The sequence below is a fragment of the Ursus maritimus genome, unplaced genomic scaffold, assembly GCF_017311325.1.
Source record: "Ursus maritimus isolate PB19 unplaced genomic scaffold, ASM1731132v1 scaffold_16, whole genome shotgun sequence".
NCBI classification, from domain to species: Eukaryota; Metazoa; Chordata; class Mammalia; order Carnivora; family Ursidae; genus Ursus; species Ursus maritimus.
Genome location: NW_024424008.1, coordinates 21,851,897 through 21,923,985, shown reverse-complemented (window position 1 = coordinate 21,923,985; position 72,089 = coordinate 21,851,897).

Here is a 72,089-nt window from a genome sequence, read left to right as displayed (position 1 = left end):
AACCTGTAGACTCTCTACATTGTCTGTTTCTGAGGCTGTCTTTCAGATGTTATATTAGCTCAGTACTTCACATCTTGTGACTCGATGTTGTGTGAGCACTTTATTCTGACCATCCATAATACATCTGAATCTGACCCTGATCTCAATTCCCTCTACTCCTGCAGAGAGACCATTCAACCACTAAGTTCTCAAATCACAATCTTAGATTCAATCTCTAACCTTTTGTTATTTTGGTTTTTTTTTTAAGCTCTCACCTATTTTATTCAACATTTTCCCCTATAAAAGCTTAGCAAAGCAAGAGATTTAAATTATGCACAACCGAGAGACAATGAAAATGAAAGAAAGCAAAAGACATTTCTCTCACATGCACACCCTCTGCTCATTTGCAATAGGCCTTATGCTGGAATCCTACAGAACCATTTGTGTCTTTTTGCTTTCCATTCCCTAAGTGAAGGCTCCCAGTTAAGATTATCTTAGAAAATTAGAGGAAAATTAGAGGAGAAAAGTATGTCTGAGGCCACAAAAATCAGGATATTGGTGACCTTTCAACATTCCCTAAAAAGTACCAAACCTTTCCCACAGCTTATGGAAAAATTTTAAGCTAATAGTTTTACTATGTTGTTTTGAGTTATGCTGCCTGAGACAAAAATACTAAGAGACAGATTTAAAGGGAAAGGTTTGATTTTATACAGTCATACATCCAATCTCTAAGTTTGAGTAAGAGTTACTCAAAATCCCTTGATACTTCCCCACCCTACATTCTGTGTCTTCCTTCCCCATAGCAAACTGAAAATATAACTAAAAACAAATCAAATATTCATCAACCTGAAAAAGATATCCTCACTTGTCCCCACAAAACAGCCACAGGGAGAAATACAGTAATATGTTTTTTAGAATCAACCCAACATACAGCATCGACTATAAAATTCACTCGTTGCACATTATCTTTATCTTTCTAGAATCCTATAATTCATAACTAGTGTTTCTACTTGTTTTTAAAAAATTAAATACAAGCTGCCTCTTACAAAGATGATTTTACTTAAAACAAAAACAAAACTCACAAAATTAATTTTACCTATTGGCAATATACTATGATTTTTATTCTTTTGTGGATAATTATGATTTATCCTTTCAATGCTTTTTTTCTATCCAATTCTGATTATGTCTCAAGATGTCTTCCTAAATGCACTCTCAAATGCAAAACGTCAGAGGTAAGTAAGAGTCGAGGTTTTGAATTTACTGCTTTAACAATGATATACTGTTCCTGATAGAGGAGGCAGTCAGCCAGACATGAGCAGGGAACAGGACTGTTCCCTGACTGTTAAGAAGGGAAAAAAACCAAGTTCCAAACAGCTGGTAAAAACCCAGGAACACACATGCTCTTCCCTATAACCACTTATAGCTTCATTATAATACATTTACCTCTAGCTTCATTATAATACGTTTACATTACAATTTTTATACCCCTTGCAGAGATGGTGCCATGACAGTTCTGATAAGGACCATATAGGGCCAAAAACTCCTCCTCCTGACCTGTAGGTGGAAACTCTTAGATGACTGGAGGCAACCCCAGTTAGAGACCACCCTAACTATGACCCATAACTCCTACAACCCTGAAAAGGGACAACAACCCTGACCCCAGGGCACTTGCCACCTCTGGGCCTGTCTGCTCTTCCACCATGACAATGCACTTTCCCTTCAACTGCTATTAAAATCTTCCTTGCTGGAGAGTTTGTCTCTGCATTCTTTGCTGAACTTAAGAACTGAGGCTGGTTTGGCATGTGGGGACAGGACACATATTTATATTTATAATATATAAATAATATATTCGTCAAACACAATAATCACATCAAGACTTCCTAAAGCTATTTATCCTGTGATCTTGACTCAATATCAAATCCAATGTTTGAAGGACTTATGATAAATGCCGTTAAGTCCAATTTTTTAGTACTCATGCAGATCTTTGAATAAAAAACATCACTTAAATAAGACAAAATAACCTATAAAATTTTTTCATCAATGCTAAAATCTAGACAGAGCTCTGAACCTTTAAAATGCTGAAAATAATAAAATAAAATTAACATGTATGCAATAAAAACAAGAATATTGAAGAGATAGGTTAACTGCCTTGGGCCAAAGGTATAATTTTTAATAAAAACTGCAAGAAGCCAAATAGCCCAACAAATTTTTACTTCTAAGAACAAAAGTATCCTTTTGTACTATAAAGGGTAACACAAATGTAGGCCAGCAGGATTGAAACCAACAAGAAGTAGGAAAGTAGTTACAGAATACATACCTGAGCAAAGGTGTGTATCAGGTGTAAGAATAATTATTCGAACATTCCAGGGAATAAGAGAGTTTCCTAAAGATCGATGATGAAGAAAAATGAACTTCTAAGTTTATCACCCATCCCACAACAAAATTTTATAATGGATTATTATACATAGCTTATCAAGATCTTTTTAAATGTGATTATTAGAAACCTATATAAGTTTACAAAGTTTACAAAACTTTCTTTTAATTGGATTACTTTGCTTGGAGTTATTTTAAGAAATAGAAATTTCAGTAAAGATTTGATGAAGTCTCAACTGAGATCCTTACCAATAGAATAAAAGCATGTAGAATAGAGAGTGCGTAGTTAGATGGCTTTGTCTTTCAAGCACAGATGACAATTAATGTGAATTATTGCTTCGGTGCCAAATTAGAGGGAGTCTCTGGCAAGATGGTGAACTCAGCCCTGTACGACATCATAGATGAAAATGCAGAAGACACAGAAGTCTCATGTATTAAATTCATTGACTACACAGGACAGACTAATCAGGTCAGATCACAGATTCAAGGCTTTAAAAGGTCTCAATATGAATGATCTAATAATGTGAAGTAAGGGGAACCCTCTTACAATGTTGGTGGGAATGCAAACTGGTGCAGCCACGCTGGAAAATAGTTTGGAGGTTCCTCAAAAAGTAAAAAATAGAATTACCCTATGACCCTGCAACTGCATTACTAGGTATCTACCCAAAGGTTACAAAAATACTGATTTTAAGGGACACATGTACCCCAATGTTTATAGCAGCATTGTCCACGATAGTCAAAATATGGAAAGAGCCCAAATGTCCACTGACTGATGAATGGATAAAGAAGATGTGGTATATATACAATGGACTATTACTCAGCCATAAAAAAGAATGAAATTTTTCCATTTGCAACAATGCACATGGAGCTAGTGTATTACGCTAAGTAAAATAAGTCAGAAAAAGACAAATACCATATGATTTCACTCATATGTGAAATTTAAGAAACAAAACAGATCACCATAGGAGGAAAAAAAAAAGACAGAGGCAAACCAAAAGACGGACTCTTAACTACAGAGAACAAACTGAGGGTTGCTGGAGGGAAGGTGGGAAGAGGGATGGGCTAAATGGGTGATAGAGATTAAGGAGGGTACTTGTTGTGATGACCACTGGGTGTTGTATGTAAATGATGAATCACTAAATTGTACACCTGAAACTAGTATTACACTATATGTAAACAAACTAGAATTTAAATAAAAACTTAAAACAAAAAATAAATAAAACTTTTTTTAAAGGAAGTATTGGGGTTTTTTCATTGTTGTTACGAAGGACAATAGAAAGGAATTCCAAAAAAAGCGAGAATAGGGGATAAAAAAACAAAAACAAAACAAAACAAAAAAATTGAGTTATTATGAAGAATAAGGGACCAGAAACTTTCAGCTTAAAGAAAATCATGAATATGACACAGTCACTGTTGATACATATTTGAAAAGCACACAAAAAAATGGTCTAATAATCTTTGTTGCCACAGTATGCCACAACAGAGTTGTTCTTAATGACATATTTTATTTAGAATGATTAAGTGCTATCCTACTACTTGAATATTCAATAAGACAATTTATAATCATTTAAGAATACTTTATTTTGGATTGCTGTATACATAGAGTGGGATGGTTTCCTAAATTATTACTTCTAATTAAATAATAATGATATAGCAAATGTTATTATAAAAGGAAATATATAAATATATTCACAAATAAAGATTACCTTGAAAAACAAGCTTAGAAAATGGAGAGTTTATATTGCCACACCTGCTCATTCACAGCTTCAACTGATGCATAGTAGGCAGACGGTAAGTTTCCTTTTAAAGATTGGAATAAACTGAGGAACAGGTTGCTCTGAAAAGTGCGCAGGCTGCCTGACCCTGAAGGCATAGACCTGAAGCCAGCAGCACTGAGATGTCCTCAGTTTCCGAAGCAAATGAGGAAGGTCCAAAAATATCCTGCTTCTTAAATAGGTTGATTTTTTTTTTAACCTGGTGTGATTTATGCAGAGAATCTGTAACATATTCCAGTTCATCAAAAGTCTAATTTACATACATTTAAAGGACATTGTAGAAAATAATTAACCAAATACATCACAATTCAGACAGTGAATGTTAACTAGGGATTTTTAGATCCTTAAATGGAAAACTAGGAGGTTAAATAAGTACATTGGCTTGGTAGGGAAAAAAGAAAAAGGAAAGAAGAAAGGATGGAGGGAGGGAAAGAGAGAGACTCAGAGAGAGAAATGGGATGTTGCTTTTTTTTTTGCAATGCTTCATATCCTAAAGTCATGCAAAATAAAGGGCTCCTTATTCCTTTTTTCCCTATATTTTATGAATGAAAAATTGTGTTGCCTGTCAGCCATCATCTTGAAATATATTAAAATGATTACAGTACTGTGTGCATCTAGTAACACATCTCATCAAGTTCTAGCTTAGAGACTTACAAGGAGAGGAACATTTGGCTTGTGAAAATCAAACTAAATTCCAATCAAGATTGTACTCCCCAACACTGATACACATGGGAAAAATTTCAAATGAAAATTCGTAGATGAATGATAAACTTTTTATTAATTTTCATGAACACCTAACATTTAGTGGGAATTTTCTAAAGGTTTGAATTTTCAAGATTACTAACCTGTTATATTAAAACTATTTTAATAAGCTTTTTATGTTTCCTCACAATGACAGAGAAGCTGGCCCTTAATAAACAGTAGCCCATAATACTGGCCCATAATAAATAATGATTTTATTATACCTAATTCCACTTCAAGGAATAAGACATAAAAACTTTTTACCATTTAGGTCTCAAACAAGTGGAGCATTACATAATAATTTCTTGAGGTTAAATCAGGAATTATTAATTTCTGTTTGTATTCATACTCAAGCTATCAACTAATTTGGAAGAAAACCTTTGAAAACAATGTCTTTTTGTTATTTTTTTAAATGCACACAGAGAGTTATTAGTTTATACTGGCTGTGTGCCCACATAAAGACTGCAGTTGAAGAAGAGCATGGATAAGACAGGGCTGCCTAGAAGGAGACTGCATTCAAGACCTAGAAAGCAATTCTATACACTTGATCCTGGCTGAAATGTTCTCTAAATAGTGCCATTGTAAAATAGTGAATAAAAGAATTAACCAAATTACCTGCCATTCAAATTAATTTGTTTTTCTTTTTGATCAGAGTAAAATGTAATTAAAACAAGTCCAGGTTTAACTAGATCTCCCCCACCTGCTCTCAATTCTTCTAAATTGGGAATAACCAACTGGAATAACCATGTCCTTCATTTGCACAGTACCTTCACGCTTGCTGTGTATATTTAGACAATCCCATTCCCAAAGGCATGCCCTCAGCCACAACCCTTTCAAAGAGTTGTTTCCAGCCAACAGATATGCCACCTATACCAATGCCAATGCTGATCTGAGGTACAGAAAGAGAGAGCTATACTGAAAAGAAATAAGGAAATAAGGCACGGGCTGTTGTAGTCTTGGTAACTGATTTCAAAGAGTCTTTAAAAGGCACAGGAAGGAAAAAAAAGGCATAGGAATTGATACCTAATAACTCTATTTTGATGTAGAACAAAGGCATACTTTTATTTGTATACATATATATTTATTTTCTTTTATTCTCTTCATATGTTTACATTCACAGATATATAAATATTTCCTTAAATACAAACATAACTAAGCACACCAAACTATTTTTATATATAAACTATTCAAAATACAACATAAATACCCTGAGGAAACATGTCATTTTATTGACTTTTTAATTAATTTTTCACATATATTCATACCTTAATATGTGTAACATATGTATCAAACATTTATTAAGTTCATGAAAAATAACATAAACATATTTTTTAAATGAATACACATAAGAAAATATCTGAGGTGAAAGAAGTCATAGCAGGGTTAGAAAAATGATGCATAAAATTATAAAATTTGTACTTGTAACTATAAAATTGATTTGAAAAGCAGAAAATATCATGAAAGGAAGCTTTCACAAAATCAACACCCCTTTGCAATTTAACAGAAAATTAGCAATGTTTTGTCCATCAACTTGGAAGATTCAGCTAAAAATATCAAAATTACTCTTCATTACCACTAGGTGGCTCACTCTCTATATCTATGCCTGAGCAGACACACCACTGTGGCCCCATAAGGTTGTAGGCAGGAAAATTCTCACTAGAGTACAGGTAGAAGAAAAATGATCACTTCGAAGCAAATGTAATGTTTTGAACAAGGGAACACCTGAGCTACTCCCCCATCAGTTCTCATCAGAATTGTCTTTACAGAGACAGGATAATAGACCAGAGACGTTTAGCAAGCCAGATGGAAACCCATCTAATAATCATTCTGCAACCATGCCCAGTCTCATTACTTTCAAATGCATTCATAATGTGAGAAAGATAACCTGGCTTGGGGGCGGGGGGAAGTGAGAGAGAGAAAAGAAAACACCACCTTAAATATTCAAACAACAAATCACGTTATCTACTTTTGACTGAATTTGGAATTAGAATGTAAGAAAAATTAAGGATTAGGGAAATAAAAATAAACCAGCAAAGAAGGGAAATTTAACACGGAGAGGAAGTTCACTTTCCTAGATTTGCAAGATGGCTCTTAGCAATCAGTTCCTTCACCAAACTGCATTTTAACAGAGGGAATATAATAGGGCAGTAGCCACACAAGCTTGTAACACCATCCAATGTATTGCTATAAAAAGCTTTACCATCTGGATCCTAATTCTCCTCAATATTGAAACTGTAGAGCATTTTCTTCTCTTCATTCTAATTTACAGCTATCACTCAGTGCAGCCCTGAAGGGTGCATACAATATGCCATTGTTACAGCTAGTGTGTAATCCAAGGCAATTTGGGGAAAATCAGCTTGTAAGTATAACTGCATGGTTTTCTTGGTATTCAGCACCTGTTTGCATTTTGTGAAAGCTTACAAATTTGCTTGTATTTTTTTTTCTTCTCTTCCTTTTGCCTTGGTCAAAAGAGGTCTGTAAAAGTTGTGCATGTGTAAAAATGTTTGTGGACTGCACCATCAACCTTATCCCATTGATGACTAAGACCTGAAATGTTTGTGATCTAACAGTACTGAACATTAACCTGCTTCTTTGATTTAACCAATAGTATTCATTTTTTGCTTTTATTTTTAAAAATCCTCAAAATCACCAATTCACCAAGCTACCCAAGAAAGTCTATCAGAAATAGAGAAGGAATAAAAGTGTTTCAAAATTAAGAAGGCTGGTGACTAGAAGCCAGCATGGTGACAGAGGAGTCATTACCTCTGGCTTCAAATAAAATGAAATTGATTCCCTCTCAGCAAAGACAGCTCTGACTGGCAATCCATAATATGGAAGCAACTGGCTAACTTTTCATCTGCCTTACAAAGCCAGATTAGGGAGAAAGTAGAGTAAGGGTGTACAAGAATGAGAAAGCTAGCTCAACAACTGAATTAAACTATCTCTCACCTCCACAAAATGCTTGGTTAAGATCACATATTTGTATGTCTTATGATGCTTGCTGAAATACTCATTACTGAAAAACAAAATGACAGAGTATTCTCTCCAAGATTCTATTCCAAGTACACACCACCTACCCAACATGGCAGGGGGAAGAGTTATGAGTTATGTGTCCTCAATCTCCCTGGCTATTTCTAATCTCCTAATCTTACTAGGAGCAATATCAATTCCTTGGATTAAGCCATCAGCTGCCACAGAACCATGGAGAAAGTAATATGAGTAGGCTTGTTCCAAGCCTGAATATGAATCAAAGTGGGGAGTAGAAAAATGTAAAGTTGTGCTCTCTTGGTATTGTTACTGTATAGCAAACTGTACAATCTGTTTGCAAAATTACTTTAATACTTTTAATGTAGAAGCCCTAGATATTATAGGAGTTAAAAACAATGACAGAAAATAAATGTTAAGTATTTGTCAGGAACTAAAATTCTTTGTTGAGCACTGCAGAGGGGTCTTTTGCATTAAACGTTATGACACATGAAGACAGCAACTCTTCTTTCTTTCTCCTACTTTCCAAAGAGTCAGCAAATAGCCTCACACACGGTCTTTTGGTTTAAGGAGTTCCTAGAATTATCAGAGGAGAAGATACCTGTCTGGCCAAGCTTGAAAATTCTTGATCCCAGGTGATGCCTTGACTTTCAAGCATAAACCTAGATCTGCCTAAAGTCATGTGCCAAGTTCCCATATCAGAACTGAGGTCATCCACATCAAGACACATATGCCATCAAGATACACTGTAGCTTTCCAGAAGGATAATGAAAACACATCAAGTTTCACAAGTGCAGCACAATATGAAGTGCTTTCTGCAAAAAGTCAAAAAAACCAACACTGCCTGATTAATTTGCTGCTTACCATAAACTCCTATAAGACCTCACTCTGGAACTCAGTGGTAATTCAGAGGTACCATGAACCTGACTTACATAAAGGATGCAAGTCTTCTAAAGAAAATTTCCTCATGCTCATTTCAACTCAACTTGCTACATTATGACTATTACTCTCTCATAAAACTCCCTGTGAGATAATGTGCAAGTAATGATTAAAAGGAATCTTAAGAGATGGGAATGTTTAAAAAGTTGTTGAAATTTTTCTCTATTAATTTTTTTTAATTAGAATTTTGGACAGGAAAATGCCTACAGTCAAGAAATGTTTGGGGCATAACAAATGCAAATTAACATCACTAAGGCAAGGAGACTCAAATCAATAAATCAGCATTGTCTGGAGTTTCACGAAGATAAATCTGTTAGTAAGAACCCCCTAAATGCAACCCTAGAACCTAGCTCATTTGAGAAGAGATCCCCTCCAGTTAATTCTTTACCATGTTAAATAATCAGTTTACCCACCTTACCACAATAGACAGACTTATCTCAGTCCAAAACTTCTCCTCTTCAAATCCACATTATCCAGATATGTACAAGAGCTCAAAAAGATGAAAAGACATTTGCTTCCCGGCTTTCTCTGACAAATACAGCAATTTGCATGAATATTAAACTTCTGTGATTCAGCAACTTTCCCCCTGTCTATATATCACTGAATGTTAAATGCTGAGGAAGAGTTTGAAGCACTTGGCTTTTATTTTAGAAGACCAAGGTATGTTTTCCCCAGCCAAAGAAGAGAATATTTAAAGGTCTTCAAATTACACATGCAGAGTTGCATAACAATTGTCACTAACTCACAAGGTTGGAACCACACATACGCTAAATGTGGAGTTGCCTATGAATCACAAACTGGAGCTGAGTTTCGTATTTGCAGAATATTTATAAGGGTGAGAGGAGAGAGAAGTAGAGTTGCCATCTGTGTCGAAACTTTCATCAGAAAAAATCATTGCTGAACTACCAAACCCTTATCAGTCTGCGTCCTTAGAGTGAAAAAGTATTCCTCGGTTAAAGTGAATGCTGTGATACTTAACGCAAGAAATTGCAAGCGCCTACCTGAGAGTGGGCTGTGAGGTAGCGGGCACGCTGGGAGAGAGCGAGGAGGAAGCAGTCTTGCCTTCCTCGCGGAGCAACCTCCTCCCCAGGCTGACCGGCGTCTGCAAGAGAGTGCCCTCCTGCTAGGGCTGGGGATGCAGCCCGGGAAGAAGTAGCTGTCTGCCAATAGCTGTGTTACCGGGTCCCTCCGAAACTGGGTTCCAGGGCTCCTCCAGCAAATCAGGCAGTGCCGCTGGTTCCTCAGCCCGGGAAGCTGGGGCTGCAGTTGCTAATGCCGCCTCACTTGAGGGGAAAGCGCTGGTGTGTGCGTGTGTGCGTGTGTGCGTGTGTGTGCACTAACTGCTGGCTCCAGGCTGAGCCGATGCGTTCTGCATACTCAAAATGCTCATGCAGGGAGAAGGTTCCTCCTCACAGACCCCAGCGTCCCCGCTGAGGAATCAGTCCACTGACCTTGCTGCTGGGGATTCTGGCTGTGCCACTCACTCATCAATAGATTTAACAATCAATCAAATAAAGGAGATGGGATCAGCCTTAGATAAAGACAACTGCTTCTCTCATAAGCACAAGGAAAAAAAAAAGACATCTCTACTCAACATTTTATAACTAGAATTGATTTTTTTTCCCCTTTAAACCGGTATATCTTGAGCACAAAGTCTAACTGATGAATCTCTAAGTTAAAACTTTTCAAGTTGTTTCCCTAGGCAGGATAGAATCTTACCTAGAAGCCAATTCTAAACATTTATTCCACAGAGATCTACAGATGCAGACTTATTTATAATAATCAAATTATGATGGTTTAAACTAACAAACTACTTTAAAATCAGGGGTTCCATGTTCTAGCAGAAACGTTTGGGACTAGAGGCAGAATCCGAGTTCAAACTGGAACCTCAATTTCCTTGAAACATTAATCCAATAACAAGTATGAGGAACACTGTGGGTTATGAGTGAGTCATTTACAGTGCACATGAATATGCTTTGTAAAGTGCATAGGGTTAACCATAAGTTACAGTATTTTTTAATTGTTACAAAGAATGTGTAAGGCTCTTTGAGACACATCAGGGTCTATACCCTAAAGGATATTAGAGAGTTTAAATCCTAACTGAGCTATTCCTTATGATTTCAGATACCAGAACCGATCCATCAGGAAAGACAGAAGAAAACTTGCCACTAAATATATACTGCTTATCATATCCTGTCTCTAAAGGCTAAAAGATTGAGATTGAGATTATCTTCCCTCAAACTTAGGGTACCACTAACAATATTAGATCAAACGCAAAACAAGAAATGCAATGCAGAGGAAGAGAACAGAAATGAGAATCCAAGATACTTGGTGTCACAGTCAGATCTGTCATGGAGTCCTGTGATCCCTTGGCATTAGTTTATAATAATGATAATGGTAGAGACCACCAACTGCAGCAACAGCAGTAGCACATAATGGAAACTAATGGTTACTGAGTGCTTACTACTTGCCAGGCACTTTCTAGGCATCTCTATTTATTAATAATTTTAATCCTCACAACAACATCATGAAGTAGATAATAGTATTATCCCCTTTTTGCAGATGATGACAGCAAGACACAGAACAGGAAAGTCAACAGCTAACAATCTTTTCAGAGTTCACATTTATTAGACTAGGCAACTATGATAAGCAACTATGAAAAAGATTTTGCAAATTCTTTTTATTTGAGAATAACTTTAAACGTACAGAAAAATTGCAGGAATTAAAATAATACAAAACACCTGCATGCCTTTTACTTAGATCTAGTTATTATTAACATTGAGTGCATGTGCTTTATCATTTGATCCAGCACCAGAGAGATTTGAGCCATTTAAAGATAATATACATATATCATACCCCTTGCTAGTTTTTTCAGCGTCCATTATAAGAGTAGCAATATTTCCCTAAATAATCAAGTACTTTTATCAACTTCAGTAATTTTAACACTAACATAAACTTAATCTAATCTATTGTCCATTTTCCAATTTGTCACTTGAACCAATAATGTCCTTAATAGCATTTTTCCCTCTAGGAGAATAGCCAATCTATGGTCAGCTATTGCATTTATTTGTCATATCTTTTTGGCCTCCTTTAACCTGGAAATCCCACAGCTATTCTGTTTTTATGACATTTTTGAAGAATGCATTTCCCACTTTTTTCTTAAGAGATCGTTTCCAATTTTACATTTGTCTTATGTTTCCTAATGATTAGATTCAGGTTATGCATTCTCAGTTGGAATATAGCATAACTGACGTGCTATTCTCGGAGTATCATATCTGAAGGCATACGAGGTCCATCTGCCCCTCACTGGTTCTGTAAATTTTGATTACCTAGTCGTGTTTTTTTCTTATTTATATACTCTCTCATTATTGTTTGCACCCCTCATAACCATTAAGCAACCTGTGCAAAAACACTTTAAGGTCACGCATGTTTGTTGCATCCATCAAAATTCTCCCTTGTATCAATATCCATTGATAATATAATGGCTGCAAAACAATAATTTTCTGACTCCAATACTCCCCATATCCATAACACACTAAGTATTCTACTGTTAGCAAGAGACTTCCTTCTCTGCCATCTCTCTCTGTTTTTCTATAGTTTATCAGAAAGGATTCACATATTCCTATTTTTTTCCAATTATCTATAATTCATTACTGTACTGATTTCTTTTAATGCTCCCAAAGTTTTCAGTGGTGGGCTTTATAGCTGGTTCCCATGTCATTATAACATGCCACAGCATTTTTTAGCACTTTTTTAAAGATTTTATTTATTTATTTGAGAGAGAGAGTGAGAGAGAGAAAGAGCACAATGGGAGGGGGAGGACAGAGGGAGAGGGAGAAGCAGAGACTCCCCACTGAGCAGGGAGCCCAATGAAGACAAGGGGGCTCCATCCCAGGACCCTGGGATCATGACCTGAGCTGAAGGCAGAAACAACAGACTGAGACACCCAGATGCCCTCTTTTTTAGCACTTTTTAATTTAAAAAAAATATTTTAGCTTTCCAGAAAGATAAGATGTTGTAAGATCATCATGAACATACCTTACTCTAGCCCTAGAATCAGCAATTCTTTGTGGAGTTTTTATTTTTATTTTTTGTTTTTATGTTTGTGTTTTTTCAAGTGAGAAATGGTGTTAGAAACAATAATCTGTCCACTAAGTGTGTTCATTTCTAGGTGAGAGACAGATGTTATTTGCTTCTTGACTTTCACGGCAGTCAAAGCTGGAAAATATATCCACACATAAACACAGGTACATGCACATACATATGCACAAACAAGGCATGCAATGTACATATATACATATCATGTGCACAAATACATGCATGAACACAAATGTGACAATATTTAAAAGAAAACAAACGTGGGTTTACACCAATACTACCAGTTCTAATCCATCCCTACAGCATTCTTTTGTCTTCCCCTTTCCATATTTGTATATCCCTTTTGCCTTAGTGATTACCCTGGTTCCCCAAAACCAGCAGATTTCCAATTTGTTTCGTGTATTATCACCACAAAAAAATAAACTTGCTGGACTTCTGCATCCAAGAAAGTGAAATATACGTATTTTTCCCAATTCATCCCATTAAGTATTGCTAAAAACTCTGGGCATTCTATATAAAACAAATCTATGAAGATTCTGAAAGAGAGAAAAAGGAAGATTAGCTAGAAACCTTGGGACCTGAGCAACATGGTAGCAAGGTACTAGGTTTTCTTCCACCTCATGTATCTCAAGATAAATGTATGTACAACCAGTACAGAATATATAGTTCAGAAGTACACTGTACATTAATGAAACCATGAATGACAATAGAGGTAGCACTGAGAAGCTGTGGATAAAGGACAATCTTTTCAATAGATAGAAGACAATTAGCTATCTATAAGGGAAAAAAAACTGAATCCCCACCTCATATCATAAACAATAATCAGGTGAATTCATTTAATGACTGAATGTGACAAGTAAAATAAAAGTTTTAGAAGATAATATGACAGAAGATCTTCGTGACCTTGGAAATGTGAAGTTCTTCTTAAATAAGACAGCAGAAACAATGCCACTAGAGGCTAAAAGAAAAAAAGGTCAGAAAAACTTAGACCAATGTACAAACTGTGCTTCTCATAATTGTCACAGTCTGCTACTTCAGTAAATGCAAAAATACAATTTTTGCATTTATATATATTTGAATATATATATTTTTGTGTTTAAAGTAGCATCCTGCCAGTGACTATATTTTTTAATGGTATGCAGAGAGAGAAAAAATGGCAAAATAAATAACATTAAAATTTCCCCCAACACCCAAGACACCCCAGGAGTAAAAAGATAAGCCACAGAATGGAAGATGTTTGCAGAATATTAATTACCAAGAGAGTTACATGTTAATAAGGCGTAAGTATTTGTAAAAAATCACATCAACTAGAAATATGGGCAAAACAAACTTAAACTGTTTAGGAAGTTTCCTAATACCCAACTGTATGTAAGAATGTCCAACATCACAGTCATCAGAGAAATTAATATTAAAACCACAATGAAGTTGCAAGACAGCAGATCAGGAAACACTCGTAAACATCAGTGAAAAAGTGTACCAACAGCAGTTTGGGACTAACAAGGCTAGTCAACTTCCTTTAGAAAGTGTTAAGGCAGCATTTGCTACAACTAAACATATGACATGAGCAACATTTCCACTCCTTTCCTGAGAACCAACAGAAATGCCCATGTGGGTCCCAAATGAAAGGGAGGGCATTCACAGTAGAGTGACTTATGTTGGCTGCATGGTAAAAACACACAAATGCCCACCACCAGCTAGTTGGATAAATAAATGGTGGTGTATTCATGCCGCTAAAGAGTAACCACAGCATCAGCACCCACCCAATGCTTGCAAGAACAGACCCCCCCCCCCCAAATTCAGTGATGTCCTTGGGCTGGCACAGTTCTTGTCCACAAAGCCATCCCTCTCTTGGTACCCAGGCATCGTGGGCAAGATGGAGGATTCCCCAAAGGAGAGCTCTGTGAAATCAGGAAACAGCTGGCAAGAAACCCAAACATAGGTGTCCTAGGGACACTGGGGCTGGGCATTCTCTTCAGTCCTGGCCCTGGCTGAGGATTGTGGTTTCTGTTGCAGGGAAGATTCCCAGTGAGTTGGACAGAGGAGACTGTAGAAACAGGTATCCTCTTGCCCCTCCCTGCTTAAATGGTCACACAGAGACAGAGGCTCCTGGGCATATAGCTGGTGCACCTTGGATTCTCCAGGCTGCCTCACTGCCCCAGCAACCTTTGGAGTTGTTTCTGTGCCTAATGCCTAGAGGATATGGCCCAGTAGTTCTTGAACCACACCTGCACTCCGTGCTTTCCTGAGACTCAAGTCTGGCAGTCAGGGTCTACTGATTCTTGCTGAACTTGCTCTTTTTGAGGATTTCTCTAGCTCCTGCTCCTGTTTCTTGCTTGTGGACTTTGCTCCAGTTGCCACCTCTTGGGGGCAGGGGTGGGGCATGGAGATCCTAGAGGGCCCAAGAGATACAGATTTTCACATTCTCAGTCCTGCTCCATTCTCTGTGCATCCACAAATGATCTTGACAAAAATACAAAAGCAATTCAATGGAAGAAAGAACCCTTTCAAAAAATGGCAGACACTTGGACATACATAGAAAAACTGGACATACATAGCAGTAAAAAAGGAACTTCAACCTACATATCAAAACTTACATAAAAATTAACTCAAGATAGAACACAGACTTAAATATGGAATATAAAACTATAAAACTTTTAGGGAAAAAACATGAATCTTCATGATCTAGGGCTAGGCAAAGATTTCTTAGATTTGACACCAAAAGCATGATTAATAAAAGGAAAATTGATAAATAGGATTCCATTGACATTTAATTAAAACTTTTGATATGTGAAAGACCCTGTTAAGAGGATAAAAAGGTAAATTATGCAACGGGAGAAAATACTGCAAAACAAAAATCTGGCAAAGCGTATATACTCTCAGAGCTCCATAATAATACAATCCAAAAAAGAGAAAAGGATACGAACAGATATGTCTTCAAAGATAATACACAGATGGCAAAAAAAAAAAAAAAGCACATGAAATGATGCTCAACATCATTAGCCATTAGAGAAATGCAAATTAAAACCACAGTGAAATATCACTAATCACTTATCAGAAGGCATAAAGTAAAAAGATAGTAACAACACCAAATGCTGGTGAGAATTCATAGAAACTGGGTCACTCACACATTACTGATAAGAATATAAAATTTTGCGGGGCACCTGGGTGGCACAGCGGTTAAGCATCTGCCTTCGGCTCAGGGCGTGATCCCAGCGTTATAGGATCGAGCCCCGCATCAGGCTCCTCCGCTATGAGCCTGCTTCTTCCTCTCCCATTCCCCCTGCTTGTGTTCCCTCTCTCGCTGGCTGTCTCTATCTGTGTTAAATAAATAAATAAAATCTTTAAAAAAAAAAAGAATATAAAATTTTGCAACCATTGAAAAACAGTTTGGCATTTTATAAAAAATGAAAATGCGGCAATGATACGACACAGTAATCGAACTCCTGGATATCTGTCCCAGAGAAATAAATACTTATGTACACACTAAAACAAATGCTTCATTTGCAATAGTAAGAAGTTGGAAACAACTCATGTGCTTTAACAGGAGAATAATTAACAAATTCTAGCCTATCTCATAGGGTATTATTCAGCAATAAAAATGAATGAACTATTGATACATGCTATATTTTAGTTGACTACCCAGAGAATCATGATCCATTTGGAGCATATACTTGAGTATGGTGTGCAGAACGAATCTAACTGTGTATTTTTCCAAATGGCTCCCCAGTTGTCCCAACAATTATTAAAATTATATTCTTTCCCTAATGATTGAGATATCAGGTTTGTCATATTTCTAAATGTGGTTGTATCTATTTCTGGACTTACTGTTTTATTCCATTAGTCCGTCTGTCTAATCACGCACTGGTACTACACTATTTTATTTACTTTAGTTTTTTTAAGATTCTATTTATTCATTTACCAGAGACAGAGAGAGAGAGAGCACAAGCAGGCAGAGGGAGAAGCAGATACCCTGCTAAGCAGGGAGCCCAGTGCAGGACTTGATCCCAGGACCCCGGGATCATGACCTGAGCCGAAGGCAGACGCTTTAACCAACTGAGCCACCCAGGCATCCCTACACTATTTTAATTACAAAGGTATTGTAAAAGGTCTTAAAAACTTACATTTTCCTTTTTTAACCCAAAAATTCTTCGTAAAAAGATTTTAATTTCCAGTTGGTTCTTTTTTTTAACATTTTATAGCCATAATGCCTTATAATTCACTTATAATAAACTGTATTTAAAATGTAAAATTTGAAAAATTTTGACATGACCAGTGGAAATCATCTCCACAATCATGAAAATAAGTATATCCCTCACACCTTCCTGCAGTTTCTTGTGCCCTTTCGTGTTCTGTATATCTTGCTCTCCCCTAATCCACAGATCCTTCCTATCACCAGGCAAACATGAGTTTGCATTTTTCCAGGATTTTATATAAAAGAATTCATACGGTATATATTCATTTTTCTGACTGCTTTCACTGACCTAAATGTTTCTGAGACTTAAGCACATTGCTGCATTTATCAACAGTTCATTTATTTGTATTGCTGAGTCCCATTCTACTGTATAAATACAGCATGAATTATTTTTCTATTTACTTGTTGATGGACATTAAGTTTTTTTCAGTCCTCTGTCACCCACTCTATTTAGTATCATCCTGGAGGGTAAAGGAAACAGGAAAAGTAATTAAAAGTATACAACTGGGTGTTATATGGAAAATAATGAGTCATGAAACATTACATCCAAAACTAATGATGTACCGTATGGTGACTAACATAACATAAAAAAAAAAAAGTAAAAAGATGAGAAAGTATTTGTTAAAACAATTCCTATCTCAAGCATGATTGTTTATGCACAAAGTCCTAAGAAATTAATGAAGAAATTCCTAAAATTAATAAGCAAATTTACAAAGTTTCAGAGTAAAGTTTTATTTTTAAAAGATCAGTTTTATTTCTATGTACCAGAACAGTTGGAAAATACTTTTTCATTCCATTTTAACATAACTTCAAAATAAAGTACAATGCAATGAATTTAACGAAATACAGGCAAAATTATTACAATGAAAAACAAAACAATACAAAATATTGTGTAGCTGAATTAGACCTAAGTAAAAGGAGATATATAACTGGTTCATGGATTGGAAAACTATATTGTTAATATGAAAATTCTCTCCTTATTAATCTCTAGATTTGACGTAATCCCAATAATAATTTATTGCTGGATTTTTAACAGGGATTGGTAAACTAAATCTAAACTGAACAGGGAAATGCAAATGACTTAGAATAGACAAACTAATGACGAGAAAAGGATGAAGTTGTAGGACATAGTCTACTTGACTTTGGCCCTTTCTATTAAGCTAATCAAATAGTTTTGTATTTGCATAATAATTAGAAAATAAAAGTGGAACCAAATAGAGAACCCATAAACATTTATAATTTCCACAAAGGCACCAACCTATTGAAATTGAAAGTAAAATATTTTCAGTAATTGATGCTAAAACAAGTTATCAGAAAAAAAAAACCTCACGCTTCTCTCATATGTATACAAATTAATTCAATATAGATCAGATACAAAAAAAATGGAAATGCTATAATTATAAAATTTTAGTAGAAAACATAGAAGAATATCTACATGACAAGGTAATAGACAAAGTCATCCTAGGAAGACCACAGAAAAGTGATAACAAACAGAAAGCAAATGGTATTTTGGTAACTTTAAACACAGATATTTTTCTTAAAATAGATTCTCAGAAGTGAAATATGGTTCTGTACATGATGCATATTTTAAATAAATCTGCTATTTCAGTACCTTGGAAACTCTCCCCATGAATACTCGGGAAGTTTGAGACTCGAAATTTCCCTTGCCCCATGACCATCACTTCAGGGATTTGGAGAAGCACAATGAAGCTTATCCTTGGCCAAAGAGATGACAGGACAACACTGAGTGGTGGAAATGATTACAAATACCAAATCTATAATAAAAATACATTGAAAAGTTTAGATAAAATAATAAAGTGGCAGAGGATGGAAAGGAAGTATTTGCAGCATAAGAAAGAATAAGAGCTGAACTAGTGAAATGCAAGACAATTAAATACAGGTGCTTGGGAAGAGAAATACTACAAAATCAATACAGGAAGGAAGGAAAGAAAGAAGGAAGGGGGGAAGAAAGAAAGAGAAAGAAAGAGAGAAGGGAAAAGGGGAATTGGCTGCTGACATTAAAAAGGTAAAAAGAATATAAACTCGGTAAGTACAGGGTGTAGGTATGTTCTTTGTTTTATTCACTAAGGTACCTACAGTAACTGGCTAGAGTCTAGTACATAGTGGATACTCAATAAACATTTGTTGAATGAAAAAGAATGAATCAAAAGAAAACAGACCTTGAACACCTGTTATGTTGAAACTTTACTATGCATTTTCTAATTAAGAAGCAATCATACAAGTGGCTAAAAACAAAGTTTTTGCTTCAAACCTGATAATATTATCATCTGTGTGACCTTGGAAGAGAAAATTTATCTTAGCTTCTGTCTGTCATCTGGATAAATGAAGACAACAGTAATTACATGGTGGTGTTATTGTAATGGTTTAAAAGATTATCTACATAAAGTATATAGCCCAGTAGTTATGTAGAATTAAGTGTTAAAAAAAAAAGTTGGTAGCTAAAATAAACTCCAAATGGATGAAAGACCTCGATGTGAGACAGGAACCCATCAAAATTCTAGAGGAGAACATAGGCAGCAACCTCTACAACATCGGCCAAAGCAACCTTTTTCATGACACATCTCCAAAGGCAAGAGAAACAAAAGGTAAAATGAACTTATGGGACTTCATCAAGATAAAAAGCTTCTGCACAGCCAAGGAAACAGTCAGAAAAACTAAGAGGCAGCCCACGGAATGGGAGAATATATTTGCAAATGACACTACAGATAAAGGACTGGTATCCAAGATCTACAAAGAACTTCTCAAACTCAATACATGAGAAACAAACAAATCAAAAAATGGGCAGAAGATATGAACAGACACTTTCCAATGAAGACATACAAATGGCTAACAGACACATGAAAAAATGTTCAAAATCATTAGCCATCAGGGAAATTCAAATCAAAACCACACTGAGATACCACCTTACACCAGTTAGAATGGCAAAAATTGACAAGGCAAGAAACAACAATTGTTGGAGAGGATGTGGAGAAAGGGGATCCCTCCTACATTGTTGGTGGGAATGCAAGTTAGTACAGCCACTCTGGAAAACAGTGTGGAGGTCCCTTAAAAAGTTAAAAATTGAGCTACCCTATGACCCGGCCATTGCACTACTGGGTGTTTACCCCAAAGATACAGACGTAGTGAAGAGAAGGGCCATATACACCCCAATGTTCATAGCAGCATTGTCCACAATAGCTAAATCGTGGAAGGAGCTGAGATGCCCTCAAGAGATGACTGGATTAAGAAGTTGTGGTCCATATATACAATGGAATATTACTCAGCTATCAGAAAGAACAAATTCTCACCATTTGCTGCAACATGGACGACACTGGAGGAGATAATGATAAGTGAAATAAGTCAAGCAGAGAAAGACAATTATATGATTTCTCTCATCTATGGAACATAAGAACTAGGAAGATTGGTAGGGGAAGAAAGGGATAAAGAAAGGGGGGTAATCAGAAGGGGGAATGAAACATGAGAGACTATGGACTATGAGAAACAAACTGAGGGCCTCAGAGGGGAGGGGGTGGGGGAATGGGATAGACTGGTGATGCGTAGTAAGGAGGGCACGTATTGCATGGTGCACTGGGTGTTATACGCAACTAATGAATCATCGAACTTTACATCGGAAACCGGGGATGTACTGTATGGTGACTAATATAATATAATAAAAAAAATTAAAAAAATTTGGTAGCTATTAATATTAAAATATTCTACTTCATTTAATTAGCCATTTGCTAATTATTAAATGTTTACTATATGCCAAGTACGATAATACTGACACAAAGAATGAAACAGTAAGGCTCTGTCTTTATGGATTTGACTCTAGGTTGTGGAAACGAGACTCCAAGTCAGTGAATGATTCTCTTGATGTCTTGGGTGTCATGAATGTATTCTTTAGATTGTTCAGCGTCTGTCACATTTAGCCACCTGGTAAATATTTGCTCTAGAAATACAGGCATTATTATTTGCTTATGTATTTATCTCCAAAAGCATGAACACTTCAAGGTGTGTCTGATTATCCTCAATGCCCAGCAAAATGCCTGACACATGTCGAAGGTCAATGTTTGTGAAGGGAGCAGAAAATTTACATATATACAAATATGAGCTGGATACTTGACTGATAGATGAGTTAAATAAAGGTCAGAAAATGAAATTGCCATAGGTGTCTCAGCCAAGGAGAAGTCAGATGTATGAAGGAAATACAGTAACAAATGAATTAAATGTGTGACTTCTGAAGCCAGACTACCTGTGTTTGAACCACAGCTCTTCTAGCAATAAACTTCATGACCTGGGCAACACTGTACTTATATAAGACTCATTCTTCTCACTTATAAAATGGAAATAACAATTGTATCTATCTCGCAGAGTTGTTGTAAAGATTAAATTAATATAAAGTATGTATGTGTAAGAATGCCTCACACATAGTACATTTATTATTATTATTATATCAATCTTAAAAATAAGTTTTACACAAACAGAACTTATTATTGCTATAGCATACAAGTCAAGCATTAGATTACTGTCTAATTTTCCCAATGTGCTGACTGCCTATAAATAAAAGATATAATCAAAGACATAGTATTTGAAGGAAAGTGCAATCAAAGAAGGCAGAAATTTACTAGGCAGAGGGAGAGAAAATAGACAAAAGGAGAAAATTAAATAGAAGGTAATTTTGAAAGTGAAACATGGAAAGTAAAGTCCAGCAAGATTAATTCCATGACCTCAAGCATGGTGTATATTTTTCAGTGTTATATTTTCATAATACATATTCAAAGAAGCTGTTAAATAATTAATTCCATGGGCAAAAAAAGGGGGGCTTCAGTAGAGGTATGGGGACTCAGAAAGGTGTAAGGGACAGAAAGAAGAGGAAAATAAAAACATTAATCTGCTGTTTACAAGGTTGATCTATTCAGAAAAAAATATTTGACTCCATAATTTTAAAACTCCAAATTTTATTACCACATTCAGCCCCAGGATATATGCTCTTTTTCTCACTTTATCTTGCACCTGGACTTTGTATCACTGGTAAACACTCACTTCGCTTGATTCACCTTGATTGACCCTATCACCTCCCTTTTTGATACCAAAGAACTCTACCTTAAACACCACATACAATATGGCCACTCAGCCTGCATCCAGCTGGACCAACTCTGGCCTTTTGAGAGATTAAGACAGATTCAGAATGCTGCTAAGTAACAAGGTCAGATTCCAAATTCTGCTCTCCCTACACCAAATCGGTGTTGTTGTTTTTTAAGAAAATACACTACACACAGACATGTATGTATTTATACAATTAACAACTCAGGAAACAACAGATGTTGGCAAGGATGCAGAGAAAGTGGAACCCTCTTACTTGTTGGTGAGAATGCAAACTGGTGCAACCACTCTGGAAAACAATATGGAGTTTCCACAAAAAGTTAAAAATAGAACTACCCTACAACCCAGCAATTGCATTACTAGGTATCTATCCAAAGGATAAAAAAATGCTGACTCAAAGGGGCACATGCACCCCAATTTGTACAGCAGCATTATCAATAAAAGCCAAATTATCGAAAGAGCCCAAATGTCCATTGACTGATGAGTGGTATAGCCACCTGGGCGCTCAGTCAGTTAAGTGTCTGCTTTCGGCTCAGGTCATTAAGTTGGAGTCCTGTGATTGAGCCCCTCATTAGGCTCCTTGCTCAGTAGGGAGCCTGCTTCTCCCTCTCCCTCTGCCTCTGCCCCTCCCCGACCCTCACTTGTGCTCTCTCTTTTACTCTCTCTCTAATAAATAAATAAAATGTTTTGAAAAAAAGAAGTGGTATATATATTCAATGGACTATTATTTGATGATCAAAAAGAATAAAATCTTTCCATTTGCACATGCATGGAACTAGAGTATATTATGTGAAGGGAAATAAGTCCCCAGTGAAAGAAAAATACCATATGATTTCACTTACATGTGGGAATTTAAGAAACAAAACAGATGAACATAGGGTAAGGGAGGGAAAAATAAAATAAGCTAAAAACAGAAGGAAACAAACCATAGGAGACTCTTAAATATAAAGAACACATGGAGGGTTCCTGGAGGGGTGGTGGATGGGGGGATCAGCTAAATGAGTGATGGGTATTTAGGAGAGTACTTGTTATGATGAGCACTGGGTATAATATGTAAGTGATGAATCCCTAAATTCTACTCCTGAAACCAATATTACACTATATGTTAACTAACTTGAATTTTTAAAAAAATTGGAAAATCAGTATATATGTATGCACATAAATAAATGGATGCACTTAGAAAACACTGCAAAAAACCATAAACATAAGTCACCAGTCACAGAAAATCATAATTTTAAAATATTTTTTCTGCCACTTCTCTTTCTCATACACTCATTCACACACAGTTTCTTCCCACAAAATTTGAATTTTGTAGTCATGTAATTTTGTTGCCAGCACTGTCACATAATTTATTATGAATGCCTTTCCATGGCATTAAATACTAATGCACAGCATTTTTATTACTAGTATTATATTCCATTATAAGGATGTGCCAGTTTATTTAAATATCTTCTACTTTTACATAATAGGGTTATTACCAATTTATTCCTTAATATAAATAACTGCAGTGAAAATCTTTACATATAAATTGTTATCCTCAGCCTATTATTTCCTTAAGATGTACTGCTGAAACTGGAATTACTAGGTCATTAGTAGGCAAAATGTATGAAAGGAGTCCTTCCTAAAAGAGGATTATTTAGGGGTGACTGAATGAAAAAGTGTACCACATAATGTTCAATAAATGCAAATTAAAACTAAGATGATATACGAATACATCACTTTTAGAATAACTATAATTAAAAAGACTCACGCTATCAAGTGAGGGCAAAGATATGAAGCAAATGGAACTATCATCCATTGTATGTACAATGATGCAACTATTTGAAACCTGTTTCACAGTACCCATTCATTCTTAACATATGCTTACCCTATGATCCTACATTTCTTTTTTTTTTTTTTAAGATTTATTTATTTGAGAGAGAGAGAAAAATCATGCTGGGGCAGAGGGAGACAGAATCCCAAGCAGACTTTGTGCTGAGCCTGGAGCCCTATGCAGGGCTTGACCTCATGAGAGCGAGATCATGACCTGACCCAAAACCAAGAGTCGGATGCTCAACCAACTACACCACCCAGGCGCCCCATGATCCTACATTTCCAATATTTAGGAATATATTTAAGGGAAATAAGATTTTAAGTTCACCATCCACACACACACAAAATGTTCAAAGAGTTATTCATAAAATCCCCCAAATGGAACAAATATAAATGTCTGTACAAAGAAGGGCTAAACAAAGTGTAGGAGAGCTATGCAATGGAATATTATATGTTAACAAAAAGAGCCAATGATATATTTATCCATTTTTTAAAAGATTTTTTTTATTTATTTGAGAGAGAGAGAGAGCATGAGCAGGATGAGGGCCAGAGGGAGAAGACTCCCCGCTGAACAGGGAGACTGACAGGGGGCTCCATCCTGGGGGTCCAGGATCATGACCTGAGCCCAAGGCAGATGCTTACCTGACTGAGCCACCCAGGCACCCCCATTGGTATATTTAATAAAATGGATGGACCTCACAAATACAATGTTCAATGAAAGAAGCCAGATACAGAAGTATATGTATTCTAAGAATTTAGGAGTATATTTATATATAGGAATATATATATTCCTATATATAAATTATTATTTATATATGATTATTATGAATATATTATATATAATACACATATTCAAGCTAAACCAATCCATTATCAAGAAAGTCAGAACACTGCTTACCTCTGTGCAGATACAGTATATTTACTGGGAAGAGTCACCTAGGTGTTGTAAATGTTCTAAATATTGTCTTAGGTTGTGGTTAATTGGTGATAGACATATACAAAAATCCATGTCTTTACACTTAAGACTTATACACTGCATTGTCTGTATATTATACACCAGTACAAAGGTTACAAAAAAGGAGAAATTTGAAATTTGTCGAGGTTATAAAATCATACTAAATTCACACTGCTTATAGTTGGCAGAGTTTGGCTGGCAAACCAGATTGGCCTGCTTCCAAAACTCATGTTTTTTATATTCATTCTTCCTCTCATACAAACTCTTCAGGACCACTGACCTTCTCTCTTTTTTTTCCTTTTTCTCCTTTCAAAACTTAAAGTAACTTACTTATCTGAGACCTCAAATGGAAGATAGAACCATTGAAATGATAGTGACTATGATTAATAGTTCTTAATAGCTTCTATTTTAACAGCTATTAACAATTTTCCCCAAAGGGGCTGCAAGCATAGCCTTTCACCTGGAAATACCTAATGATACCAATCACACTGAGAATACTAACCCGGTTTAAAAAAAAAAAAAAGTAGAAGCAGAGATCATTTTGTCCTTATTATTTAATTTGGCCATTTCCATGGAAAAAACATTAACTTAAACAAGTGACAGCCTTTTACAAATCCACCATTATCAGAGGCACAGAAAGCTCATGCTGCCAAACATCAAACACAATACATATCTTGATATATAAATGCATATATCTTGTTTCCACAAAGAAGATACAGATAATAATAACAAATATATATGAACAGATATAGTAACAAAACCCACACAAGAGTAGAAAATCAGGGTCTAATAGAAGTAAGCATCAACATGTGGTAACCACAAGGATCAACATAATTTCAGCAACTGACTGAAACTTTTTTTGTTTTTGCTTTTGAGATCCTCATAGCCAAAGCAAAAGCAATGAATCAGAGGGTAAATACCTCCATTCGTCAAAGAAATAACACCTTTTACATGACTGAATTCCAAAAGATTTTTTTAATCTATGACTTTATAGGGAGAATCTAACTGATGGACTATCTAATATTATGGTTATTGCTCTTGATTTAGTATATTTATATTGCCCATTCTAGTAGTGACTTTCAATAAAATCCAAGGGCATAACTTTAAAATGCAACTCAGTGGAGGGAGAAACAGGCTCCCCACGGAGCAAGGAGCCCCATGCAGGACTCCATCCCAGGACCCAGGGATCATTACCTGAGCCAAAGGCAGCTGCTTAACAGACTGAGCCACCCAGGTGTCCCTTAATTTGTAGTTTTTTTGACAATTAAGGATGTTGAAAGCTTTTAGTTTAAGGCATTTAAACATTAATAAAAAAAATTAATAAAACATTCTGACAAATCATAATGATCAAGAGTTAGAATTCCTAGAAGAGTCACCGGACACTAGACCCAAGAAAAACAGAAGTGCTTCTCTCTTCATATGTTGCTAGAGTAAGATTTTTCATTCAAGTTTATTAAGTTATATAAAATATATTCTTATATGCCTTACTATATTCTTGTACCTGAATTTCATATTAGAATACATAAGGTAAATTATAAGATGACGCCTTCATATTACTGAGAAAAATTTGCTTATTTTATGTTGAAGTTAAAGTTAATTTATGGAATGACATTCATTTACCATATATATCTATATATATATATAGATAGACAGATATGGCATGGAGGAATGAATGTCCTCCAATGTGACACAGCAATTATGTTAAAAAATCATTATTGGTAAAATTTTAATGTTCATTATTAGGCATCATAAATTCTAGAAAATTGGAGTTCAACACTGGGGTCAGAAAACTCAGGGTTCATCCCTGGACTATACCATTGAAAGTCTCTACCTAGTATCAGTACCAGCAAAGTTAGAGCTCAAGCAGTTCAATTCTATTTTATCTTTAACTCAAGATATTCTTTATTTTACTCTGTTTTTGCTGCTAATTTTATTCAGTTTCACAGACTATCTGCTCATATTTTTCCTTCCCTTTTTGCTCTTGAATTTGTCTTTTCTTGCCCTTGTCAAATGATCTTATTTTCCTAAGCACAGCCTCAATACTTTCTAATCATTTTGGCTTATTCTCAGCTCTCTAAATCATGCTCACTTGTCTTAGGTAGTATATTTCCAATCTAGATCTAGCCACCCATATCCTACGTTACAGTAATAATAATTAATACAATATAGATATACCAGGTGCCTACTGTGTGCCAGGAAGGAAGTTAAACATTATGCATATTATTTCCTATAAACCTCTAACCTTGAAAGATAGGTGTGATTATTTTCATAACTAAACAAGTAATAAAATGAAAATGTAATGATTTTAATAAACAGGATCATGTTTTCTCTCTGGGGCGCCTGGGTGGCGCAGTCGTTAAGCGTCTGCCTTCGGCTCAGGGCGTGATCCCAGCGTTCTGGGATCGAGCCCCACATCAGGCTCTTCCGCTATGAGCCTGCTTCTTGCTCTCCCACTCCCCCTGCTTGTGTTCCCTCTCTCACTGGCTGTCTCTATCTCTGTCAAATAAATAAATAAAATCTTAAAAAAAAATAAAAATAAAAAAAATAAACAGGATCATGGCCCTTACAATAAATGGTTAAGACTGAGATTTGGAACCAGACACAATGCCAAAACTCTTTAGTTTTCCACTAAAACATGGTTGCTTCTGGTCTGTGTATGGGAGCTATGAATAAGTCTCTTATATTCTCTACACTTTTATTTGACTGGTATGGAGATGGTGAAAAGGATTTTCCATGCACCTTACCTTTTGTAACATTCTATGAAGCTTAGTTCTTGCCTGGTTAAAGCCAAATATTCACCAACAAAAAGCACCAATTTTCAAAATTATGTGGGTGGAAGAAGAGAAAGTCAAAGGGAAATCTGAGTCCTTTCTCAGAAACTATCCCTACCCACTGGGTGATATCACTCACCCCTCAACTGTACCATTGGGCTATTTCACACAAGTTCAGGTCTTGAGCTTACAAGTGTAGACCTAAGATGTAATAGAAGCTGGGAAATCTATATTTTTCTGCCTTGGCACACAGACACATTTCCATCAACTTATGTGAATGAGTTATTTTCTATATTTTAATTTTAGGGAATCATCTAATCCCAGTATAATTAAATGATAAATTATCATAAGAAGACTATACAACATATTTCTTTCTCAAAAATAAGCATAAATCAAAGTTAAATTAATCCAGCATTCATTTTATCTTCAGTCTGCAGTAACATATTTCAATCTTTCAATCAAGTCACTGTCCTAGAAAATAAATTGGCTCATATTTAGTTACCTTACCATTCAACTGATAAAGACATCATCTACAAAAAACTAGGGTCAAAACCAACTACTCTGATTTGCTTGAATTCCTGCATGATTTTTCTATTTGATCATCTTGTACACAGTGCTGTCCCAGTTTAATCAATTCTCCAAACGGAACTCAAAGAGACTTTTCAAATGTTCAAGTGCTTTACTTAAAATTCTTCAGATAATTTACCACTATAATTACAGGGAGTCTAAACACCTTAATACATTATTTAAAAGCAGCTGAGATCTGTCCCCAATTGTCTCTGCATTCTCACCTGTCACCAGTTCTCTCCATCATCCACTGCATTCACGTTGAACTGCCACTAAGACAACATATTAGTAAACACAGCAAGGCCTAAGAAAATAACTTTGAGGAAGGTAACTACCTTGGTTGGTCTTCGTTGGTCTTCCCCATTAGATAACCTTATCTTAGAGAACAATTACTACAGAAGGCCAAACTGTGTATATTGTTCCCTGACGACTGAGGCAAAACTCTCTCTGAAGGTTAAAAAACATATTTTCTTAGTACCAATGAACAAGCATAGAGATTGGGAATGAGAAAGAATGTGTGGGTATCTTGTGTGAATATTATCTACATAATTTAGAATCTCTAATATCATGTATGAGATAATAGTTTAGCAACAGTCTATTTAAAATATAAAGGAAAAAAATGCCGCTGGATAGCATTGGAAACTACTCACACTTTATGTATAATTTAACTTTTGCACTTCAACAATACAGAGCAGGGCTTCTAGTTTCAGTTCTAATATATAAGGAGATCAGAAACCATCCTATCTTTTCAAGAAGAAACACAACGAACAAACTGAACAACAATGACTTTCCTTGGTCCCATCAGAGAATAAAGATTGCATAATAAATGCTACCTCAGAACCTGAAGAGATAGGTGAATCCAGAGTCATAACCAAAATTTATTTACCTAGAGCAGAAACCACTGGAGATAGAGACACTAATAGGAATGACTGGATGGTAATTTTGATGAATTGCTGTAGGCTAAGTGTGAGAATAAGAAACTCCTGGGGGCTTCTTTCTTGGAAGGACTTCACAATTTCATGTTGTTTTCGTTTTTCTCCAGGAACCACATCAGGATCTCACAATGAAAATCTGAGCATGATCCCTTTGTGGTTCAGACAGGGGAGAAGAAACAATAATTATTGTAAAATATGCCCAGAATATACTCCACAGCAAATACCTACCCTCCCTATCAAGGGAAAAGACTTTATACCAGAGTCTTACTCCAACTAACAGAAAGGCATTCTTCTTACTCCATCAGTCCTTTAATAAAGAGAGGGTAGAGGAATAAAGCTACATCACTGGGGAAATGTGGGAAGGTCACAGTCCCAAGTCTCAAGACTACTTAAAAAATGAGAATTAATCCTAAAATTATAAAATTCTCCCTCTCCCCAAATCTTACCACCATCCCAACATGGCTCCAGTATAGTAACAGCAGATTACATCTGGAAGACCTAAAAAGTGCAGATTCTATTTAAGGAAGAGTATCTAGGGAAGTTCAAAGTAAAAAGAAGACAAAAAACACTGACAGAGGACTTTGAACCCACTGGCATCTACAGATACAACAAGCACCTAGCCAGATTAACATAAATCTTCACAGCAAAGGTCTATTTACCTCAGCTCCTATTACCTGATACAATATACCTGGTTTTCAACAAAAAATAATTAACATGTCAAAAGGAAAAAAAAATCACAGTCTGAAGAGACAAAGAGGCAAAGAAGCAGCATAACCAGATTCAGACATGACATACTGGAATTTTCAGAGGATTTGAAATGACTATCGCTAATATAAGTTTGGATAGGAAAAAGCAAAAAAAAAAAAAAAGCAAGAACAGATGGACAATGTAGGCAGAGTGATGGAAACGTTAAGAAAGAATCAAAATGAAATGGTCAAAATAAAACAGGATTATAACAGAAAGGAAAATGTCTTTATGTGTTCATCAACAGACTTGACACAGCCAAAAAATAATAAATAAGCTTGAGTATATGTCAATAGAAGCTCCCAAAACAGAAATATAGGGGAAAAATAATTTAAAAAAAGAACAGAAGATTTTATAAACTGTGGGACAATTTCAAAAAATATAACTTACATGTAACTGGAATGTCACAAATAGAGAAGAAAACAATAAAATAGAAGAAAGATTTGACATAATAATGGATAAGTATTTTCCAAAATTAATGGCAGGCAATAAATGACAGATGCAGGAACTTAGCATCAAGAACAAATACAAACACACAAATAAAAAACTACACTTAGATACTCCATATTCAAACCGTACAAAATCAAAGACAAAAGAATATAAATACCGTAGACTTCTCATCAGAAACCATGCAAAGATGAATTAAATGGAGTGAAATATTTAAAGTACTGAAAGAAAAAACACTAACCTGGAACTCTATATTCAGTAACACTGACCTCTGAAAGCGAAGAAAAAAATAGACATTATTAGGCAAACAGAATCTGAGAGAATTCATTAATACCAGACCTACTCTGCAAGAAATTTCAAGTTTTTCAAGAAGAAAGAAAATAATATAGTCAGGAAACCTGAATATACATAAATGAAGGAAGAATATAGGAGAAGAAATTAGTGAAGGCAAAATAGGTTATTTTTCTTATTCTAAATTAATATAAAAGAAAAATACATAAAATAAAAATTATAAACAATATATTGATGATTATAGCAAATATCTGAAATAAATGAGAAGATTAATATAGGGTGGAAGAGAAAAATTGATAATACTCTGCTATAAGGTACATGTAGTACACATGAAAAAGTGTAGTGTTATTTGAAGGTAGATTAAAGTTACTTAAAAGTGTATACTGGAGGGGTGCCTGGGTGGCTCAATCAGTTAAGAGTCTGCCTTGGGCTCAGGTCATGATCCCAGGGTCCTGGGACTGAGCCCCACATCAGGCTCCCTGCTCAGCTGGGAGTTGTTTTCGGGCCACAGTGGACTTAAACTAGGAACCAATAAAAGATTAGATAGATAGATTAGATGATAGATGATAGATAGATAGATAGATAGATAGATAGATAGATAGATAGAAAGAAAACCATCAAATATTTGGAAATGAAACAAGAACATACTTCCAGATAAGATAGTTCAGTGAAGTCTCAAGAAAAATGTTAAAACATTTTCTTTCAAAATAGAAACACTGGGGCGTCTGGGTGGCTCAGTTGGTTAGTCTCAGGTCATGATCTCAGGGTCCTGGAATCGAGCCCAGCATCAGGCTCCCTGCTTGGGGGTGAGGGGCGCCAGACTCCTCCCCCCTCCCCACTTGTGCGTGCGCATGTGCGCTCTCTCTCTCGCTCTCTCTCAAATAAAATCTTTTTAAAAAAATAAAATAAAATAGAAACACACTTAACAAAATTGTTGGGATGCAGCAAAAGCAGTGCTTAGGGGGAAATTTATAGGAAAAAATGTATATATTTAAAAAGAAGAAAGATCTAAATCCATAACTGAATCTTTATTATTAGGAACGAGACGAAAGTAATTTAAGCATAAAGCAAGCAGGAAAAAAAAGAAAAGAAAATGAAAGCAGAAATTAATGACACTTAAAAGAAAAATAGAAAAATCAACAAAATTAAAAACTGGGTTCTTTGAAAAGGTCAATGAAATTAACAAACTTTTATACAGTATAACCAATAAAAAATTAGAATAGAAATGAAAGAAGAGTCATCACTTCTGATAATGGACATTAAAATGTTAAAAAGGGAATATCACAAACAAGTTTGTGCCACATATTTGATAATTACATGAAACAGAGCAATATCTTGAAATAGACAAACTCATGCGAAGAGAAATAAATCACCTAAATTGACCTGTATCTATTAAACTGAATTGATAATGGAAAAAAATTCCAAAAATGCAGCACTATCCCAAATGGTAACAATAATGAATTCCACAAAATATGGAAGCAGAGAAAATACTTTCAACTAATTCTTTTAGACAAACAGCTTATACCAAAAGTAGATCGATGTAACAAAAACTGGTTTAATAAACCAGTATCTTTCGTGAATAAAGATGAAAAAAATCCTCAACAAAATATTAGCAAATCAAAACTAAGAAAGAATAAAACTAATCATATATACACAACAGTGTGGGGCTTACTAGTAATATGCAAGACTGTTTCAACATTTGAAAATCAATTAATAAAATCCCCTATATCTACAGGCTAAGGCAGAAAATCAAATGATCTTATCAATTGATAGAGAAAAAACCATTTGACAAAATCCAGCACTCATTCATGAAAAAATGCTCAAAAATTCAAAACAAGGCATAGAGGGGAAACTCCTCAAATTGATAAAGAAGAGCTCAAAAACACCTACAGTGATTCTCATACATAATGAAGAGAAAATGAACATTTTCATCCTAAGATCTACAATAAAACAAGAAAGTCCTCTCTTACCATTCCTACTCAACGGCACTGGAGGTCCTAGCAAAAAGACAAAGTAATAAAAGATATATCAATTAGAAAGAAGAAATAAAACTGTCTTTTATTTGCAGATGACATAATTATTTATGTAGAAAATGTCAAAGAATTTTTTTTAAAGCCTGACTGGAACTAATAAGTAAGTATATCAAAGGCACTGGATGAAATTAATACACAAAAAATAACTGTTTTCTTATATATCAGCAATAAACAATTACAATTTGAAATGAAAAAAGTACATATCATTTAGAATAGCACTAACAAATGTAATGTTAAGTATAAATCTAACAAAGTATGAATGAGATCTATATGTGGAAAACAAATAGACACTCATGAAAAATATTAAAGATAATTTTAATAAATGGAAAGATACTCTGTTCATGAATTGTAAGATTCAGTAATGTTCAGATGTTAATTACTCAGACTATATAGGTTCAAAACAGTATCTATCAAAATTCTAGCAAGCTATTTTTATAGATATTGAAAAACTGATTCTAAAATTTATATGAAGTCAGGCCAGTACTGAAAAGAATAAAGTTGAAGTACTCACACTACTTAATTTCAAGACTGAATGACAGCAATTAAAACAGTGTGGTATTTGTTAAAGCATCAATACATCAATCAAATGAAAGAAGAGAGAGATAAATTAATAAGCCTAAACACAGACCTTACACCTTTCATGAAATGTATCATAGACCCAAATGTAAATTAAAAATTTTGAAAAGTTTAAGTAGGAAACAGGAGAAAACCTATGCGGCTTTGGATTGATGATAAATAAATATTTAGATACAACACTTAAAACATGATATATGAAAGAAAAAGTAGGTAATTTTTTTAAAAGAAAAAAACTTTTTATTTTGGAACGTTTCAAACATGGAAATATGTAGAGAGATTAGTATATTACACCCCCATGTACTGGGATTTCTTCTTTTCCTTTTTTTTATAATAATTTTTTATTATGTTAGTCACCATACAGTACATCCCTAGTTTTTGATGTAGTGTTCCATATTCATTACTTGCGTATAACACCCAGTGCAGCATACAATACGTGCCCTCCTTAATACCCGTCACCGGCCTATCCCAATCCTCCACCCCCCTCCCCTCTGAAGCCCTCAGTTTGAACTTTATTAAAATTAGAAACTTCTGCTCTGTGAAAGACACTGTTAAAATAATGAAAAGACAAAGAATAGACTAGAGGTAATATCTGCAATACATATATCTGATAAAGGACTTGTATTTAAAATATACAAAAATAATTTTAAAAAACAATAAGAAAATAAACAACACAATTAAAAATGGGCAAAGTATTTGGACACACACTTCACCAAAGAAGATAAACAGATGGCAAATAAACTTATGAAAATATATTCAACATGATTTGCTATTAAGGAAATGAAAATTTAAAACAATGAGATGTCTATTAGAATTGCTAATTATTCTTTTATTTCTATACAGAATATTTGTGGTATAAATAGTACAAGTGGATTAAGGAATCTTCGATTTTGTGTTTGGTATCTAGCCACTTTACTGTTTTGGTTTTCAGTAGCTTTTTCTTTTTACTGATTCTCTTCTATTTCTTAATCATGCAATCATATTATTAATGAAAAGATGACTTAGCTTTACTAACATTTATTGTTCTAATTCAGTTTCCTTGTTGATTGATTCAAATTGAAAAATGAATCTAGAATAATATTTATTAAGATCATGAGTACTATATCTTTCTTACAAATTTACTGGAGGTGCTATTATTTATCATGATTCTGTTATATTATGTGAAATACACATTACACACACCTATAATCCTAAAAACATATGTGTGTGTGTGTGTGTGTATATATATACTTTTAATCTAGTGTAATAATTATCTGTGTATCCATATTTTAATAAAGGTTTTTTATCCATAATAATACATGTATGGTAACACATTTTACAATATTGAATTGTCCTCAACTAATGGACTAAACTCTACTGATTTTAGCTATAATTATTTCAGTGCACCATTGCATTTTACTTATTATACTTTTACAATTATTTTTGTCTCTTAGTCATGTTTTTTATTCAAGTATAATTAACATACAGTGTTATATTAGTTTCAGGTGTACAATATAATGATCAACAATTCCATACATTATTCACTGCTCAAATAATACTTATTATAATTTTCTACTACTATACTCATGATAATTTTGAGGATTTTTGTCTGTTCACTTAGTATCCTTTCATCTGTTCTTCTCTGCTCTCTCCATTACATGGTCCACACACTTCCCTCAATAATGTTTATTTATTCCTGGCCACCACAAACTCCAGAAATGAAGTCAGCCCCAGCACAGAAATTTCTTTTATCCAGAGGAAATACAAGGCACAGGTTCTCCTGTCACTGACTTTTCAAGTGTGAGACTGTAATCCCAGAACTACAGAAGACATTTCAAGCTCTCCATGTGCTACTGTTGAACCCTTTTGCCTGGTCTTGCAGTAAGGGAAAGCTTCTGCATGAACCCATACATGTAGAAACAGGGTGAATTTCTCTTTAGATACATGTAAACCATTCTTATTTATATATAATAGAACAAATAATTTTTTTTAAGATTTTATTTATTTATTCGACAGAGACAGAGACAGCCAGCGAGAGAGGGAACACAAGCAGGGGGAGTGGGAGAGGAAGAAGCAGGCTCATAGCGGAGGAGCCTGACGTAGGGCTCGATCCCATAACGCCAGGATCACGCCCTGAGCCGAAGGCAGACGCTCAACTGCTGTGCCACCCAGGCGCCCCAGAACAAATAATTTTTAAAAAGATAAGAATCCAATGAAAAATGGATAACAAATAGAAATAGACAATATTAATGAAAAGGTTGTGTGACATGTAAAATTGCTCAAACTTACTATAAACTATACAAATGCAAATTGAAATACTAATTTATCATTTTCCACACAGTGCAGGGAAGTGTGTGAGGAACCAAGCATTCACATGCATTGTTGATACATGTGTAAATTAAAGCAACTTCTTGGGAATGCAAGTTCTACTATACAGGACCAACATTGAGTTTGATAAATAGAAGCATTAGTTTACAAATGTTTCTTCACATACAGTTCTTGCATTGACATCCCTTTATCATTTGCTTTGATTTGGCCCATGATCTCTGAGCAAGCATAAAGCTTTAAGTGTGCATGTGTAACGGTTAGGCAAACTCTTGCATTCCTGCCATCCACAGTGAGAACATTCCCCAAGAAAGATCCTCTCTTTCAGCCTAGGTTGCAGAGCAAAAAACATGGAAGTTATCTGAACTCCACAACAGTGGATCTATAAACTCTAGAATGAGAAGTAAATGATCTAAATTATAAGCCACTAAACATTTTTGTTGCTGTTCTGTGACACTATTACACCAGCACTTGTTGTGATTGGCCTGGTAGCCATTCTGATTAGTTATTAGTTGTACTAATAACTTAGTAAAAACCCTGCATACGTATAATAAAATACATCTTAGAGCTTTGGAGAAAGAGTTCTTTTATGTGTTTGGTAAAAATATTCTCAGGATTTATTTTTAAGTAGTAGGAGAAATGTCTATGCCTTTATTTATGTGTGAATTTGTATATATATATTAGTATATATCTTTGCAAAGAAAAAATTCTAGAAATGTATATGAGAATACAACTACTTCTTTAGTGTTTAAATTGAGTACTAGTATTGAAAGATGTGCATTTACTTTTTTGTACTTTTCCAAAAAATTGATATTTGCATATATTATTTCTTCAGTAAAATACATGTTTTAAAGTTAAAAATAAATATGTAAGGAGTAAAACAGCATTCGGTCTAGCTAAGAACACTGCAAAGTATGTTATAGTTTTAATAAAATAATTAAAAATAATCTGCAATTGTCCTAGCTGTATGTCTAAATTTTGATTTATAAAATTATTTGTTCTGAAAGAACTCAGTTGAGATCATGTCCTGATTTCCCTTCATTATAATGTAATCATACTTGACATTTATTGAGTAATTAATACAAGCCAGGAAATTTGCAGAGTACTTAACATGCATTATCTTATTTAATACAATACCATGTGAAGTAGGTGTATGAATAATAATGGTTTACAGATGATTTTTAATAGCAAAGCTTTTTTCCAGGTATACTCATTAAAACAAAGCAACCACTTGCCTTCTGAATCAGAGCTACTACATCTTGACTTAGTGATTGTATTAACTGGCATTGTGGGTTTTTTTTTTTTATTTTTATCTTGAAACAATTTAAAATACACAGAAAGATACAAAATAGCATGAAAAACACTTGTATGCCATTCACCCAGCAAGTCTATTAATGTTTCTCCTATGTCCCAAAAAGTCTTTTTTTAATAATTTTTATTTTGTTATATTAGTCTCCATACAGGACATCCCCAGCTCTTGATGCAATGTTCCATGATTCATTATTTGCATGTAACACCCAGTGCACCACGCAATATGTGCCCTCCTTAATACCCATCACCGGCCTATTCCAATCCCCCACTCCCCTCCCCTCTGAAGCCCTCAGTTTGTTTCCCAGAGTCCATAGTCTCTCATGGTTCATTCCCCCTTCTGTTTATCCCCCCTTCATTCTTCCCTTCCTTCTCCTACCGATCTTCCTATTTTTTTTTTTTTAAGATTTTATTTATTTATTCGACAGAGATAGAGACAGCCAGCGAGAGACGGAACACAAGCAGGGGGAGTGGGAGAGGAAGAAGCAGGCTCATAGCGGAGGAGCCTGACGTGGGGCTCGATCCCATAACGCCGGGATCACGCCCTGAGCCGAAGGCAGACGCTTAACCGCTGTGCCACCCAGGCGCCCCATGATCTTCCTATTTCTTATGTTCCATAAATGAGTGACCCCAAAATGTCCTTTAAAGCCAAAGGATCCAATCTAGTATCACACATTCCAGCCAGTTATTTTGTATTTATGTTCTATTGTGATTAGACAGAAGTCATGCATTATGAGCTTGCATATCACAGAAGTGATGCTGACTCCTTCATTGCATCCTGTTGAATGGCACCCACACAAAAGTATCCCATTAAAGGTGCTTTTGCCATGTTGATAAAACGTCATTATTTCATCCCTATGAGAGTCTCCAATGTAAACACACTTTTTATACCCTTTGAAATTAATGCATGTATTGTGAAAGCATACTTTGAGACCATGTAAAATCTTGTTCATTATTCCACATACACCAGTAGTTTTATCATTTACCACTGGACTATTACTATGATGATTATCAAATTAGGTTTTTTTTTTAAATGAGGGTAAAATTCACATAACATAAAACTATTCATTTTAAAGGGAACAAATTATTCACAAGGCTGGGAAAGCAATATCTATCTAGTTCAAAAGATTTTCCTCACCCCAACATAAAAACTCCACATCCATTAGTCAGTTACTGTCCATCTCTCCTCCTCCCAGCCCTTGGCAACCACTAGTTTTTGTGTTTCTATGGATTTGCCTATTCCAGATACTTCATATAAATAGAATCAAACAATAATATGTGACTTTTCTTCATTTAGCATAATGATTTCAAGGTGTATCTATGCAGTAACATTTATCAGTATTTAATTCATTTTTATTTCTGAACAATATTCCATTGACTATTTATTCCACAATTCTTTATCCATTTGTCTATTGATGGACATTTCGGTTGTTTCTTCCTTTTAGCTACTGTGAATAGTCCTGCTATGCACATTCATGTAAAATCACGTATTTCAGTCTATTCTTTTAGGTATATATCTAGGAGTTGAATTACTAGGCCATATGTATTCTAATTTTATTTTTTGAGGAACCATTAAATTATTTTCCATAGTAACACCACCATTTTACAGCAATGTCTGAGGTTTCCAATTTTTCCACATCAATGTCAACACTTATTACCATCTATCTTTTTTTATTTAAGCCATCTTAGTAAATATATAGTAGCATCTCAGTAAAATATTAATTTGCATTTCCCTAATGAATATTGAATATATCTTCATACTTGTTAGTAATTTCTCTTTCTTGAGAAATGTCTATTGAAGTCCTTCACGATTAAAGAATTTTTTAAATTGAGTTATTTGTCTTTCTGCTACTTGTAAGAATTCTTTATATATTCTGGAAGCTAGAGCCTTACCAGATATATGTTTTACAAATATTGTCTCCCATTCTATAGACTGTTTTCTAACTTTCTTGATGATGTCATTTGATACACAGAAGTTTTCAACTTTGATAAAGTCAAATTTATATAGTTCTTTTGTTGCTTAGGGAGTCATACATAAGGATCCATTGCCAAATCATGAAGAATTTATCCCTATTTTTTTCCCAAAGTTTTATGGTTTTAGCTCTTATATATAGGTCATTAATCTATTTTGACTTAATTATTGTATAATTATATATTGTATATCACATATGCTGTGAAGCAGGGATCCATTTTGAGTTAATTCTTTATATGGTGTGAAGTGTGGGTCCAATTTCATTATTTTGTGGATATCCAGTTTCTTTGGCACCATGTTGTTCAGACTATTCTTTACCCATTCAATGGACTTGGCACCTTTGTTGAAATCAAGTAGCCATGAATGCCTGGGTTTACTCCTGGACTCTGAATTCTACATCTTTTAATATGTGCATCCTCATGCTAGTACCACACTGTTTATCACTGCTGTGTAATAAATTTCAAGGTTTAGAAGTCTCTGACTTTATTCTTTTACAGTATCATTTCAGATACACAATGCCTTCTATAAATAGAAGAACTTGTAGTTTCTTTTGAAGATTTTATTTACTTATTTATTTGACAGAGAAAGAGAGAGTGAGAGATTGAGGAGGCGGGGAGAAGTAGAGGGAGAGGGACAAGCGGACTACACCCTGAGCCCTACATGGGGCTCGATCCCACAATCCTGAGAATCATGACCTGAGCTAAAATTAAGTTGGATGCTTCACTGACTGAGCCATCCGAGTGCCCCTATAGTTCCTTTTAGTAGACAGACAGTTTTAGAAAACAAGTTCTGAGTTTTAGATATGCTCATTGCTACTGGAGTGCTGTTGGTCTCGGGTCCTTTCAGTGGGCAGTTAGAAATATATAAATTGAGCCTCATAGTTCAAGCTAGCTTTCTTTTTTTCTGTATTTGTACTATTCCTCTTCAAGAGTGAGAAGGCTAAGCCCTATCATCTTCAATATTTTATCTATCTGTCTCCTATCTATCTATCTATCTATCTATCTATCTATCTATTCATACCTAGTCTAACCAACACCTCCTCTGGATGCCCTGCTCATGCAGGCCTTGAATCCCATATGGTCTCTTCCCAGCCTGGACACTATTAGTCTTCTAGGCCTGCCATTAACAAAATTCCACAGACTGAGTAGTTTCAACAACAGAAATTTATTTTCTCGTAGTTCTGGAAGCTAGAAGACTGAGATCAAGGTGTCAGCATGATTGGTTTCTCCCGAGGCTTCTCTCTTTGGCTTACAAATGGATGCCTTCTGGACTTTTCTCTGTGTGCACATCCTTCTGTCTATATTCCTCTACTTAAAAGGATTCCAGTTATGTTAGATTAGGACTCACCTTAAAGATGTCATTTTAACTTACTCATCACTGTAAACAACCTATCTCTACATACCTTCACATTCTGAGGTACTGGGGCTTAGAGCTTCAACATACAGATACTGGAGGAAAAAATCCAGCCCATTCTAAGACATTCCCTGTCCCTTGCCAAATTGTCTTCCACCCTGTTCTGATTCATTTATCCATGAGCTGTAGACACTGGTAGTCTACCTAGGAAGAAGGGCAGCTTTATCTGCTTTATAAATTGAAAATTGTCAACTGATTTAAGTTGAGAATGTTTAAAGAAGTTTGAACCTTAGAGAAAAAGAGGGTAGAACACCTGTAGAGATCTATGGAGGGAGGCAAGTTAAAAGCAGATTCATGATGTTAGAAAATTATTGATAGATAATACTGATTTTCTGTTATCTGTTCCTTCCTTCCTTTCTTTCCCATTTTCTAACATCTCCTCTTTCTTTCTTACTAATACTGATTAGCCCCCAGGTATCTTGCTTATCATCACAATCTTCCAGTGATTATTGTTGACATGAGAAATTTTTAAATTCTATTTACCAAGAAACAGATAAAAACATTTTGAATCTTATCTAGGTATGGGTGATACTACATGAGAGTCCAAATTAGGGTATTAAATAAAATAGTTTATATAGTTTTTCTTCTTTTGAGGAAATTGTACAGCATAAATACAGAATATAATACTGTGGCAGACAGGCCAGTTGTTTTTTTAATTTGTTTTTTTTTTTTATTTTGGTAGATGAGTGTTTTTATTTGTTCAGTTGGTTGGTTGGTTTGGGTTTTCTTGATTTTGGTTTTGGTTTTCTTTTTAGAGATTCATTTATTAATCAAGTATCCAGGGCAGATCTATGTAAATACTGTGTTGTCTTAATATGAAAGAATAAAAAAATCCAGTGTAAAAAACACAAAGGAACATTGACTTTATCTTTTTTATTTTAACTCCAGTACAGTTAATTTGCAGTGTTAAGTTAGTTTCAGGTGAACAATAAGGAACTTTAATACACATAATAATAGTGATGTGATGAAGTATTCATGCAGCAAAGCACTCAGAGAGGCACCAAACCAACACTATGGAGAAACACTGAAGAACTGCATTGCTCTTCTAAAAGGTATGTGTGAAACTGAAGCTCCAAATACCAGGAAGAGTTAGATGGATGCTGGAGAAAGAACAATCTAGACAGAGAACAAGAAGAGAGCACCTGGCACACTCAGGGAAGTATTAAAAGAGGCTGGCATTCTTAGAGTAAAGAGTGTGCATAGAAGATGAAGGAGCAGGACATACCGGCGGGTACCAACATTGGAAGGCTGTACGACATACAAAGCAATTTGCGTTTATCTTCAAGGCAGTGGAGAAACACTGAGTAACTTGAAGGAAAAGAGTGAAATCATCCAATTTACATATAGAAGATTGCTCACAGACAGTGTGGAGGATGAATTAGAAGGGCATGAGATTAAAGGCAAGAAGTTAATGCAGTTCCACAGATATAATAGAGTCAATCACAGTAACGTAAGAGTGGCATATTTTTTAACCTTGCACTACATTTTATATAAATTCATGGCATGGGAAAATATAAATTGTGCTTATAAAAATGTGACATTTTTAACAAATAATGACTTACATATCCAAATAAATCCTTTTAAGTAGTAATCCATAAAAATATTTGCTTATTTTAACAGCACCATCACCACTCAAAAAATATTTGAGTCTCTTCCTTTAAACTTGCAATCAAAGGTAGTTTATGTTATACTAAAATGTTTACTGCTTTCTAAATTGTTTTAAGTTGTTACTAGCAGATATTTGAAGAAAAACGTCATTGCCTTACTTAATCTGACATTTTCTTTACAAATACCCTTCACCCTTCCCTAAATGTGAATGAAAGGAATTTGGGTACTTCTAGAAAACAAAAGAAATATACACAGCTTAAAGTGTCATAGCCCCTGTAGATGCTTTATAAATAAACGTTCCCTTTTTTTATGTATTCTTTCTCTGACTCTGCATATTTTCCACCTCCCCCTCCTCTACTCATTCAATTTATTTGCCTGAAACCTTATAGGTATTTTATTTTCTTAGTTCTACTACCTATAGAACCTCAGTTTGTCTCCTAGTAAAAGAGTAATTAAATCTAACTTAGGGACACTTGGGCGGCTCAGTTGGTTAAGCATCTGATTTTTTATTTCAGCTCAGGTCATGATCTCAGGGTTGTGAGATCCAGCCCCATGGTAGGCTCTGCACTCAGGGGGAAGTCCGCTTGAGATTCTCTCCCTTTCCCTCGCTCACTCCCCATCCCCCAGCCCCATTCCCATGCTCATGCACACAGGCGTGTCTCTGACTCTCAAATAAATAAATAAATCTTTAAATCTCACTTACAGATTTGCTGTGAAGGTTCACATGAGGATTCAAGACAATGTATATAGGGTACTTTTTAAAAAATCATTATTTAACCCAGTGGGAGACACAAATCATCTGATTTAATTACTTGGGTTCCTAGATGACCCAGGTTGGTAACATAGAGAAAAAGAAGGGCACATAAAATATATATTATTATATTAGTATTATACTAAACAGAACTTTATATTTGGGTGGTTCATTCAAATTTGACAGGATCTTCAGGTCTTTATTACAGGCATCATCGTTATTTTATTGCAGTTTACTTTGGATGGAATATGTAAATACTTTACAACATCTTGATTCCACAAATCTATACCTTATGCTATGCACACATATGTAGCTACTATGAAGACAATTTATCTTTGAGTCAGTTGGTACATTCATACTAAAGAAGAGTTCCTTCTAGAGATTATATTAAGATACAGATTAAAATATGTCTTATTATGTCAGCTTATTTAAGACAAACCTTTTTGGTTTTAACTTCTACTTGAGCAAAGTTAGATTTGTCTTCACAGAATGTGTTAGAAATATCTAGTGGGTTATGTTGAACAACTGTCTATCCTCATGAACTTTCTCATTACCCCATGGTCTTATCCCTTTTCAACTGAGTCCACTATTTATTCTTATCAGCTGTGACTTGTTCCACAGACATTTACCTAATATATGCTCAGAGCAACTATGACCCAAGTATACTTTTTCCTTTATTATAGGTACTTCCTAAACTCAATATATTGAGTTCACATTTAAGTTACGTCAATATATACTGTTCATGGAACTAGGGAAACTTTAAATAAGAAGAAGTTACAAGATAGACATGAAATTTAATCATTAACTTAGAAATATCAAGGGGTGGAGGCTTTTACATTTTATAAGACTGTCCCTTCAATTTTTGTATAGCTTCAATCTTAGAAATATTTATATTTACTGTAAACTTTCCTTCTTTGATTTCCAATGAATAAGTCATGCTTTAAATTGTATTTTACTAGGCTCTGAAGATACCTGAAATAGATATAGTCCTGATTTCCAAAGATTATACACATTTGAAGGAAAGAAAATGAACAAATTTATAAGGATAGTGGGTGTCATGAAGAAAAATTAACAGTGTTATTGGAACTTACAATTAACAGACTTCATTTAGTCTGAGTTAACTGAAATTATTTGCTTAATATTATGGCCTCATTATTGGTTCAAAGGCTATTTAAGAAGAGTGGCTGTCCTATTCATTACTGTAATTCTAGGATGAGGACAAAACCTGATTTATAGCTATAGATTTTTTTCATTGCTCTATTCTGTCTTGATCTTTCAATAACTTTTATCAATAATGTCATTCAGTTTTGTATTATCTACAAATGTATTATTTTTTATTTTATTTTTTTTTAAGATTTTATTTATTTATTTGACAGAGATAGAGACAGCCAGCGAGAGAGAGAACACAAGCAGGGGGAGTGGGAGAGGAAGAAACAGGCTCATAGAGGAAGAGCCTGATGTGGGGCTCGATCCCATAACGCCAGGATCACGCCCTCAGCCGAAGGCAGACGCTTAACTGCTGTGCCACCCAGGCGCCCCACAAATGTATTATTTTTTAAAACAAAAACAATGAATAATATCAATTTAACTCAAATTATGTTTAACACTTAATATGACTAAATTGCTGAGCTATATGTTATAAAATACTGAAGGCTCTATGGAACATTTTTAGTATATAATATTAGGTATTCTATATATATAATACTATGCTTACTAAAAAAATAGAATTTAACAGGCTGTAAGCTACAGCTGGTAGCAGAAGTTTAATGTCTTGTTGCTAAGAGATAGTTTCTTATGAGGCATTTATTTGTCCTCAGAAACGAAATCAGTCACTTCCAGTTTGATTTCCCTTACCTTGTCAAAATCTAATTGGGTCTCAAAATGAGCTAAATAACATGTGTAAATCCTGTAAATAAAATAAGGACACTTTTACATGTTATAATTATGAAGACAACAACTCTAAACTTGTGCATCCTTTTAATATCTATTTGAAGTACACATTGCATATACAGCCATTGTATTAAACCCCAGAAATATAAAGATTAAGACAGAACTTCCATTCTTATTACACACAGTCTTCAAAGGTATGCAGAATCACAAGTTAAAAAAAAAAAGTCAAACAAGCTAAGCACTATAAAGTAGTCACAAAATGCTACTATGCAAGTACAAAGGTAAGACTGATTTGCCTTGGTTTATCTGAATTATTTTGACAACTTGGCTCATTTCTTTGATCTCGAATTCTTATATATAAACTATCTATCATACATATAGAAAGGTAAAAAAGAATTTTAAGTGTAGAGCTTGATTTTTGACCAACAGTACATGCTCATGCAAATACTATCATATCTGTAGTTTATATTTTATAACCTCCCAATCACCAACCACACTTTCTCCTTAAAGAAAATAGATAAGAACAGATTAATTGTGCCTATTCTTAAATTTTGAATAAACTGAATCATATACTAAGCATTTTTTAATTTTTTGCTTTTAACCCACTCAAAGTGGGATTCATCCGTATCTTTGCATTTACAGGTGGTTTAGTTTCTTTTCTACGTAGGATTCCATTTATTTATTCAGTTTATTACTCATTTCACTGTTCAAGGCTATATAGATTATTTTTAATTTGAGACTAATTAGTATTCTGTATGAGCACATTATGGGCTAAATGTTTTTGTACCTCCAAAATTCATATATTGAAACCCTACCCCACAATAAAATAGTTTGAGGAGATGAAGTCTTTAGGACATAATTAAAATTAAATGAAGTCATGGACTGGAGCCCATGTGAATGGTAACAGTGGCCTTATGAGAGTCAGTATAGTTGCTTCCTCTTTCTGCCTTTTCCACCATGTGAGGATACAGTGAGAAGTCTGGAACCAGGAAGAGCACCTTCACCAGGACCCACCCATGCTGGCACCCTGATCAAAACAGTATGGTACTGGTACAAAAATGGACACATAAATAAATGGAACAGAATAAAGAGCCCAAAGATAAACCCATAACTAAATGGTCAATTAACATTTGATAAAGAAGGCAAGAATATGCAATGGGAAAAAGACAGTCTCTTCAGCAAATGGCATAGGGGAAAGTGATAGCTACATGCAAAAGAATGAAACTGGACCAGTTTCTTACACCATACACAAAAATAAACTCAAAATGGGTGAAAGACCTAATGTAAGACCTGAAACCATAAAAATCCTTGAAGAGAGTAGAGAAAGTAATTTCTCTGACAATGGCTATACCGAAATTTTTCTAGATATGTCTTTTGAGGCAAGGGAAACAAAAGCAAAAACAAACTATTGGGACTACATTAAAATAAAAAGCTTCTGTACAGCAAAAGAAATAATCAACAAAACTAAAAGACAATTACTACGTGGGAAAAGATATTTGCAAATGACCACTCCGATAAAGGTTTAGTATTCAAAATACATAAAGAACTCATACAACTCAACACCACAAAACAAATAATCTGATTAAAAACAGGCAGAAGATACAGACACTTTTCCAAAGAAGATACATAAATGGCAAACAGACACATGAAAAGTTGCTCAACATCATCAGGAAAATGCAAATGAAAACTACAATGAGATACCACCTCACACCTGTCAGAATGTGTAAATTCGAAAACTCAAGAAGCAAGTGTTGGTGAGAATATGGAGATGAAAATGAAATGAAAACTACAATGAGATACCACCTCACACCTGTCAGAATGTGTAAAATCGAAAACTCAAGAAACAAGTGTTGGTGAGAATATGGAGAAAAAGAAACCCTTGCGCACTGTTGATGGGAATGCAAACTGGTGTAGCCACTGTGGAAGACAGTGTGGAGGTTCCTCAAAAAATTAAAAATACAAACATCATATGATCCAGTAATTCCTGTACTGGGTATTTACCCACAGAATACAAAAACATTAATTCAAAAAGATATATGTGCTCCTGTGCTTAATGCAGCATTATTTACAATAGCCAAATTATGGAAGAAGCCCAAGTATCCATCAATAAATGGATAAAGAAGAAATGGTATGTGTATACACACACACACACACACACACACACACACACACACATATACATACAATGGAGTATTACTCAGTCATAAAAAGAAATGAAATCTTGCCATTTGCAACAACGTGGATGGAGCCAGAGGGCATAACGCTAAGCAAAATAAGCCAGTCAGAGAAAGACAAATACTGTATGATTTCACTTATGTGTGTTATATAAGAAACAAAACAAATGGGGCATTTGGGTGGCTCAGTCTGTCAGGCATCTGCCTTCGGCTCAGGTCATAATCTCAGGGTCCTGGTATCGAGTCCTGGTATCGCTTCTCCCTCTCCCTCTGCCATTCCCCCTGCTTGTGCCTGCTCTCTCTCTCTCTCTCAAATAAATACGATCTTTAAAAAAAAAAAATGAACAAAGAAAAAAAAAAAAGACAAACCAAAAAAGAGACTCTTAACTATAGAAAACAAACTGATGGTTACCAGAGGGGAGGTTGGTAGGGGTTGGGTGAAATAGGTGATGGGGATTAAGAGTACAATTTATGAGCACTGAGTAAATGTACAGAATTGTTGAATCACTATATTTTACACCTGAAACTAATATAACACTGTATGTTCACTATATTGGAATTACAATTTAAAAAAAGATTTATATCTTTTTCAGTAAATATTGTGTGTGTATCTAATTTTTCACACATTTTATTATGTATTTATTGTGTATACTAATATATTTTATGTTTTCTTAAACTATATTGGATTCTCATTTTGCATAATTTTAAAAATTATTTTTATGTTTATGTATTGTATTTATATTAACTACAGTAGACTTTTTAAAAAAGTATTTATTTATTTGAGAGAGAGAGAGAGAGTGTGTGCAGGGGGGAGGAGCAGACGGAGAGGGAGAGAGAATTCCGAGTACACTGTGTTGAGCATGGAGCCTGAGACAGGGCTCCATTTCACAACCCTGATCTTATGACCTGAGCCAAAACCAAGAGCTGGATGTTCAACTGACTGTGCCATCCAGGTACCCCTAGTACAGCTGATTTTTATATTGAGCTTTTATCATGTTAAATTCATCTTATAATAGCTTATCTATGAATTATTTTTCATTTTGAAATATACAAATATATGGTATATAAAAAATGATAGTTGTATCACTTTTTTCCATCCTGACACTGCTTATTTCTTCTTCATGCCTTAATTCACTTGCTAGGATCATCAATTACAAGTTGAATAGAAGTAACAATAGTTAGCACTTTGTCACTTTCTAGACTTCAGAAGGAAAGTATCAAAAAATTACCATATGCATGATGTTGACTGAAAATTATTTGTAGAGACCCTATTATAAATTAAACATTGTGCTTCCTACTCCAATTTTGTGTAAAGATTTCATAATTAATGGATATTGAATTTTATCTGCATATATTGAAATGAACTTGTTTTTTCTCCTGTTAGTAAACAACATCAACTTATTTTTGATATTAAAGTAAATTTGCATTCTTAAATAATTACAAAAAGAGATTAACAGAGCTGCATTTCATGGTTTGGAAATATTTTATGATTTTAGTTTCCATGCTTATAAGAGACGATAGTCTCTCATTTTTATTTCTCATAACGCTCTTATCAGGTTTTTATTTCAAATATATTTGGGCTTTATAAAATATATCTCCTCTTTCTCTATTCTGATATAGTTTAATATTTGTATTATCTCTTTCTCAAATGTTTGGTAGAATTCACTGATGAAGCAATGTGGATGTGTTAGTCCTTTGTGGGAAGATTAAAAATTACATATTCTACAGCTTTCATAAATTCAGAATAAGTCAGATTTTCTATTTCTTCATACATTTACTTAGTGAATTGTGATTTTCTAAAAAATGTATTATTCTATGTAGATTTTTTAATTAATAAATTTCATTATATTCTTCTATTATATATTTAATACCTGTAGGACATGTTATGATAGTCCTTTTTTTTCCCTAATAATGGAAATTTGTATTCACTCTCTTTCATTTGGTCCTTCTCTCCAGGTTATATCTAATTATTAACCTTTTCAAGTAATCAATTTTGGCTTTACTGATCATCATTATTTTACATTTATTATTCCATTAATTTCTGTTCTAATCTTTGTTATTTTGTTCTACTTTGCTTCAGTTTAATTTTCTGTTTTAAAATTTGTTGTAAATGCTTAGAAGTTATGGTAGTTCTTCTATTCTAATATGTTCATTAAATATACACATTCCAAAGCTCAGATCTAGTTGCCTCAACAAGTATGAATTTTCTTTTAGAAATTTTTCTCTAACCAGTAAGTTATTTAAAAGTGCATTTCCAAACAATTTGAGATTTTCTAGTAATCTCTCGACTATTGATGTCTAGTTTATTTTCACTTTGGACAAAAAACATTTTACTTGATTTCAATCTTCTGAAATTAAGATTTTCTTTGTGGCATGGCATAGAGCCAGTTTTGGTAACTACGTCACTTACACTTAAACAGGATGTACATCCTTCAGCTTGTTGGATGTAGTGTTCTATATATGCAATCAACTGAAGTTAGTAAATTATACTGATCAGATCTTACTCTTACTGACTTTTTGTTTGCTTGTCTTATCCATTGATTTCAGAACAGTGTTAACATCCCCCACTTTGATTATGGATTTGTCCATTTCTCTTTCATGTTATGCTGTTTTGCCTTGAATATATTGTAGCTATGAATTTAATTCTTTGCCATATTTTATCTTTACTTTTAAGAGAATCTTTTATTATTGTGAAAACTCTTGTCTCTAGTAATGCTTATTGCTTAAAAGTTTATTTTTTCTGATGCTAATATAACATATGCAGCATTTTTTGAAAGTTTCTCTGTACATCTCTTCCCATATTTTTTTCTTCAATAATTTTCTAGCCTTGTATTAAAACTGTATCATGTGTATAATAAATATTGTTTGTTGGTTTAAAACTTAGTCTTTTGTTTTAAGATTTATTTATTTATTTCAGAGAGAGAGCATGAACAGGGAGAGGGAGAGAGAATCCTCAAGCAGACTTCCCACTGAGCACTGAGCCCGACAGGGGGCTCCATCCCAGAAAACTAAGGTCAGAAGTTAAGCCAAAATCAAGAGTCGGACACTCAACCATACTCAGTTTCTGACTCTTGGTTCTGGCTCAGGTCCTGATCTCATGAGTCGTAAGATCGAACCCTGCATTGCACTCCATGCTTAGCAGGAGTCTGCTTGGATTTTCTTTCCCTCTGCCCCTTCCCCTGCTCACACCCTCTCTCTCCCTTTCTAAAATAAATAAATACATCTTTTAAAAAAAAACTTAGTCTTATAATCTTGTCTTTTAATTACATTTATTTTATTTACATTTAATATAATATCTGATATATTTGGATATACTACACTACTACTATTTGCTTTATATTTACACCATGTCTTTTATGTTGTTTCTTCTCCCTTCTTCTTTTGGCTTTATTAAATGTTTTTAATACTATTTTTTCTACTAACTTTATTGTTGCATTGTCCAACTATTCTTTTAGTTATTATTCTAAAGTTGAGAGCATGTATCCCTGACTTATTAAATTCTAATATAAATTAATTATTTTGCCATTTTCCAGAAACTCCAAGTATTTGAGTACTCAACATTTTAATTAGAAAAATTTCTAATGACACATATTCCAGTTCGATTTTTTACCTAGCCTTTCTAATCTATTGTTAAATGTATTCATTTACTCCTTAATTTGTTATTTTTATTTTAAATAATAAAATTTGTATTTAACTCTTTTTCATATTTTTAAGAGTTTAGCCGAAATTCCTCATCCTAAAATGTATCTATAGCATTTACTTTTCAGAACACTTCTCCCACTATGTATCTACTTCAATTCTTCTATACTATAAATAAATGCTCAATTTGCCATCACCTAAATATGCTTAATGTTTTCCCATATCTGGACCGGGAGCTCATAATGGAACTGAAACCCTGCCTATCTTTCAACTGCAGATCAAACCTGACTCCTATTAGGAGAAAACTGTTCCTCTACTCACACCACTTGACACCAAATGTGTGGGTTTTACACAGCAAGTAATTTTTTCTAATTCCCTGTGGATACCAACTGGATGTTCTACAATTTAATTCTGATACTTAGTTTTTAGAGTTAGCACAGACCCTACAGGTTAAGGGCTCAATTCCACCAAACTATGTGCCACTTCAGATGCAAATCACAAGCAGTGGGTCCCCAGGGTACCCAGACTTCAAACTTGGTTACAAATCAAAGGTTCCCAAAACCCCATCCTCAGTTTCAATACTTTGTTATAATGGCTCACAGAACTCAGGATAACGTTTTACTTACATTTACTGATTTATTATAAAATATATTATGAAGGATACAGATAAATTACCAGATGAAGAGGTACACAGTATGAGACTAGGAAAGGTCCTCAGCACAGGAACTCTGTCCCCAGTGTGTTGAGGTGCACCATTTTCCCAGGTGGATGCTCAGCAACCAAAAGCTCTCCAGATCCCACTGTTAAGGGACTTTTACAGAAGTTTCATCATTTAGGCATGAATGATTATTAATTTAGTCTCCAGAGGATGAGGGGCAGTGAGTCTAAAGGTGTCAAGTTTCTAATGATGACTTGGTATTTCTGGTGACCAATATCCATCTAGGAGCCCAACAAAAACTGCCTTATTAGAATAAAAGACATTCCTATCAGCCAGGAAATTACAAGGGATTCAGGAGCTCTACATAAGATGCTTCTATCACTGTCATCAGGAAATTACAAGGGTTTTAGGAACTTTTTGTCGGGAAGCTAAGGCAGAGACCAAATATATATGTTTCTTAAGACAAATGCTTGATACATTTGTCTTGATCTAAATAATTATCTCCTTATGCAAGATTTTTCTTATTATTTATTTACACATATTATATGTCATATTGTGTGTGTGCGTGTGAGTGTGTGCGTGTATCCTCTTATACTTATCAAAAGCTTTGTGAAGACAAAAGCATTGGTCAAGCTCATATTCTTTGGTGCCCCATACAGCCTGTATTATAGTGCCTTAACTGTAATCACTTTACAACAAATATAAGTGATACAGAGATAGCATAGCCTGGTGGAAAGAATCTGAAATTGAAACAGTAATAAAATATTGGATTCAAATCTGAATTATTCCACTTACTAGCTGTGTGATATAGAATGATTTATCCGACACTTGGTTTCTCATATGCAGTTTTGGAATATTATTAATAGTATACTCTATAGGATAAAGTCTTGGGGCTAACTGAGAAAAAGCCTACAAAAATGCCCCTGCCAGTATATAAATAAACATTCATAATAGTCTATTTTTATGGACCTCTGCTTATGTAGTCAAATGGTTAAATGTTTGTGAGAAAAAAAAAAACCTTACAGATATTTTTTGGTGATTCTACTCAAAGGTTAGGCTGCTTCATAGCATGTCAATGAAGCAACCCAAGTAAAAAAATTATTGAAAATAAAATATGGGCATTAATAGCATTTTAAATTTCTCCTTTACTCTCTAAAAAAACAGATAAAATTGATCTTGTATGAAAGGATAACAGCAGGATGCAGTGTAAAATAGATCTACAACTTTCAGTAAAGTTTGACCAGATGATAACGTTTCTGAGGAAGAACAGACCTGATCATATCCTACGGTGTTGCCTCATTTTCCAACCAAATGTCTTTACTGAAACTGTGCAAAATATTTCACGTAGAAAACAATATATATATAATACATATATATATAATACATATATATAATACATATATATAATACATATATATAAAACATATATATATATATAGAATTCTGGGTTTTCATTCAGCATTTTTAAATTTTTATTACCTACGATATTCTGACTACCAAGGAAAAATATAGCCATAAAATTAAATGGAAAATATGTAAATATATCTCTGAAGTTGTGCATTGTTCCCAAATAAATATTTCATCTTCTCAAATAAGCAAAGAATAGAAAAATAGTAGTCAAAAAATATAAAAAGTTATGTTGAGTAGATTTGCTCAGTGTTTATAGATTAGAGTTATCATTTGATAGGGAAAATAATTTTCAGGGCTTTGAGGTACTTTATACTAACCAGTAATTCTACCCTACTGACAGCATTTTCCATTTCTCATCTCTTTTTTTTCATTTCTGACTTTTTAAAAATTTTTTTAATTGTTCCTTTCTTCTCAAGTTTTCCTTTTTCCATTTAGCTAATAATTTTGCTTTATACTTAATTGAAGTATATATGAATCAAATTCCATCAACTGTTAATCTATTAGTATCTGTAGACTATCCATACTCCTTGCTTTTCTTCTTGTCATCAGATATTCAGTCTTTCTTTATATTTCACCTGGGCTCCAGAATAGACTCCCAAATTTCTGCTTCTCACCAATCCACCTCAGACCAAGCCGCCATTATTAGCACCCAGACCCAATACCATTATTAGCACCCCAGACCAAGCCACTTCTTTCTTGGACTACTGAAAACAATCTGATCTCTTGCCCCCTAAAATCCATTTCCTTACAGAATCCAAAATTAGTTTATTTAATTCATCAATCCATTCATTCAATTATTCATCTGCTCTACAAACATGTATTCACTGCCTACTCTGTGTCGGGCACTATTTGACATACTGAGGATACACTCATAAACAAAACAGACAAAACCACTACCATGATGGAGGCTATATTTTTGAGGATGAGAAATACAATCACTAAGTTAAATTATTTTATATATAACATGCATGCTATATATATAGACAGATATGATATCTATCTGTATCTACATATCTATATTTATCATACAAGAAAAAACAAAAAACAAAGGGGGATATTAAATACTGGTTCATTAAAAATTTCATTTGAGTGATCAGGAAATTCTTCACAGAAAATGTGACTTTTGAGTAAAGATCTGAGGAAATGAGGCATCTACCTAGGAGAAGAGCATTCAATGAACACTGTGGTTGCTGTGTTGAGACTGCAGGGGCAAAGGCAGGAAGACCAGTTAAGGGAAAATAGCAATAGTTATACTGACAATGGTCCAGAGTGTTGCTGATGAAGGTGGCATGAAGGTGACTCAGGAAGATACATATACAGATTTGGAATTTAAGGGAAAAATTAGGATTATGAACTAAATGTTTGTGAACCTGCCCCAAATTCGTAGATTAACCTAGAGAAAAGTGTACAAATTACTCTGTCAAGATACGTTGTAGAAAGAAATATGAATAAAACAAATTGAATAAAGAACAACACCTCCCCAACTGAATTGCCTTTTAAGAGTAACTGTGATCCTTACTTCTGAAATTTGTTGAACCCTTACTAGAATTTTTAAGAATGACTTCAAAGAGAATCACAAAGGTTAAGTATATTAATGTTCTTGTCTTTATACCTTATCTAATATTTAACAGACTATATTTATGTCTGCCACTTTTAAATTATGGGGTCGTTCTCCTTTTTTTTTTTTTTAAGATTTTATTTATTTATTTGATAGAGAGAGAGACAGCCAGCGAGAGAGGGAACACAAACAGGGAGTGGGAGAGGAAGAAGCAGGCTTCCAGCGGAGCAGGGAGCCCCATGCAGGGCTTGATCCCAGGATCAAGCCCTGGGCCAAAGGCAGACGCTTAATGACTGAGCCACCCAGGCGCCCCTGGGGTCTTTCTCCTAAGGGCATGAAATATATGCCTACTACTCCTTCCTAATTGTTTAGAACCACCTTACACAACAATATTCTTTTATCTTTCATTGACTGTTCAAGAATTTTCACCATTGAGTTCTAGAAGACAGTACTTACTAAAATCATGATATACATTTTTAAAAAAGAAAAAAAAGGAATTGAAAATTCAGGTGCAAAGTCAGATAAGTGTGATTTTTAGAAATATTTCTTTAGAAATACAACAGCCAAACCAAAAAATAAAAATACAAACTCACTTAATTGCACAAATGTTTTATTATCTATTTTCCAATACTTAAATATTTGAAAAAATAGGAATTAATTTTTTCATATTGTCCTTTTTATCTAATAATTTATCATTTTGTAAATACAGGCAAAACTAACCTTCCTTGGCTTCAGCTTTTTTTCTTTTGAAAACTACAACCCTCATCCTAGTTGACAACTTGTCTCTTTTCTAGATTGATGGTGTTAAGGTTTAGCAGCATATCATCTAAGAGGTTGGCTAATGAAGGAGCACAAAATTTCACCCTATCTAGACCAGTGATAACTTCTCTGTCCCCACCAAAAGAGGCCATCACATACACAAATGAATACCTAGCAATGGGAATTTGGTCACAAAAACAGAACATCATGTAAATACTAGTATGTGGGAAAATGCGGAAAGTTCACAAAGTTAGATGCTTTTCCCTCTACAACTAGAATGAACATTTGGTTTTATAATGAATACTAATAAAAACCAACAATTTGGCCCATTTTGGTACATTGTTTTTTAATGAAGTGTTTCTGGTAACGACACAAAAACTTATTTGATGAAATACAAGTTCTTTGTATGTGCCTTGTACAAAGTAGAATAAGTAGAAAAATGTAACGTGTATCTGTGTGTATGTGTATTGATAATACATACTGTAGTGAACACAGTGTCTAGCATATTGTACAAGATTAATAATCACCAGTTCTTATATAGACTCTCCTTAGCAGTTGGTAAAGATAGAACTCATTTCCAAAACTTTCTGTTTGAACACAGACATGATCCTATTTTGGAACGTTTGAACTGTGTGATACTAAAGACACTTTCTATTCCTTAACGTAAATTTTTCAAAATCAATTTAAAATTTATTATCAGAGTCTTGCTGAAACTCATAAAATGAGATACTAAGTATTTTATGTTTATAATTCAGAGTAATTGACTGAAGATTACACTTTTTATAAGAGAATTCTGGTCAGTGCTAACTTCCTGGATTCTTTTGTTCTACATTTCACTATCATTTATGTTGCCGAAGCACAGAGGCACTTACTGAGCCAGAGTACCACCTTCCCATGCGACTCATTAAAGACATCTGATGCTCACCTTAAACACATGATGACATCAGATCTGCTGAAAGACGACCACGCATTCTCTAAATTGTTTAGGAAACTGCTTAACATAAATTATTCCAAAAATTCAGCCCCAAACATGCTAATAAGAACTACTAGATTTAGGTTGAGCAAACATAAAGATTAGCAAAAAATGCCTAGATAGAAGTATTAAGCAAGAGAAATCAGACTACGCTAAAAAGAACATTCATTATGATTTCATGTATCAAATCAAACTCTGTGTCCATAAACTCCATTTTGTTGAGATATATGTAAGCACCTTTAATGTACACATATCCTTCACAAATAATTTTCACTTGTATGAAGACTTTATACCATATCATACTGGGGAATGTTGAAAGAAAGTGATCATTAGCCTAGGAAAAAGAAAAAAATAACAAAAGAAAACATCAGAACACCCAACACAGCAACATTAATACTGACCTATGTGAATGAGGCTTTAAGATATCAGAAGAAAATACGGAAAGTACTATTTGCTAACCGTAAGTTCCACTCAAAGGCAGCATGAGTAACCTAGGGTAGTAATATGTTTTCTACTATTAGAGGGATTCAAAAATAAGTTACACAGCCTGGGCTAGACTCTATCAGTCTACTAGTCTCTGATTTCATGTGCAACTCTCCAGAGAATGGCAGATCAGCAGCAGCAATATTATAGAGAGAGCCATATACTGTGCCAAATATAATATTATTGTGAAAGAATCTCTTGATAGGTATGTTTAACCTGCAGTACGGGCATTAGAGAGATCATGAAGCATTTGGCAGAACGCATATCCCTTATAAAGAATAACATATTCATCTTTCTAAGGATTTAAAAAATGTAGATGTCAAAAGAAAACAAGGCAAAGTTCCAAAGACTTAGAAGAATTGAAGATATTGCCTAACTCTTCAGAAGAAACTATAAATACGATGATTTTCTACACAAAATTAACATAGACAATCCTGTAGAATATATTATTGTATCCAATTTACTAAATGATCAAAGCTGAAAGGAAATAAAGAATGCAAAGAAAACACCACGCTTCTCCAGTGGTGTCTTTATCATGAGGTTGCATCTAAACAAAACTCACTTGAGTGAAGTTAAATTTAATTTCATTCAAGAAATAGAATCTCTGAAATGGTCTCTCAGGAACCCAGGAGGGGTTACCATATAAAGGTCAGCATCTAACTAACTCTTGCCATGGTACTGACAAGCACTTGATATCACATAAAAATATGCCATTTAGAGCCACACAGTATCACATTATAATAACACATTATTATACCAAAAACTACTACTCATTTAACAAAGAATCTGATTCATTACACTTTTCCAATTTTTCTAGTGTCTGCCTTGCTTCATTTCTTCCAAACTAAATCTAACTACCTATTTTTATTTTGGAACCTTGGTTTTCCACCTCAATTTTGATTCTCAATGATATTCAACTAGTGACCCCTACACAATATCTTACCACTATTTCTGGTAAGTTACATCTTGCTAAAAGTCCTTAACTTCCATGGCTAAAGCCAGTTTCCATTAATCCAAGAGTGAAATAAGGAAAATATTGGGTAATATATACAGCCTTAGGAAAAATAATTATGCACATTTTTCAAAGAAGCAATTTAAAAATAATACTTGACTTTGATATGGAAGCACCCCACTATGTGACTCTTATTTAAAAAAAAAAACAGCAAAGAGATCATGCAAAAAGAAAATTAAAAATAGATTTATAAGTGGCCAAAATGATATCATAATTCATCAAACTTCATGCACTTAAGAGCTAATTTAAAGCCTGTTTACTCTTGTCATACATACAATTCTAATCAGCCTTGATATTTCATTGCCTTCAAAGTGGTGAAAAAGACAAAGAGATGGTAAGCATTGATAACTCTCAAAAATATGAAACATAATGAGTTTTTTTTTTTTTTAAGGTGCAACAGTTCAAAATGTACCGGTTTGGAGCTACTTAATACACCTGCTTAAAATTCTTTAAAAGTTACCTATTGCACTCAAGAATGAAATTCAAATATACTTTAACAAGATATACCTTTGGCTCACATCTTTGAGCTCATTCCTATTTCTCTTCTCCTTCTCTCCATCTGCGCCTTCCTCACCTCCCTCCGCATTTCCTTTTCTTCTTCTTCCAGTTCTCTCTCTGTCTTTCCCATTTTTTTCCAACCACAGTACCCTTCCTACTCTTTTTCAAACAATACAAGCTCATTTTCACCCTAGGATTCATATAGTATCTATTCCTATTGCGTGAAATAACTCCTTACAGTAATTTTTGCATGGCTTTCTTTTTTTTTTTTTTTAACCTTTCTGATAGTTGAGTGTCAGAGAGAACTTTCATGATCATTTTATCAAAAATAGACATTTAGAGGTTCTGGTTGAAAATGGCAACATGGGAAGATCCAGAACTCACCTCCTCCCACAGATACACTGAGTCTACAGCCACATATGGAATACTTTCCTCTTAGAAAACTCTAAAGTCTGGCCGAGCAACCACTACACACCCAGCAAACGAGAAGAAAAACTACACTGAAGTAGGTAGGAGAACCTGGAACACAATCTCATCATAAACCCCACTCCCAGCAGCAACCCACAACCAAGAGAAAATTTAAGAGTCAGAACCTCTCCCTGAGGAGTGAAGGGTTAGATCCCCACATCAGGGACCTCAACTTTTAGGACCTGCACCTGAGAGACAGGCCCCCAAACATCTAACTTTGAAAACCAAAGGTCCCGTGTCTCAAGACCCACAAGCTGTAGCCATCCGGGAGACAGCTCCGAAAGGGGGCTCAAACCAGCACTTACCTGCTCCAGGACCCAGCTCACAAGCAGCTGATAGCGCCCAGACTTGAAGCTAAGAAGGCTCCTCAGTTTATCTGAAAGCGCTGGCCTGAGGGGCAGGCATCTAATTTAGCACACACATCTAGGAGCTTCCTGGAACACCCTGCAGGGATGGAGGCTGGCAGGTGCTGTTCCACGCTCTCCCTTTGTCAAGCTCCGCAACACCAGCATCTTCCAGAAGGAAGCTTTTACGTGTGTCTGGTGCCCGGACCTTTACGGCTGCTGCCCCGTCCTTTACGGCTGATGCCCGGTCCTTTACGGCTGCTGTTCAGGAGACTCTCTTTGACAACCTGGCTCTGGAGGCCAGGGAAGCTTGGGTTCCTTGTTCCGTGGGACTGCATAATCACTGTCAACAAGAAGGGAGCTCACTCATCAGGTGCCCCAATATTAGCAACTGCTACCAGGGGACACCTCTACATTGAGCAGCCAGTGGGGTTTATGCTGGTGGGTCCCATAGGTCATAATCAAAAGACAAAGAGTTCAGAAACAGCTACCATCCTCAGGCACAGCAGGGGGCAACAGCGCCAGGAACTCAGTCTTTCCGTGAAGGATGCCTATTAGTAATAACTGCAGCCTGAAAGTCTGGCTTCCGATTAAATACACATGTAGGGGCTGATGATATCCTCTCCACAAGATTGGGAGGAGGAATGCTATCTTCCACTTTGTTTCTGCAGTATTCCAGAGTCCAGAGTGTCTCCTGGAGGGGACCTTTACACACAGGCTGGTGCCCTGGTTTTTACATCTGGCAGTCCAGGTTTTGCAACTGCCACCCAGAGGACATAATTGATTTCCTGGCTCTGGTGACCAGTGGGGGTTTGGATTACATTCCTGGGTCCCACAGGACTGTGCCAAACTGAGCGATGGTTCTTGACAGACTTCCAATCCCAGGGCACTTTGCCGACAGTACACTGAGGCATTCCCCCAGTCTCTGTGAAGAGGGCGTCCTGGCTTGTCCTGGATCTTTGGCCTGAGGGACAGGCTTCATGTTTGGCACGTATTAGTAGACTATAGAGCTGCTCTCAAGGAACGTAGGCTGTGGACACGATCTTGGGCTCTCCCTCTGCTTGCTCCAGCCCACTGGTATCTACCAATAAAGAGCTTACACATTCATCCAGAGCCTCTGAGTTTTGTGACTGCCACCCAAGGAACACTACTAGATCTCTAGGCCAATGGGGCTCACACTTGCAGTCCCATAGGATTTAGGATTTTGCAGACTTTTTTTTTTTTTTTAAGATTTTGTTTATTTATTTGACAGAGAGAGACAGCAAGAGAGAGAACACAAGCAAGGGGAGTGTGAGAGGAAGAAACAGGCTTCCTGCCAAGCAGGGAGCCCAATGCGGGGCTTGATCCCAGGACCCTAGGATCATGACCTGAGCTGAAGGCAGATTCTTAATGGCTGAGCCACCCAGGTACCCCTACTTTTTTTTTTTTTTTGAAGATTTTATTTATTTATTTGATACACAGAGAGAGAGAGAGAACAAGCAGGGGGAGCAGCAGAGGCAGAGGGAGAAGCAGACTCCCTGCTGAGCAGAGAGCCAGACCTGGGGCTCAATCCCAAGACCCTGGGATCATGACCCAAGTAGAAGGCAGACATTTAACTGACTGAGTCACCCAGGCACCCCCAACTTCGCACACTTTTAAAAGTTGCTGCCTGAGGGTCTGGCTTCCAAACAGCCTGAATCTATGTGCTGAGATCTTCCCCTTGGGAGCACAGACAGGTTTCAGCACATCCTCAACTACTGGGAGCTATTAAAAATAAAATACACTGCTCGAACAAGCACAAAAGTCTGAGAGATAACGAAATCTGTCCTTTAGAAGATATTTAAGAAATACATGATTTAGGTCAGCAGTTCTCAAACTTTTTGAACTCCAGTCTCCTACACATTTTTTGCATGTGTGATTCAAATTATACTTTAGGGGGTAGCATTTATTTATTTATTTGCTTACTTAAATTTGAGCATTCACATTAGTTTCCACTGTACAACACAGAGATTCATGGTTGGACCTAGAGGGTATTGTAAGTGAAAGAAGTCAGACAGAGAAAGACAAATGCCATACGATTTCACTTATATATGGATTTGAGTCCCCTATGCTTTTAAAACTTGGCACTATGTTTGTTCCCATTACAAAAGAAACACACAAATAATAGAGTATAGAATAGCTAAATATATTTGAGTTTGTTAATAAACATAAGAATTAAAAGAAAATAAATTAAAAAAACATAAGAAATAGTACTATGAAGAAATGGCATGTACCTATTTAAAAAAATGAATAGACAGTCTTACTGTGTCATCTCACTGAATTTAAGTTGCAACATAGTTTTTGCATTTACAGGAAGTAGTCTGAGTATGTGTTACCATTATTAACATATTTTTCCTTGATCCCCTCTCCTCACTATCCTCCACCACATAAAATATTGGCTTCATGGGGACATCAACTTCTTTCATCTTTTTTTTTCTCTGCAGAGCTAAGCATAATTTCTTAGCAAATTATTTAAACAAATAAAATATTTTAAAGGAATAAAACTTCTAACATCCCTATGAGTAGACTGTAGAATATTTCAGATTCTGATAATCTTTAAGTAGATTGAATTTTTAAAATGAACTTTAAGAATAGTTTTAGATTTACCAAAAAAAAAAAATCACCTATGAGAACAGAAGGGGGGGTAATCAGAAGAGGGAATGAAGCATGAGAGACTATGGACTCTGAGAAACAAACTGAGGGCTTCAGAGGGGAGGGTGGTGGGGGAATGGGATAGGCTGGTGATGGGTGGTAGGGAGGGCACGTATTGCGTGGTGCACTGGGTATTATACGCAACTAATGAATCATCGAACTTTACATCAAAAACCAGGGATGTACTGTATGGCGACTAACATAATATAATAAAAAATATTTTTTAAAATAATAAATACATAAATAAATAAATAAATAAAATAAAATAAAATAAAAGTTAGGCTAATGGTTACCACTAAAATAAATGATATTTCAAGATATTTGCAACAACCATAAAGATTATTAATTGAAAATACCTATAAATTCTACTAGTGACAAAGTCATCAGTACTACTAAGATTGCTGTGGTTTATTGCCTCCATTTATAATCGAAGGAAATGTTACATTTTCAGTTACAGGTTAGTGAAAATAAAGATGTGATTTTTTTCCTCCAAAAAAAAGAGAACAGAATTTCCATGCCACTACACCCAGTTTTCCTAATTGTTAATATCTTATATTAGTGTGGTATATTTGTCACTCTAAGAAAATAATATCAATACATTACTGTTAACTGAAGTCCATAATTCATTCACATTCTCTTAGTTTTTACCTAATGTCTTTTCTCTGTTACAGGATACCGTATTGAAATTAGTTGCCATGTCCCCTTTGGCTGTCTGTGACGGTTTCTCAGACTTTCCTTGTTTTTGATGACCTTGACAGTTTTGAAGGTTATTGATCAGGTATTTTGTAGAATGCCCTTTAAGAGGGATTTTCTGATATTCTTTTCATGATTAGCCTGGGGTATGAGTTTTTATGAAGACCACAGAAGTAAAATGCCATTTTCAAAACGTCATGTCAAAGGCACATACTATCAACTTGACTTATCATTGTTGATGTTAACTTTGATCATCTGGTTGAGGTAATATTTTTTAGTGTCTCCACTATATGGTTACTTTTTTCCCCCTATTACTATGGTATTTCTTGAATAAAGTCACTATCCACAGCTCGTATGTGTGAGGTGGGAGTTATGCTCCACCTCCTTGAGGGGGAAGCATGTACATAAAATAACTTGGAACTCTCTGTATGGGAGATATATCAATTCTCCCCATTTATGTATTTATTCAATCATTTATTTATATCAGTATGGACTCATGGGTATTTATTTTACACTTAATGTTACAGTTGGATCTCAGTTTTATAGTGGGTCTGTGTACCTGGGCTGTGACCTTAACAAGGGTATCTTAGCTTACATTTTCCCCCATAGGTAAGACAGAAAGGTTAGAGGGGGGCTGTGGACCAAAAAATGGTAGTCCCTCTGGTTGGATAAGGCTCTGGTGAAGTGTTTTTACCTTGAGAGTTGGTCTTTATTATGGAGAATGCTCTGGGAGTATTTCACAATGGTTATTTTTCCCCTCCCCATGCCAGAGCCCCAAGGGTATCATTTTTGGCTCTTCACCTTAAGAACCTGGTGAGGTTGCTAGAGGTAAAAGCCATGAAAGTAAGAGCTATCCTGAGACTGAGGGCCACCCCAATTTTTATTCTTATACCACTCCATACTCAGCTTCCAGCAATTTGACAAAATGACTATTTAAATGTTCCTACCAATTTATGACGCCACTGGCCCTACTCTAGGTGAACTGATCTCAGCTGTGATTCTCTGTTAGCCTTTGTATCCAGATTTTAGTGGTGGTTTGCCTTTGTGATCTCAGTTCTCTAAGGGGTCCAAGAAAAGACATTGATTTTCAGTTTGTTCACTTTTTTTTCTTTCTCATTGTAAGGACAGGAATGACAGCTTCTAAGAGCTGCATTCTGGAGTTGAAACCAGAAGTCTTGACTATGTTTTTAAATTTTATTTATTTTTTTAGTTTTTTCTCCCTCAAATGAGACAGAAAGGCTGGTGCTGCTGCTGGAATTGGGAGTAATACTCTCTCCCCACCTGGGATCCAGTTTCAGAACTGTGAGCTGTTCAAGCCACTTGAACTGGATCAGGGGCTTTTTGTAAAAAAAAAAAATTTAATAAGGCTGTGGTTATTTCACAATGTTTACTCTTTCCCTCCTCATCCCAAGACCATGAGGGAATCTTTCTCATATCCTCAATATGAGGAACTGATGGTGTTTCTGGATGCAAAAACTTAGTGTAGAGGACGCCAAAATTGTGGCCCTCCCAGGATTTTCTTACTCTCATGTAGCCCACAAGCAGTTTCCAGAAATTCATTAAAATTATCATTTCTTTTTTTAAAATACAACAAATTTATTTATTTATTTATTTATTTATTTATTTATTTATTTATTATTTATTTTAATTAGCATATAATGTATTATTGGTTTCAGAGGTACAGGTCTGTGATTCATCAGTCTTATAAAATACCCTGTGCTCATTACATCACATGCCCTCCTTAATGTCCATCACCCAGTTAAAATTATTATTTGTCTGTTCCTCCAGCGGTTTCTGTCCCAGGAGGTCTCAGTTACTGTATCTGTGTGGAAGCACTTTTCTTTCCAGATTTCAGGTGTCGGTTTGCCCTGTGACCTCAATTCTCTGCTGTGTAAAAGAAAAGTCGCTGAGAGTCAGATTTTGTCTTTTTCTGTTGTTGCAATGGTAGTGAGGACTTCTTAACACTTTAAATGTTGGAGCTGAAGCCAGAATTCTAGGGTTGACCTTTCAAATTGTTTTTTTGTCACCGAGTACACTAACACATGAGTGTTATAGTGCTTCCCATATGCTTAATTCCATGTATGACATGTTGTTTTTATACTTTTCATGCCATTTTATGGATTTCAACAATGCTTTGTAGTCCTCAGTGCTGTTACTTCAGCATTTACTTATTCCATCCTCTCCTATTCAAGAGGAAACTTGAATTTAATCTATAATTGATAATCTGACTTAATCAAAATCTGCAGCAAATTTTATAGATGGGAAGATTTTTGACCTAGAAAGATTTAATAATCTTCCAAGATAACTTATGTTAATTTATGACTTCAAACAAAATAAAAACAAAAACAAAACAACCCCCCCTCCGAATTCCTTAATCTTACCATGTAAAATATATGTCTCTGAGAATAGACTATAAATGAATTACCTCTAAATTACTGGAGACTTTTACAATGCATTAAGATTTGGGTTCCTTAAGGTTTGTAAGTAATAATAGAAAACCTGACCAAAGCAGCTTAAATAAAACGTAGGTTTATCATCTGGCAAAAAAAGAATTTGGGATTTCGGTAGTACAGTGGCTCAAAGGTACTGTCAGGGAAAAAACTCTTGTCTTCTGCTCTGCCAGTCTTTAAATCTCATCCTCAAGTTGGTGAATTTATAGTCACTAAATGATGTTGGAGATTTATATCTGAGTTACAAAGGATGGGAGGAAATGATGAAGTGCAAAAAGTAAGACTGCATTTGTTGATGTATGTTATTTTGTCCTCATTGGTCAGAAATAAGTGAAATGACATCTTGGAATTGCAAGGGAGAGTGAGAGCCAAGTATTTTGATTTCTAGCCTTTATAGGAGTAGGAGGCAAGGGCGAAAGGTGCTAAATCCACAACTTCCACATCCCATAAAAGATGTCTAGGAAATATTTCTTGCATACAAACACATTGTCTCTATTTTAACATTTCCATACGATTCCTTCATGAATCATATGTTGTCTCTTAGCTTCAGACTTACGTGTGTTCTCCTCTTTGTGATGCGAAAGCTGAGATTCTGCAAATCTCATTTCCATTTTGCCAGCTCATTCCCTGTTAGGCTTTGCCCTGGGCAGTGCTAGAGGGAGACTGGAAGGCCTAAAGAGATGGGATTTGCTGCTTTCTATTTTGCTTCCTATTAGTATCAATCAGGTAGTCCTTTACTCTGGCAACAACAGCTGTATTCATTTTGCAGGTTGTATTTTTTCCCCCACATTGCAGGACAAGCCTCATCATACTCTTTTAGGGATACTAGCAGCAGCTGGCTACTGCCCAGCTCAGCAGAGGACCTTGCCCAAGATGCTTTGCTCCTGGCACTGGTAGAGCAGGAGTCCTCCTCTATATTTGAATCCCAACTTTGAAGGAACCGTCCTCTATGTTTCTAAATTCTAATAATCCTAGTTTTTTCCCCCATCTTCCCTGACCCTGAACACAAAAGCTGCTTTCTGAAGTTACTGCTTCTATACTAACTTAGTGTTTCCTCTTTGCTTTTCCAATTCTCCAGTCCTGGAAAGCAATTATTTATATTAAATTCTCTATTTTATATTAAATCTCTGTCTCCTCACAGAAATCCTGAGTGATATAAAAATTAGTACCAGGAAGGCTCCGGGACCCAGACACTCAATGATGGGGTTTTGTGGTTGGTTTGATTGTGTCCTTGGGCTTGAACACAAAGGCAGTCTCCTTGAAAATGGGAAATAGGATGCTAAGAATCATGTCATGCAGTGGCATCATAATTAATCAAATTATCATCTATGGTTGATTGTGATAATGTCCTTACCGAAACAAGTTCCTGGAGGGACCAAAAAGCTATTATGTTATTAACTATTGTGGCAGCAACAGTGACTACAAGAACAGTAAAGTGAGCTACTGCTCTTGACTGCACTGAAATCAAATGGAGGAAAATAAAAAGAGTAAGCTTAGGTCTTTAAACTCACAGCTTAAATCTTGGTCAGAAAATTAGACAGCTTCTATCCTGACCCTAAAGGAATCTCTTAGTTTTGTAGCTTCAAGGCTGATCTCACTGAAATTGTAATTGTACGTGTTGCAGAATTGCTACATAAGTTAATTTTTGTGGTGGGTGCTTTGATGTTCCACCCCATATCTCCCTTGAGGAATAAAGATCTTATTCTCACAGCTGCTCTCAGTGCTAGAAGAGGGACATCAGCTGTATCATTCTCTTTGGAGAATACCTTGACTGAAGACAAATGCCTCTCCCAAGGTCAGGCCTCACTTTAGAGAAATTCTGCATTTCCAATGACTGATTGATGCCAGTGTATAAAGACCAGGTCCCCTTATCTCCACTTGGCATAATATTGAAGAGGTGTCTTAGGTAGAAAAGCTCCCCATGGGTTGGCTGAGGCCCAGTCTGGCTTCTTTCCCCTACCTTCCACACATGTTGATGCCAGAGGCATTCTCTAATAATTGTACTGCATTCTAATAGTCATCTGAAACTTTGCTTCCTATGGAACCTAACTTGTGACCAATTCACAGCCCCACAAATCCCCTAATGTGAAAAATACTGAAAAATACTCATTACTGAGTACATAAGACTTGGAAGAATATCATACAGATGAATTTAGATAAAACTGATAATCTGGAACCCACAGGCTTCTCTGAGTCTCCCTTCCAAGTAGAAGTACACCCACTTCTTGTGTCTCAGGATATTTGGTTTCCTTTCCTTAGATACCCTTCAATAACTCACCCTGGGATGAGTATCTTATAAGGAGGTACATACCCTCTGCAAAACTCAACACAATTAATTCCTGCCACTAGACTCTTATCTAGAGTTAGATTTAAGTATGTTCCAGAGGAAAAAATTAAAAATCTGACTCTAGAAGTAGCTTATATTAAAAAGTAATTAAAATTTTTCTTCTAATTTACATTGTCATTAAATATATGGCACAAAATATATTGACTATATGTGGGAATAGATTTTAAGGCCATTAGACCAAGGAAAATGGAATATTTACATTGAATTGGACCAAATTTACTCATGATTATACTTACCAGAGATTCTAGATTTTGTGTGCTAGATTATGAGGCCATAAGTTTAAAATTTTTGACAGTTGATTGACTAAAGTTAGAATTCATTAGTGGTCTTCATTTAATGAAGTTGAGATACCAGAACTCCCTATCATAATGTAGAGGATAGAATCCCAAACTTTGGAAAATGGAATATTTGAGTTCATTCATCATAGACAAACTCTACAACCCCTTCCCCCTTACATCTTTCAAGAGAGGAACATTAATTTCACCAAGGCATTAAAAAATAATTAGTGAGAGGAGCACTAATATTCCAGAAAAGCTCTTTGAGAGCTACTTCTGTAGGTTGGAGAACCACCATAGAGATGTTCTCTTTGATGTCAACGGTGCTGATGGGATTGTGCAATAGTAGAGACTGAGTGACAAGGAGTGCATCAGTGACAATGACAGGGTTGTCACATTTACTATAATGGGCAGCAGTGACAAAGTGGCAATCAGAATGCCTTGACCCACTGACCCACTGAGATGTTTTGAAATAGCTAACCAATTACAATGCCCCTAGAAATGAAAAAATGGGCAACTTTTTAAAGTAGTACTTGAAGTGTGTGTTAGTTTCTCTTTGTTACTTTAACAAACTACCACAAACTTCGTGACTTTAAGCAATACATATTTATCATATTACAGTCCTAGAGGTCAAAAGTCCTAAAATCACAGTTTGGCAGGGTTGTATTTCTCTTCAGAGCCTCTGGAGGAGAATCTGTTCCTTGCCTTTTCCAGTGTCTAAGGTCCACTGTTGTTCCTTGGCTCGTGGACCCAACCTCCAACTTCAAGGCCAGCAGAAAAACACCTTCAAATCTGTCTTACTTTTTCTCTGTCTCTCACCTCTGCTTTGATCAGTACATCTTGTCTCCCTTTGATTCCATAGTGATATGTCCTTCTTTGACTCTGTCCCTCTTGCCTCCCGTATAAGGACCTGTGTAATTATATTGGATTTTTATACAGAAGAATTTGTCTATCCCAACATTCTTATCTTAATAGAACCATATATGCAAGTCCCTTTTTGCCATGTAAGCTACCCTATTCACAGGTTTAATGGATTAGGACACAGCCATTTTTTAGAGAATTATTTACCCTATCAGAGTCACTACTCTAACTGGCAGATTTTTTTTTTTTTACCGTTCCATATGCGAAATACATTCACCCCATCCCAACGTCCTCACAAGTTTCAACATTTAACAGTGTCAATTCAAAGTTCAAAATCTCATCTAAATCTCATTAACTCAAATGTCTCAAGTCTCATCAACTAAAACTTCAAAATCAGGTATGGTTGAGATTCTTTTTTTTTTTTTTAAAGATTTTATTTATTTATTCAACAGAGAGACAGCCAGCGAGAGAGGGAACACAAGCAGGGGGAGTGGGAGAGGGAGAAGCAGGCTCCCAGCAGAGGAGCCTGATGTGGGGCTCGATCCCAGAACGCCGGGATCACGCCCTGAGCCGAAGGCAGATGCTTAACCGCTGTGCCACCCAGGCACCCCAAGGTATGGTTGAGATTCTGGGTATGATCCATCCTCAAACAAAATTCTTCTCTATGTGTAGAGCTGGAAAATCAGAAGAGTCGCCTGCTTCCCAACTACAGTAGCTGGTCAGTCATAGGATAAATCATTCTTGTTCAAAAGGGGGGATAATGGAAGGCCAAAAGATGACACTAGTCCCAAGAAATTTTGAAATCCATCTGGGCAAACTCCATTAGGTTTCAAGGTCTGGGGATAATCTTTTGTAGATCAGGGCTCCTCCATCCGAGTCTGTGGCTCCAACATCAAAGGCGTCTTCCCTATTTCATGAAGGATAGTACATGTTTGAAGCTGAGTAATTTTATCAGCCTGTTTACTGCCTGTATAATTTTGTGAGTCTGGCATCCTGTTTTCATTTTATTCTCTCTTTATCCCTTTCAGTTCAAGCTGGCAGCGTTACTGCTGTTAGTAGAGTCTCAAGAACTCTGTTAGTTCTCCCATGTATGTCATGAGATTCACTCCATTAGACATGAGGCTCCTCCACAGCTCATTCTTGGATAATTTCATCTCTACTCCTGGCTCCTGCTGAGATAGCTTTGGGTATACCCGAACTGCATGCCTAATCTCTTTAAAAAGCCCTTTTCGTGATTGAATGCTTTGACTTATTGATTCTTCTGAGGCACTAACAAAGGATTGTTCAGGCACACACTTGGCTTTCTCTACAGAACAGGCTTTACTAACAGTGAATCTCTTAATTTTAGTATCTTTTGCAATCTGGATAGACTGAGAATTTCCCAAATCATCAAGATCTGTTTTTGTTTTTGTTTTTTAATTGCTTAACAGTTCTTTCTTCAGTCTCTTATTTTACTACAAGCAGCAATAATAATCCAGACAACTTCCTCAACATTTTACATGAAAATCTTCTTAGCTAAATACCCAAGGTAAACACTGACATATTCTGCTTTTCACATAACTATAGGACATAATTCTGCTAAGCTTTCTGCCACTATATAACAAGCAATTTCTTTCTTTCAATTTCCAATAACATGGTCTCCATTTATTTCTGAACATCTATATTTCAACTGGCAGTTTGCTTATGATTTAGACCTCTCACAATTGTTATGTTATTATTTAGATCTATCACCTGGTGGCCAACATGGAGATTTCTGGCTTTTAACTCAATTTATAAACCAGAATACCTTGTTTGAAGACTGAGATCCATTGAGAAAACACCCTACAACAATGTCACAACCATGTACTTTAAATTTTCTTCTTCTAAGAATTCTCCAAACAGAATGCAGCCATTTACTGAGGTTACTATGCACTGAGGAAAAGAAGAACTTAAGTTGGCACTAGATTGACAAACCCTTGCAAACCCAAGATGCCACCATGGTCCATTAGTTAATATGTGGTCTTCTGGCGGCCAGATAATGAATGGAGTTTTATGCCTAAGTTCAGGTCACAGTAGATCCAAAGACCAATACTGTAGTTATTTCCTCACTTGCTGAATATATAATTGAATCACCATATATCCTAGACTTTCCTCCCACTATAAGCTGAAAATCTAATAACAGGTTCTACTTCTAGTTGATATAATGAAGTCATAAAAGTCACAGAGGTATCCAATTGCAAGAATAATGATAAAGAAAAATTGATTTTATTTTCAATGCTATCGGTAACTTAATTTGGATATGAAATGAGATGGCTCTTTAAAGAGCACAATGAAAGCCATAAATGCTGGTCAGGAGAAACACAGCTTCTACATCAAGCACCTTTTCACTGACCTTCAGTAAAACAAAGAATATCAAAACAATAAAAAAACTATGGAGAATCCTCTGGAAAACTTTCACTTTCAGCTAAGGCAACAGTTGCTGGGGGAAGGACAGGAAATTGTCTAGATAAAGTACCCTGTACATGACAAAGAAGGAATTAAATTTATCACATTATGATCTACCAGCATAAAGGGTCCATTCTTCATTATTGTCTCCTCAGCAGACAATGAATTTGTTGAACAAAGGAGTGAAAAACCTTGACTCAAGTATCTATATCTCAACTTTCCTCCATCATACTATATTGTCCTTCATCTTTACAACAGAATGATTATTCCTGTTCTTTCCCTTTGTTGGTTCGCAAACTGCCCCCCATACACAGTGGACAAGGAGAGAATGAAGAAAGCAGACCACGCCATATTGGTAGGTGGCAGGTTTAATAAACAGGGGAAGAAACATACAAGGCCTATCATGGGCAGCTACAAGACAAGTGAATCTCCACACCAAGCTGCCAGAATCTTAAATGTCTATACAGAGGCCTTAACTGGTTTTAATCACATATACTGTCCAGATGGTCTCAACAATACATTGTTCTCCCAAGGTTATGTCCTTGAAAATGCTCTCACCATGGGAATGGTGGGCAAAACATAAATTTTTAAGGGTGGAGATGGGGAAGGGGCCTCCAATTGCCTGGGTCCAGCTCATAGGTCAACTGGTGGTTATGTTCTCTTGATTACCTCCTCTAATACCTTCTCTTCTCTTAACAATTCAGCTCCCAGACCATTAGGGGGACTAAGGTAGGTATTTATGCCAGGGTGAGAGCAGAGAGCTATGTTTACATAGAGCGAAGTATTATAGCTCGATCAAGTTCAAGGAGTGTCCATAAGGGGAGATGATATTTATGTGGTGTGAAGTATTGGTGCAAAATACAGGACCAGGAATGTTTTTGTGCAGAAGAAATATCAGCATAGGGATTTACAGCACAAGTTAAATGTTTGATAGGAAGTGGGAAATTTAGCTACCTTAGTAAGTCTACCAAAAAACAGTTAACTAATTAGAAAGAGCAAAAGAGTAATCTTAAAATGGAGAAGACCAAAGGACATCCCCTTCACCAAGAGGTCAAAATGAACATCAACTATAATGGGAAAAAAAACAAAAGTGTGTGTAATCTTATAGAATGTAATGAGAATATAGAGCAACATTTAAGAGATCTCTCCTGAAAAGATCCAAAAACTAAATATTACAGGAAAACATCAGACAAACCTAAATAGAGTGACTTTCTATAAAATAAGTCATCTGTAATCACTTAATCACAGAATAAGGAATGAAGTGCTCTGTACTGAAGATAAAGGAGACATGACAACTCAATGCAATGTGTGATTCAGAACTGGATTATTTTCCTATAAAGGATGTAATTTGGACAATTGGCAAAATTTCAGTGGGGAAGTAATATGTATTCTATCACATAATATTGTAGTGAGGCCTAAATGAGAAAATTGGTGTTGAGGACAGGGACTAACCTTACTTTAAGTGTTAAATACAAGCAGTCTAGTTTTGTTCATTTGTTTTTATGTGGTATGGACTAAAATTTGTATCCCTGAAAATTTATATATTTGAACCTAATCCCCAATGTGTTGGTGATGAAAGTAGAGCCTTCATGAATGATATTACTGCCCTTATAAAAGAGACCCCAGAGAGTCCCTTTGCCCCTTCACCGTGTGAGATAACAGTGAGAAGAAAGCCATCCGTGATCCAGAAAGTAGGCTCTCACCAGACATGGAATTTGCTGGTGCCTTGGTCTTAGATTTCTCAGCCTCCAGAACTATGGAGGAGAAAAAAAAAATGTTGTTTATAAACTGCCCAGGCTATGGTATTTTTGTTGTAGCAACCTTAATGGACTAA